Source organism: Schistocerca gregaria, chromosome 3 (genome assembly GCF_023897955.1).
Source record: "Schistocerca gregaria isolate iqSchGreg1 chromosome 3, iqSchGreg1.2, whole genome shotgun sequence".
In the NCBI taxonomy this organism is placed as follows: domain Eukaryota; kingdom Metazoa; phylum Arthropoda; class Insecta; order Orthoptera; family Acrididae; genus Schistocerca; species Schistocerca gregaria.
Window position 1 is genome coordinate 584,855,900 of NC_064922.1, and position 72,089 is coordinate 584,927,988.

At 39.3% G+C, this 72,089-nt stretch overlaps 1 protein-coding gene across 1 annotated transcript; it reads left to right on the forward strand.

The window, feature by feature from the left end:
* The first annotated feature begins 30,060 nt into the window (after positions 1-30,060).
* Positions 30,061-52,368, forward strand: LOC126355473 (uncharacterized). The gene is made up of 3 exons (XM_050005791.1): positions 30,061-31,023; positions 36,374-36,526; positions 51,977-52,368. Exons 1-3 carry the CDS (start codon positions 30,993-30,995, stop codon positions 52,366-52,368), a joined length of 576 nt encoding a protein of 191 aa, XP_049861748.1. The 5' UTR covers positions 30,061-30,992.
* The last annotated feature ends 19,721 nt before the right edge of the window (positions 52,369-72,089 follow it).

Genomic DNA, 72,089 nt, shown 5'->3' on the forward strand with positions numbered 1-72,089 from the left:
ATGTAAAGTCAGCTATTCTTTACTTGTGTACAAAGGGTGTCATGTTATAAAAATGGTGCACTCACTTGAGGGTTAATACCAAATTTTCTTGCCATTCAGTCCCATGTGATTTTGCTCATACATTTTTATTCTGGTAATGTAAAGTCAGCTATTCTTTACTTGTGTACAAAGGGTGTCATGTTATAAAAATGGTGCACTCACTTGAGGGTTAATACCAAATTTTCTTGCCATTCAGTCCCAAGATATTGCAAGAGAAATAAAGGGGAGCTGAATAAAAGAAAGAAAGATGGGATTGCCACTGCATTATTTCTTAAGTAAAATCAGTGTATTTGTGTGTAAAAACAGCAGAAAATTGTTTTTCCTTGGATGCAGCATAGTCACCTTAAGTGTAGCAGCAAATTTGTAAAGAGAGCAGATTGGGATTCTCATTTAACAATACTTGTTTTTGAGAGAGAAACAATTCTTCAATCTTGTTGTTCAAACTGATAGGATTAGTAGTCTGGCTTCTAGTCTGATTCAAGAATAAATTTTGTGGTAGTGACATTCTGTGCTCTACCATGTAGCAGAAATACTCAGTTGCCATTTATTTCTCTCATTGGAACTATTCATTTTTGTGCTGGCTATGAGCAGGATTAATTATGATCAACTGTCGATTGTACTGTGCTTCAGATGCATGGCTACAGTGAAACAAACAGATGGTCCTGTGTGGCTCTACACATCATGTTGGCTGCACCAGGTGGTGTCAGCTGTTGAAAGCTATTTTTGTCAGTGTTGACATCTCATACCTACTTGTATAGTGGTTAACCATGGCCTGAACCAGGTTACTATAAGTAAATGGTTGATTATGTATTGCTGTAAGTTGGAATTCAGCTCAAATAAAAAGAAGATAGGCCACTTGTCATTATGATGTTCAGCAGTTTCTGATCCAATCTTATGGTAATCGATTATTTTCGGCACTGTAGTATAGATTCAAGTTATTTGCTAAGTGTAACATTTGTTGTATTTACTTTCTGACTGTGTGAATGTATTTTGATAAAGCGACAATGGCTATAACTGTGGATAGTAATGCATTTGTCAAGGCTGTGCAAGAATTGGTTTCAAAAGCAGTTGAATGGGTGTATGGAAAGGACGGAAAGTAGGATGGATAAATGTCAGATGCAAGTAAATTATTTGTCTAGTGTATCACTTAGAATGGTGTTATGAAACGTGGGGCAGCACAGGTTCATGATGAAGGAACTGAAACTACCAAGTCCTGAGGAGAAACTGAATGGCAGACTATGTGATATTTAAGCCAAACCAGATAGGAGGAGGAATTGATGACATTTTTAAGAAAACAGGTAATATGAATCAAATAAACTTGGGAGCGGGGGATAGGGGATAGAACACATTTTGTAATCCTTAGTGGACAGAAGCATCAACACTTAACTTGTTACGGCAGAGTGTTGCAGAAAAGGTTGAACAATTTTTTAAGGAACAAGTCAGAGTTCTGCCAATGTTGGGATTGCAGTTCTGTACCAAAAGGCAAGGAAAATTTGTTGGAAGAGAATAAATTTGAAATGAGCCAAAATGTTAGTTAGTTCATGTTCCATGGATCATTTGTACAATTTATCATAATGATGTAGACCTAATTGTATTAATTCACATTACATATTCATACATAAGACCATTTGGACACATTTAAAGATGCGAGTTAGTAATTTCTACCCATCATCTTTTACACGAGTGAATATTTTTCGTGCAGTGATGTCTCAGTTTCTTTAAAAAGTGATAGTGAGGTTCGTAAAATTTCTATGAAGAAGGTCAAAAGAGGTATCCTGTGTGTCGACTTCAAGTACTGGTACCATGATAAATGTGTCAAAGTCAGTTTGCAATATATAAAATATGAACATGACTGGACATGCCAACAGTGCTTCGTAAGTGTATTAACACGATTCATGTTGTCTGTCGCACTTCACATAGTGTAGACCAGGAACTGTCTGCTAGGCATGCCCGATGTAAAACTTACTGGGCACAGCCTGTGCTGCCTGAGTTGTTATTGTTCCACGGGCAAAGGGCGCGGCCGAATTCTCTCATGCCCTCTGGTGGACGGGACTTTACTTGCGGCAACTACTGTCCGTGACGTGCCGTGCCGATGTGTGCCTCCCGCGATATTTCTGGTGGCTACTGCTCTCCTCCTCCTTCAGGGGGTGAAGCCACTGTGATCCATTGTGTCAGAAGGTGGAGCATCGTGCAGTAGCGATGACCTCCACATCCATTGGAATCGGGGGATCTGCCAACCCTTGAGCTGGAACCTTCAAATGTGGTTGGAAGTGACCCACACGAAGAGACCCCCGTTGTCCCACCACCAGAGCCCGGGACAGAACTGGTGACAAGCTGTCAAACTTCGGATCCTGTTCCACCCGGGAGGGACAAGACCCAGTGGTGGGGACGATGCGGAAGGCACGACCACAGGTGAACCAGCCTCCTGAGAAACCAAGCCTGCGATGGGGGTCGGCTCTTGCCGGGGCATCTCTAATGATGATGATGCTGGTGCTGGAACTACTGGAGGCCGCCAAGGCTGAGAACCATCGCGGTGTGGCGGAGTCACAGGTGGGAGGGGTGGTAGTGTCCCCTGAAAAAACAACACGGGTGCCGGCAATGGGGAAGCTAGCGCCGGAGGGGTCGTAGGGTGGGTGCCCAAATGTGGACGTACCTGATTTTGCTGGCGACATACTTGCTGGTCCCCCGCCTGCAAGGTATAGAGCTGGCGACCATTGCGGCACAGGACCACCGCCGGTATCCAATGTGGATTGCGACCAAACCCACGTGCCCAGACCGACATACCCGATGGAAAGCCGGGTACCCCGTTTTGCGAAGACTGGCGAGAACCAGGCCGGAGGAGGTGCAGCAGAGTCCTAGGTTGGCACCCGTGGAGGAGCTCTGCAGGGCTGCGTTCCCCATCAGTGTGGCCTGGTATGCCGTCAGGAAACAAGTCAACGCCTCCTCTGCAGGAAATTCGTGCACATACTTTTTCATCTGCATCTTAAATCTGCACACTATGCGCTCGGCTTCCCCATTCGATTGTGGATGAAAGGGGGGACAGCAAATGTGCTGAATACCGAGGTGCCTACAAAAATCCTGGAAGGTCTCCAAAATAAACTGAGGTCCATTGTCCGATACTAGGGTGACTGGCAGATCTTCCACAGAAAAGATTTTTGCGAGCGCCTCAATTGCAACTTCTGAAGTGGTTGAGGAGCAGCGAACCACATATGGAAATCGGGAATAAGCATCAATGACAATGAGCCAAAAGCCATTGTGAAACAGGCCCACAAAATCTATGTGAACACGTTCCCATGCCTGGGTTGCAGGCGGCCATGAAGAGAACGCTGACCTGGGAGACACCTATTGGGCTGCACACTGGGAACAGGCAGCCACCAAGTGCTCAATTTCTCTGTCAATACCGGGCCAGTACACATGTCTGCGAGCCAAGGTTTTAGTTCGGGAAACACCCCAGTGCCTCTCATGTAATAACATGAGGACCTTCCTTCGAAAACTTGCAGGAAAAACCACGCGAGGAGCTCTATCATCGGTAGCCAGAAGGAGAACTCCTTCCAAGACTGAGAGGCGGTCTTGTAGAACAAAATAATTACAAAGAGGGTCTGAGGCCCGTCCTGGAGGTCGGGATGACCACCCCTGATGAACGAGGCAAACTATTTGCCGGAGAACAGGGTAGCTGCTGTTTCCCCGGCGACTCTAGAACTAGTGATCGGGAAGCCATAACCGCTTGGCAGGACGCCACATCCAAATGAAAACACATAATCTCCTGCCAATCGAACTTAGGATCCGGGCCCACAGGAAGACGGGAAAGAGTGTCAACGTTGGCATGCTGTCTGGTAAGGCGAAAATGAATGTCATAATGATACTTAGAGAGGAACAAGGCCCAGTGCTGCAGTCTCTGGGTCACCCTATCTGGAATCTGAGAGGCAGGGCCAAATAACGATATTAATGGATTATGGTCAGTGATTAACTGAAACTTCATGCCATACAAGAAAGGGTGAAACTTGGTAACAGCATAGACAATGGCCAAAACCTCTTTTTCCACCTGGGGGTAATGGACCTATGTGGGTCTAAGAGTTTTAGACGCAAACTCCAGTGGATGCCTGGAGCCAACCATCTTGGGATGGGCCAGGACCGCCCATACTGTGAAGCATCTGTAGCCAGGACCAACGGTTTATTGGGGTCAAAAGTAGCCAAACAAGGCGCTGATGTGAGGAGGTCCTTCAACAAGGTGAACACGTGCTCGCATGCAGGTGACCAATCAAAAGGAACACCCTTGTACAGAAGGCAGTACAGGAGGCGAGCTATGGTTGAAGCCCTGGGAATGAACCAGTGGTAATAGGCAATCATGCCTAAAAAAGCTTGTAACTCCTTCAGCGAAGGGGGCCGCGGAAGGTTGACGATACCTTGGACCAAACTTCCTAGCGGCTGGACGCCATGCCGAGAGATGGTGTAGCCCACATACTCAATGGACGGTTGGAGGAAGTTCGACTTATGCACGTAGCAACGCAGGCCCACGGACCTGAATTGGAGAAAGAGGGTTCAAAGTTTTTGCAAGTGTTCCTTCATGCTGCGGCCCGTGACAATTATGTCATCCAGGTAATTAATACAGTGAGGGCTTATAGACATGATGTGCTCAAGATAATGCTGAAATATCGCCGGGGCACCGGATATTCCGAAGGCCAACCGCTGGTGTTGGTAAAGGCCAAACAGGGTGTTGACAACTGCCAGCTGTTTGGAGTCCTCATCAAGTGGTATCTGATGATAAGCCTCCAAAAGATCGATTTGTGAAAAATATTGGCCTCCCACCACGTCGGAGAACAACTGATCAGAACGAGGCAAGGGATAGGTGTCCACCACCAATTGGGAATTAATGTTGGCCTTGAAATTGCCACAAAAACGTAATTTTCCTGAGGGTTTTCTAACAGCAACGAGGGGCGAAGCCCACTCACTAGAAGAAATGGGAAGAACGACCGTGAGGGCTGTCAGCTGGTCTAGCTCTGCTTTTACCTGAGGGCACAGAGCCAAGGGGATCTGCCTCGTGCATAGAAAACGCGGGCAAGCCGACGCCTTCAACATTAAGTGAGCTTCAAAGTCAGAGACACACCCCAGGCCCTCCTCAAAGATATCCTTAAATTCAGAGGTCACAGATTCCAATCATTGATAGGGAACGTCTTCGGAGACCAACTGTATGGTGTCTGAGATAGAAAAACCGAAAGCTTGAAAGGCATCCAATCCAAAAAGGTTAGTGGAGCTCGCATCACTGACAACAATAAAAGTAAGAGGCCAAGTGACTGATTTGTAAGTAACGTCAGTAGTGAATTGACCCAGTAGGCGAATAAACTGTTTACCATAACTGCGGAGACGTCAGTAAACTGGCGCCAACGGGGGGAGTGACCCAAGGTCGGAGTAAGTTTGTGCATTCAACAAGGAAACCAGCGCGCCCATATCTCCTTGCAGTTGCAATCGGCACGACCGAACCGACACCTCGATAAAGAGTTTGTGTGCTGATACGTCGGGAGCCTGTCCTGATGAAACTTCCTGAATGTCAACGGCCATGTCCTCTGTACCTGCTTCCTTCGATTCTTTTGAGACTGAGTAGCAAACTTTAGCAATGTGTCCTATTTTATTACATTTGTGACAAACGGCCCAACGCTGGGGGCACTCTGACCGATCCTGATGTATATAGCATTACGCACAGGACGGTAACAGGGGCCGGCGGCCAGAACTCTGTTTAAGCGCTGTGCAGGAGCGACCGTAATGACCAGATTGTACCGCTTGCACGTCGTCCACCCCAGATGCAGTGGATGTGGCCACGCCACCCTGAACCGCCGCGACGTCGCACCATGCTTCCAACTGTTGACCAGTCGTGTGAGAGACTTCATACGATTGAGCAATGGACAGGATTTCCTCAAGAGAAGAGTCTTCCAACTGCAGGGACCGAACGAACAATGATGTTGCGCACCATAACGTGGGCATACGACTCTCGCGACTGCTCCGTGACAAAATGACACTTGCAACTAAGACCATGCAGGGTAGTGGCCCACGCCCGGTAAGACTGATGGCGATGTTCTTGCATTGATAGAACTCGACCCTAGCAGCCACAACATGCATGCGGCGGCGATAATATGAAGACAGCAATGAACGCAATGCATCAAAAGACAAGGATGAGGGTTCCTGTAACGGCGCTAGCTGCCACAAAACTTGATACAGCGAGGGAGATATCCAAGACAAGAAAAGAGCATTACATACCTCTGCATCGGCAACATGAAATGCCTGGAAATGCTGCCGAAGGCAATGTTCATATGCATCCCAATCCTCTGCCATCTCCTCATATGGGGGGAAGGCAGAAGGGAACAGTGCTGGAGCAGACTGCTTGGAGAGCAACTCCGGAAGCGCTTCTTTCATAGTTGCCATGAGCTCCGTCTGCTGCTCAACCAAAACCCGCACTAAATCCTCCATGCTGTGGATAAGCTGCGAAACCGGAACAACAATGCAACATGTGAAAGAACGACCCTACTCGACGCCAATTGTGTATTAACACGATTCATGTTGTCTGTCGCACTTCACATAGTGTAGACCAGGAACTGTCTGCTAGACATGCCCGATGTAAAACTGACTGGGAACAGCCCGTGCTGCCTGAGTTGCTGTTGTTCCACTAGCAGAGGGTGCGGCCGAATTCTCTGGTGCCCTCTGGTGGACGGGACTTTACTTGCGGCAACTACTGCCTGTGACGCGCCGTGCCGATGTGCGCTTCCCACGATCTTTCTGGTGGCTACTGCAGTAAGTGCCATGGTAAACGAAATAATGAACACGCTAAAGACAAAAGAAAAAATAATAAGCATGTTAATAGATGATTTAGTTTCAATCAATACAAAATAACAAGAACTTCTGAGGAAATATCAAGAGCTGGAAACAAAGTATAAAACAGTGGATCAGAATTATCACCTAATTCAAGACAACTTCATTGTTAATGGTCATTCCGCACAGAAAATGTGGCATGTTCCGAAAAGAAACAAGAACTACATTTAAGTACAGCCCCAGTGATACCATTATCAAACAAATTCTCAGCACTAGTAGCGGAGTGTGATAACACAACAGACACAAATGAACCAGAAAGTAATCACAAAACTTGTGCTAAAGAACCAATAAAGAACTTGCCAACCTTAAGATGCACCAAATGACTCCTTTTGTATGCCGACAGTCATGTTGGAAAAGATCTATCCAAATGTTTCCACGAAAATCAAGCCTGGTGCAATGTTAAATGCAGTGGTGGAGAATATTACAACAGAAACAAGTCAATTGAAGAAAGACGCTCACGTCATGATTGTTGGTGGTGGCAACGACGTATACAAAAATGAAAGTGAGATAGCCCTGAAATGAATCAAGAGTTTTATTCATCATAGATCATTTTACAGTGATATTGGCTTCGTCATACAGGATGTACTAGTACATACATATTAATAAAATAAACAACTGTCAGTACATTATACAATACATTTCAAGCATGGCAGTGTACCAAATTACACCAGGATAGCTTCTAAAAGTTAATGCAATAAGCTATACTATGATCTAATTTAATATGCTATTGTATTGTTTATTGTATATACTATGTAATTACACATGATTAACCACAGCACACAATGATATGTTTAACTACAGACAACTTTTAAATGCCAATATCCTCCTCAGGCATCTCAAAGAATTATTTAATGTCATAGAATGGATGACCTGAAAACCAGCTGTACCATGTAATTTACAAAAAAAATTATATCCATAGACTGAACATGAATGGCAGTTTATTGAACATTTTGAGTGGGTTAACTTTGTGGGCATTTCTTGTTCTTGCTAATCTGTGGCGTGGTATGTTGAAATTGCCCTTAGCCCTGGTGTTGTGTTCATGTATTTCCCCTCTGGCAATAAATTTTGAAATATTATTTTTCATGTAGAGTACAGACACATAGATGGATAAATTTATAATTGTGAGTATTCTGAGTCTGAGGACGACAGTGCTCCCTAAGACCTCTTTTACATATTATGCGTAAGACTTTTTTTTTGTAATTTCAAGATATTCTTGATGTGAGGGGAGTGCCCCCATGTAATCAGACCATATGAAATATGTGACTGCAATAGCCCGAAGTATGTCACCCTAAGGTACTCTTAAGCTCACTACCTCCCTTAGTTTCAAGATAAGTTATTCCACCCGAGATATTTTTTCACATACGTGATTGACATGTTCCTCCTAATAGAGTTTAGAGTCAATATGAATATCTAAGAGTTTTACCGACTTACTGCCTACTTCATTTGATGTTCCCATTAAAATTTGTTGGGCTTTATCAGGATTTCACAGGAGCTTATAGGCTGCAAACCAGTCCAGGGCCTATCAAGTGTTTCTTTTGTTAGTTTATTCAGATCTGAAATGTTCTGGTGTGTGGTAAGCAGTGTTGTATTGTCAGCATAACACACAACAGGATGGGCTATGATTTTACGTAAATCATTAATAGCTACAATGAAGAAGATGGGTCCAAGGATAGACCCTTGTGGTACACCTGTGCTGATTTCCATTACGTAAGACTTTACATTTCTGACTGAAACGAATTGTTTTTGGTTACATAAATAAGAATTTATCAACGGTAAAGTGCTCTCTCTCACTCCATAAAGCTCTAGTTTCCCCAGTAGTACGTCAACAGGAATGCAATTGAAAGCTTTGCTTAGGTCATATAATACCAGTAATACCATGTTATTATTTTCAAAAGCTGTTAAGGTTTGCTCAGTGATTTCCAAGATGGCCCCTGTTGTGTTTTTCCCTTTGCGAAAACCAAACTGACTGCTACATAGGATATTGTGTTTCTCAAAGAAGCTGCTTATTTGTGTGTGTATCAGTGCCTGAAATATCTTTGAGAATATTAGAACAATGGAGAGACTGGTCTGTAGCTTTGGGGAGATGTTTGTCCCCTTTTTTAAAAACTGGGACAACTTTTGATACCTTAAGTGCATTTGGAAAAACTCAAAATTCTACACATTTATTAAAAATAAAAGCTAATGGTTTTGCGATGGAATGTATTGTCTCTTTAATTATGTTATTTGATAACCAATAACAGTCCATACTTTTAGAACCTGAAAATTGGATACAGCTTTTATAACATCAGTGGATGTGACAGCCCAACACTGAAATACCATGTTAACAGGCAGTGGTGTTCCAACAAGGTCCACTGCAGATGAATTTGTTGCTTTAATACTGTTACCTATTTCTTTCACTGAGTTTAAAAAGCATTGATTTAATTCCTCAGGTTCAAGCAGAGCTGTTTCTGTAGATTTTGGTGTATTCTCTTGTTTTATTATCTGCCATGCTGCCTTGCATTTATTGGGAGCCCTTTCTGTATAGTTTTCCACTGCTTGCTTTTTTACCAGAAGAAGTTTAGCTTTGTAGAATTTTTGTGTCTCAGATATGACCTATGAATGTTCATGCCCTGTTCTGCTACTTGGTTAGCGGCTGGCTTATGCATCTGGTACAGCACATGCATGTTTCCTCTAACTTCTGCTAGCTCTTCTTAAATCAGTTCAGATTTTTCTTTTTCATTTCACTTGGATATCTATTTTTTTTTTTACTGTTGAACAAGAATACCATAAATCTGTGTACTTTTTAAAGAAGTTATCAAAGGTAATTTCAGCTTCCCTTTTTGCAGACTGACTATTACATATAAAGTCCCAATCTGCACTTGCTATCTATCAGAAAACATACTTATGCATTTGCAAACATACTTATGCATTCTTCCTTGTACCATTACTACTTTAGGTTCTTCCATTTTAACTGACTGCCTCTTACAGAGTGTAAGGAGTAGTAGCTCATGATCTGCAAGTCCACTTCCTGCAAGTCTGACTGTAAAATCTTCCCTATTGAAATTTACAACAATATTGTCGATGCAAGCATTCTTACATGTGGCATGATTATTTGTACAATAGGGGTCTAATGATCTTAGCATATTCTGTGTGTTTACTATTTATGTATTGAAATCACCACATACAGCAATTCTTGTTTTACTCTTCAACATCTTTTTAACTATTAATTCACATTTTTCAATAAACAAATTTACGTCACCATCTGGCGACCTATATAGACTAACTACCAGTATATTTTTATTCATTAGTTTTACACAACTAAACTCCCCATCTAGTTCTGGGGAGCACATAGATACATCAATTCCGGAAAACTTCATTCCTTTGACAAAAATTCCAGCACCACCATTCTTTCTCTGTTTTCTACATATCATGTCTCCCACAACATACCCTTGGGGAACAAACATATTTACTTGTTCTTGGGTTAACCAGTGCTCAGATACACATATAACATCTACATGCTCAGTGTTACATAAATGTTCTAATTCTAGTATCTTATTTCTAATACTACATATGTTAACTTGTAGAAAAGTAAGTAGTTTGTCTCTCTCTGCATTCCTCTGAGAGCAATTTGACTCTATATGTCAAGTTGTATGTTCAGTTAATGTCTTTAATCTTGATGCACTGTGATCATCTGTGTTATGATAGTCACATACCTGTTCATCCACTTGATGTTTCCATAACATATTGCCAAAACTATTTCAAACGAACATTGTCATCACAAACATGCCAGTGCGACATGATTTACCACTATGGTTGTGCGCAAACAAAGAGATTCGACACTACAATTCCGAGCTAAGGAAACTGTGTGATAAATTTAGCCATGTACATTTGATAGACTTAAGTAAGATGAGTCGTGATGAACACACAAAACACAGATTCCACTTAAACAGGAAAGGGAAGGCCAAGCAAGTTTCCCACATAAGCAAACTGTGTGAGAAAGACAGTGTGGAGAAAGCTCCAATTGCTCTGGGCTACAAACACGAGACCTTTTTAGAATGAAGGATCATAATAATAGTTTTCAGGGATGTATTTCAGATATGACTGAGCCCTGTTAGAGCAAAGAAAAGCCAGGCTGTGAAATAAGTGATCAGTCATTGCAGGACAGTTCTAAAAAATCAGTGTATGCAAAATGCCGTAAAAAGTGTAACTCGATTCGTTCACGATGGTAAATAAACAAGAAGGAATAACACCCGTAAAGTTAATGCACTTAAATGTGCAATGTCTCAGAAACACACTAGACATACTACAAATATTCATAGAGGGACACTTGCCACATGTAATAGTAATAATGTAACATGGTCTATAATGCAGTGAAATAATATATTATAATTTGAAGGTTATATACTAGCAAATAGTTATTGTAAGCAAAAGCATAAAAGTAGTGGAGTGGCAGTTTATGTTAATAAGGATATAGAAGCTAAAAACATTTCCTTTCTTGAACACCACACCAAAGAAGGATCAATTGAAATGAAGGTATTGTACTCCACAGTAATGATCTTAAGTTACCAAAGCACAAAGCGATTGGAGTACATAGGCCACCAAATGCCGATGTAATGCTGTTTATGGATAAACTTAGTAGTGTTGTTGGTCAGGCCAGTTCTAATGACCTTACTATATTAGATGACTTTAATATACATGCAAACTTAAATAGTATAGTAAACTTGAAACTCAGTGATGTACTGACCTGATACAATTTTGTAAATATAGTGAACTCTAACACCAGAGTAAGGGACACACGTTCCACTAGAGTAGATTATGCTACAATCAACAAAGATGTTATATATAAGGTAAATTACAGTAATATATTAAAAACAATGATTCCAAGACTTACCAAGCGGGAAAGCGCCGGCAGACAGGCACAATGAACAAAACACACAAACACACACACAGAATTACTAGCTTTCGCAACCGATGGTTGCTTCTTCAGGAAGGAGAGGGAAAGACGAAAGGATGTGGGTTTTAAGGGAGAGGGTAAGGAGTCATTCCAATCCCGGGAGCAGAAAGACGCCCCTTAGGAGGGGGGGGAAAAAAAAGGACAGGTGTACACTCACGCACACACACACACACACACACACACACACACACACACATATCCATCCGCACATACACAGACACAAGCAGACATATTTGAAATATGTCTGCTTGTGTCTGTGTATGTGCGGATGGATATGTGTGTGTGTGTGTGTGTGTGTGTGTGTGTGTGTGTGTGTGTGTGCGCGCGAGTGTACACCTGTCCTTCCCCCCCCCCCCCCTCCCCCCCCAAGGGACGTCTTTCAGCTCCCGGGATTGGACTCCTTACCCTCTCCCTTAAAACCCACATCCTTTCGTCTTTCCCTCTCCTTCCTGAAGAAGCAACCATCGGTTGCGAAAGCTAGTAATTCTGTGTGTGTGTTTGTGTGTTTTGTTCATTGTGCCTGTCTGCCGGCGCTTTCCCGCTTGGTAAGTCTTGGAATCACTGTTTTTAATATATTTTTCCCATGTGGAAGTTTCTTTCTATTTTATTTACATCGTAAATTACAGTAACTTAGATTTCCTTTATTCTGACCACTTCTGTCAGGTGATGGAGTACATAAATTCAGTTGTGCCTAAAAATAACAAAAATTGTGCTACAGAAACGAATGCTAAAAACCTCAAATATTAATGCTCTTAAAGACAAACTAGCAAATGAAAAATGGGATTCTGTGTACTAGGTAAAAGTGTTGGATGAGAAATAGAATGATTTCTACTTAACCCTACTGCATCATTATGAATATAGTTGTCCAGTCAGAGAAATCCAGAAGGTAATTAAACACTGTCAAAATGGAAGTAATCCTAGACTAAACTCCTGCCAAATCTGATTAGGCTCAGGCAGCAAGTACATGATCTAAACCAGCTTTATAAAGCTACTACTATGCAGGTTTTCAAGGGAAAATACAATAGAGCCAAGCAAATTCTTAAAACTGAAATTGTTAACCTAAGGAAGTAGATTAACAGCAAAATAATAGAACAGTCTGACAACATAATCAAAGCATTTTGGAAGCTGATTGACAAATATCAAAAAGGTCCCAACAAGATGGACATGGAACCACTCAGCATAAGACATGATCGTAACATTATAAAAAACCCAGATACTATTTGTAATATTTTTAATAACTACTACATTTCTGCAAACAATCAACCCATATTATATATTCACATGTAGAGACCTGATGCCATCTCACCCAGTGTATCGAATTTGAATTTGTGGAAGTGAATGAGCAGGAGGTTCGCAGGGCAATATACATGCTAAAGAAAATATTTTCATCTGGATGGGATGGCATATCCAGTGCTGTTACTAAAGTGCGCCTAAAAGAAATATCTAAACCTCTTACTCACCTTATTAATTGCAGCATTAGAGAAAACATGTATCCAATGGTTCTAAAAATGAATGTAGTGAAATGAGTGCATAAAAAGGGGAGTAAGAAAGATGTCTCCAACTATAGACCATTATCATTAATTCCCACTTTTAGTAAGATATTCAAAAGCATGATCCTTTCTCAACTAAATGTCTTTTTCACAAAAAAATAAACTGCTTGTTGATTCGCAGCATGGTTTCAGAAAAGAGCTAAGTACAACCACAGCACTTACACAGATCATCCATGAAGGTTACAGTCTGTTGGAACAGAAGAAGCAGACTGTAGGTATATTTTTGGACCTGAAAAGAGCATTTGATAGGGTAAACCATAGGGTACTTGTTAAAAAGCTAAAATCTTATAGTATTGGGGATCAAACCATGAATCGTCTAACCACATACCTGCTGAATCGTAACCAAAGCACTAAATTGTCATACAAACTAAATAATAAAATCATGAACTCCCCGTCCACCAGTGAACCTGTATGACAAGGTGTACCACAGGGCCCAATCCTTGGACCCTTTCTCTTCCTTATATATATTAACGACATTGCACAACCCATTAACTTCCATATTGTAAGCTATGTAGATGACACGTCAATTTTATTCTAGAAGTAACAAAATACTTCAATGATCAGGGACTCAAGGTGAACGTCCCCAAATCTCAACTACTGACTTTTAAAACAGGCAGTTATCACCACAACAGTATGAATAGTGCATGTAATATCTCTGCAACAGAAAATGGTAACTGTAAATTCTTGGGTGTCTATGTATATGAAAGTTTGTGGTGGACATACCACTTTAATTTCGTATGCGGAAAAGTCAGCAGTGACGTATATCTCCTCAGCCAGCACGGGAGATAGTTTGTAGACAAGCACTGAAATTAGTATATTATGGAACACTTTACCCCTTTCCCAATTACGGAATGGAGCTATGGGGCTGTGGAGTTGATGTACATTTAAAAAGTATACTACTACTACAGAAAAGAGCAATAAGACATGTACATGGGATGGGACATGGAGATTCATGTCGTGAAGTGTTTGTGCAGCACAAATATCTGACAATATATTCAATGTACATCTTCAAAATAGTTGTATTTTTTATAAGTCAACCAAAAGAAGCTATTGAGGGCAGTGATGTACATGATCACAACACTAGAACAAAGTGTAACTATTTCCATAACAGAACAACGTTAAAAGTCCATATATCAGTGGTTTGATTTGGTATAACAAGCTACCAAATGCTCTAAGAATGAACACGGGAAACGTTTATAAAACCAAATTAAAATCTTTTCTAATAAAAAAAATGTTTATATTCTTTCAACAAATTTTAAGATAGTGATTGTAATATGATGCATTGGCATATCAGTTGTAATGTGATGAATGTAAAAAATAGACATAAGAAGCAACATCTACTGAATATAATGTATTTTATAAGTGTAAATATAACCATAGTATTAAGTCTGACATTTGCAAAAGCCAATAAATACACATGACAATACTAGAAATTCTTCTACAGAATAATTTATTCAGTTGTCAAAAATTTTGGTAGCAGCATTGTGCACTTCTTTTTGTGTTAAAGACAACCCTAATGTGGAGTAATGAATGTTATTGTAACTCTTCAGGCTTTCCCGGCGATCTAATGACATCTTGGGTTGTCGGGTGTTCTGCCGGATATCAGAGTCGTACTTGCACGATATTTCGGTCACATAGCTCGTAACCTTCATCAGGTGCGACCTGAGACTGCTCCTCGAGTGGACCTGGTCCTGGTTCCCCCTCCACCAACGGCTGCAGGCGCTTCCTCTGTGGTCCGCGGCCATTCCCTGCGACCTGCTGGAGCGTTGCTGCTCCGTTTTCCGTTCGCTGCGGTTCTAGGTGTTCCCTCTGCGGTCCGCGCCCACCAAACCCGCTCCTGGGGGTTTCATCTACGGTCTGGGGTACCAAGCGTTCCCCCTGCGGTCCACGCCCGCTCACCACGACCTGTCGGAGCATTGCCGCTCCGTTTTTCGTCCGCTGCGGCTCTGGATGTTCCCTCTGCGGTCCGCGCCCATCAGTCCCACTTCTGAGTGTTCCATCTTCGGTCTGGTGCGCCTGGCGGTCCATCAGGAGCTCGTTTTCCATCCCCATGTCTCTGGGTCTTCTGTTCGTGTAGTGTTGCAGCTGGCCCCATTGCTCCTTTAACAAATCCAGAGCTGGATCCCAGGCTTTGTTTAGCTGGTACCCTGTGTCACGGTTCATAAGATCGTCAGCCATTTTTATTTCTATCGATTCTCTTATAACACTGTCCCAAAACCTAGGTGTTTGTGCTAGAATCTTGGTATCCTCATACTTCATGGCATGATCTACTTCAGTGTTCAGCAATGGCTGACTTAGTCACCTGTCTTAATCTAGTGTGCCTCTGATGTTCTTTGCACCTGATCTCCACAGTTCTTGTCGTCTGTACAATGTAGGACATGCCACATTGACAAGGTATATTGTAAATCCCTGGTTTTCGTAACCCCAGGTCGTCTTTGACACTCCCCAGCAGTCCCCCGATCTTGTTGGATGGACAGAAAACACACTTGATATTGTTTTTACGGAAGATCCTACTGATTTTGGCAGAAATAGAGCCAGCATAGGGCAGATATGCCACCTTCTTTGCTCCGTCTTGGTCTTCTTCAGGAACCTGTCATATGGTGGCTGGTTGGATTGCCCTCTCAATTTGTCTGCCCGTGTATCCATTCTTGGAGAAAACTGTTTTGAGATGTTCTATCTCTATAGGTAGATTCTCTTGGTCTGACAGGGCACGTGCTCTGTGGACCAAAGTCTTCAGAACCTCATTCTTCTGTGCAGGGTGGTGACAGCTGCTGGCCTGCAGATATAAATCAGTGTGTGTTGGTTTTCGGTACACACTGTGGCCAATTGATCCATCTGCTTTCCTCTGGACTAGTACATCCAGAAATGGCAGCTGGCCATTCTTCTCCAGTTCCATGGTGAACTTGATATTACGGTGGCATGAGTTAAGATGTTCAAGAAACTCATTGAACCTGTCCATCCCATGTGGCCAGATCACGAAGGTGTCATCCACATACCTAAACAAGCATATGGGTTTAAATGTGGCTGTCTCCAATGCCCTCTCCTCAAAGCTCTCCATAAACATGTTGGCAACCACAGGGGACAGTGGGCTGCCCATAGCTACACCTTCAGTTTGCTCGTAAAATTGGTTTCTGTACAGGAAATACGTGGATGTCAGTGTATAACTGAACAGGTCCAACAGAGCACCGTCAAATTTCTCTGCAATCAGTTCTAGTGAGTCCTTCAATGGGACCCTGGTGAACAGCGATACCACATCAAAACTAACCATGATGTCCGAATCTGTGATGTGCAGTTGCTTGAGGTGTTGCAGGAAATCTTCTGAGTTGCGGATGTGGTGAATACATTTCAAATACTTGGCTGTTTTGTACGTAGGTGCCCCAATATTATTGACAATTGGACGTAGGGGCACGCCCTCCTTGTGTATTTTGGGCAGACCATACAGTCTAGGTGGCACTGGCGCTTTTTCCTGTAGTTGTCTGATGATCTTATCGGGCATCCCTGTTCCCTTCAAGAGAGCACTAGTCTTCTTGGCCACCTTGTTCGTGGGGTCACACTCCAGAATTCTGTATGCAGGGTCCTCCAGAAGTTGGCGTACTTTCTCATCATAATCCACTTGCTGCAAGATGACAGTGGAGTTTCCTTTGTCTGCTGGCAATACCTCAAAGCTGTTGTCTTCCCGGAGTTTCTTGAGTGCAAGCCTCTCCTCGGTTGTGACATTCGATTTCGGCGGCCTGGCCTTGGTGAGGGCCCTGCAGGTCTCTCGGCGGACTTCCTCTGCCACATTAGGTGGAAGTGTGGCTCCAGCTTGCTCTACTACACTGACGAAACCTGAAATGGGTACGCTTCTAGGGGTCGTAGCAAAGTTGAGACCCTTGCTGAGCACCTTTAGGGTTGTATCATCAAGCTGTATGCCACTCAGATTCGTCACAGTGCGTGTATCTACCATCTGCTGTGCTTTCTTACTCATGCGGTCAAACTTTGCAGATTGGCAAGATGAGGCATTCCTTCTAGTACACTCAGCTAAAGACCAGGAGGCACGGTCTACCCAATCCCAATCTTCTCTTGTTAAGGAGGCTGCCATGTACAGATGAATGTGTAACAGATCCCTGGCCACAACATCTAATCTATGGCGCATATCTCGAATCCTCTCTCTCACCAGTGCCATGCTGGCTCTGCATTTTATCTTGTTCGCCACTCTGGAGTTGATATGATGTTTAATTCTGGCAAATACTGGTACCACTTCTCCATCTCGACACCTCAGCAAAAAACTGAGAGAACTCAGCAGTTTTCCCTTATCCACCCATAATCACTATCTGATCCTCTTTCACAAAATTTCTACATAACTTCCCTATGCAGTTGCCTGAGCCAACTCTGCACTAGGCTTCACAAAGCTGGTGACCTGGTACTTCCTCACCAACATTTCCTGCAACTACTGGCCAATACCTCTACCGTGTGAACTACCTAGCAGCAGAACCTCCTTCTTTCTGTTAGGCATTGCAACTAACTTAGGCCTCCTAACTGCTGCATTGTTTCCTACACCTACAGCTACAAGAGGCTCCTCTCCACTCACCTCAGGTAGTTGGTCAAATCTATCACATATACACAAAGTACAACTGTCCGAATACTTCCTCCTCCTAGCTGCCTTCTTGTCTACTGCCATTTCCCATTTCCCAGCACTCTTCACATTCCCCAATCTATTTAGATCCTCCTTCGCACATTGTAACTGCACCAGAAGGGCAAAGATCTTACGCTTCTGCTCCTCTATTAATTTATTTCTACTACAGATTCTGCAATCCCAGAAGAATATCTCTCTAGATAGCCCATTGGCTTCACCACTGCATCCCCCCCCCCCCCCCCCAGTGAAAATACTTTGAAAAAATGCCACACTGTAGCCCACTAAACAAACCTATGACAGCCCACACTTCTCATCAAGGTAAAATTTTAGTTACTGAAAAAACTAAATGTCTATGTTACGTAAGTTCAATTACAACTATAGAATTATTTAAAGAACTAACAATAATGGTTTCTAAATTCTCTCTCTACTAAGAAAGCAACAACTTTTATTCATACGGCTAAATCACAACTAATACCAATACCAGCAGCACTTCACACAATTTCTTTGCTAAAAGCAAAAATTCAAGTGGAAACTAGAACACTCAACAAAGTTAAAACAGTGAACGAAAATGTTACTGAGATATTTCACTATAAACAATAACAAACATCAGCTAAAAACTAGCACTAGAAATTTACTAAACGACTCCAACAAACAGAAAATTCTAAAAAAACACAGTGAGCGAACGTTTCAAAAATTTTATTAAACTATTATTTCACCAGTAAAACAGCACGAGACACAGTTGAAAACTACTAAATTTAATAACTGTATAACAGTGCACAAACAACTTTGTCAGAACTTGAGAACAGCTGAAGCTGCAACTGCGAGCCACAAAATGTAAACACAGTGCTAATATTTGGATGAATGATTCAAAACTACTAAAATTAATATTCGAATACAGTGCACAAACAACTTTGACAGTTCTTAACTTCACAATTGCTATAGCTTGTAACGTACCCTCTCTGTTGTGATATTGTTGTTATGTGTTATTGTAGTTGTAGAGATATGAAATTATTGTAGCGGTTTGCTTAGTCACTCGTACTTAGGAATTTTTGACATTAAATGGAGCCCTAAACTTGTGTAATAAATACTTCGCGTGAGGTGTGATTTGCGGCATAAACAAAAATTAATTGCGGAGATCCAATCCACTGAATATTAACAGAAAAGCTTTAAAGCAATGCGCACGACTGACGTACATTCGCGTGCGAGTGGTTGCGATCTGATGAGAAAGATCTATCTTAATTTTTTTTTTCGTAAAATAATTACGTCGCAACACACTCGGAGATTGCGAACGTACAATCAGGGTAGAGGCACGTAAGTTCTATCATTCCCCGTGGTCTGGGCAAAAGAATTGCAATTATTTAAATTTAAAAATATTTCTTTTTCTATCAGACTCCTATTTTTATGCGAAAAGGAAGATTGCAGGTTCTGAATGTCCAGGCAAAAACACGTTGGAATTAATCTTAGCGGCCACCAAAGGAAAGTAGTGAGAACAGTCACGTACCTCTATTGTTGAGCAGCGTCGTCGTGAAGATCGTCACCTCCATCTGAAATTCGCCTTTTCGAATTAACAGAGTAATTTGTACTCCATTGGTATGGGATTTAGGCTTGATCTTAACATAAATCATAAAACACATTTTTCATCCTTTAACACACACATAGACATGGAATTATACAGTACATCTTTGCGCCAGCACATCAGAACAAAAAGTAGTTAATACCAGAAGTAATAAAAGAATCTCGAAATTAGTCCTTTGTCTATCAAGGATAAAACAGTTTTTCGGAGTATTCCTCTGGTATGACAGTCGAAAAAATTTTCTTCTCGTATCTTTGAAATTAAATTACAACATTTTTTAGTTCCTTTTCAAGCTACAACTGCACGCCACAAAATGTAAGCACACTGCTGAGGTGTGAGACTTGGCTGAACAATAGTGAATCTCTATATCTATCTAATAATGGAGTGTTAAGGCAGGAGTAATAGATGTAGCCGCATGGAGTAATAGGTCTACAACAGATATTGCTCAAGCAGTCAAAACACCACCACAAAAGCTAAATACCATTAACAAAAACTCCAAACTATTATTTGCAATTCTGTCAACATGCATAGAGAAAGATCCTTTACTTGTAGTGACTGGTTGTGGGCACGATGGCCCTTATCAAACCATCACCTTGGACATCATGTCTGAAACTAGTCACTGAAAATACAGGATTTTTATCACCACACTTTGACAGAATTACAAATAATAGTTTTAATAAACCGCAAGTTGCTGACTCATTTTCCTGCATCATGCTGGAAGTTTGATGAGACAATTTACATATATATAGGGACGGGAATATGATGTAGGTGGTGACCTGATAAAGATAGCTACTCAAACTGGTGGCACTAATGTGCTCTTCACGCAAATGTTTCAGCCACTGAATGGGTTCATCTTAATGTGACTGTCAGATGTGTTAACATGGAGCTGGAAAAGACACAGATGGCAGAGAGCATAGAACACATTGCAGTGGTGCCAGTTGAGTCTGTCAATAGATTGGGTTTTACTAGGCACGGCCCACACATCAATAGGTATGGGAAGGGGAGACTGGCAAAGCTTGTAGGTGACAATGTAGTGAGTGGTGGTAGGATCACTCATGGAAAAATTCCTCAGAGCATTTCTGCTCAAACTAAAGAGGGTTCTTGGTTCAGTTTATAGTAAGTACCAAAAATGAGTTATATGTTGTGACTTCAATATTAATTTTGTTCATGATTGTGCAAGAAAAATGTTGTGACTTCAATATTAATTTTGTTTACGATTGTGCAAGAAAAGGATGTTGGTAGATCTCCTAAACTCATATGATCTGAGGCAGACTGTGTTTTTTCATCTAGGGTGCAGGGGAACAGTATCACAGCTGTAGATAATATTTTTATTGATTCTTCATTACTAGATGATGCGCAAATTTTGACACTAAAAGGGTTTTGTACCTGAACAAATGTCACATATAATAACAAACTAAGTAAGAGAGCTAATCCTATGACAATATGGAGTTTTTTAAACCTTGTTAAGGAACAAGAGTGGCAAGATGTTCATATAGTGCTGGTAACATAGGTGACAAATGTAATGCTTTCATTAACACATTTCTCATGCTCTTTAAGAGTTGTTTTCCATTAGAACATTCTAAATGCTAGCAGTAAAAGGCAGCCTGGGTGGGTGACTAGTGGGATAAGGATATCATGTAGCATAAAATGGGAATTATATCAAAATGTTAGAAGTAGTCACAATCAACCTGCAGTAGCCCATTGCAAACAGCACTGTAAGGTGCTTAAAAATATTATTAGAAAGGCAAAGAGTATGTGGTATGCAAATAGAATAGCTAATTCACAGGATAAAATTAAAATCATATGGTTAGTTGTGGAGGAAGTATCTGGTCAGCAGCACAAGGTTGACAATATAAAGACAGTTTGTAGTAAAAATATTTCTGTTGCTGATAAGTCAGATATATGTACAGTATTTAACAATCAGTTCGTGAGCAACTTTGGTGTGATGTCATAAGTCCATGACGGCATGTGAGATCGCTCTCCAAGTTTTTATATATTTTTAGGTTTCAGATGCATATTTTAATGGTTTTTTGTGATAATACTTACTATTGTTGTTGTTGTTGTCTTCAGTCCTGAGACTGGTTTGATGCAGCTCTCCATGCTACTCTATCCTGTGCAAGCTGCTTCATCTACCAGTACCTACTGCAACCTACATCCTTCTGAATCTGCTTAGTGTACTCATCTCTCGGTCTCCCTCTACGATTTTTACCCTCCACGCTGCCCTCCAATGCTAAATTTGTGATCCCTTGATGCCTCAAAACAATATAAGTTACTTATTAGTGATTTTTCATTCACCTCTGCCTTTCTTGTGTTGTTACCTGATATTTGTGAGTTTATGAGTATTTCGTATCGAACAACTTAACCTCTTATCTATGTTTACATTCCACACTGACCAGTTGCAACTGTAACAGTGCATCAAAAGCTAAGTACTAATTAATTGTTTGTGTATAGTGGTTTATTTAAGAACTTTAGTAGTCTTCAACTGGTGTTTTCTGATGAAATAATTCCAGAAGAACTTTTTGGGAACTGTTTTCAGTTTCGTTACTGTGTCATTAGACATTTGAATTTCTTTCTGTGTTAGTCCTTTGTGGTATTCTCATTTGTTGTTGATTCATACTGTTAATAATAGTAGTTACTTCCCCTGTAGGGTAAATTTGTGGTTATTGTCAGTTTTTAAACTTATTGTTGCAGCAGCAGAACTTAGATAAAGTAGTTTTCTTGTTTCAATAACTGTAAAATTTTACCATGAGTGAGAAGTGTGGGCTTTGCCGTAGGTTCATGAGTAGTGGATTGGGGTGTGACTTGCTCAAAGTATTTTCACTGTAGGGAATGCAGTGGGGAAGCCGGTGGGCATTCTGGTGAGATCCTCTCCTGGAACTGCAGGTTATTTAGCAAGAGTAAGTTGATAGAGGAGCAGGAGCATAATATCTGTGCCCTCGAAGTGCAGTTGAAAAACACACAGGAGGAGCTAGATAGGATGAGGAGGGAGAAGGGGGTTGGGGGATGGCAGCTGGCTGTTGGCAAGAGATCTGCTAGGAGAAGGAGATTTTCAGATAGTTTTACTATTGGTGTTTGCAATAGATATGACCAACTGTCAGAGTCTAGTGGAGAGGAATGTCTAGTAGCTGTAGATGTAGGAAGTACACAGCAGACCTCAGCAGTTATGGTGACTAGGGCAGTTGCAAAGTCGAAGAGAAAGAAGAAGGTTCTGCTGTTAGGTAGTTCTCATGGCAGATGTATAGGCTAGCAGTTGCAGGAAGTATTGGGGAGTGAGTAGCATGTCACCAGAGTTGTGAAGCCTAATGCAGGATTGGCTCAGGTGACTGTTAACATAGGGGGGTTATGTAGGGATTTTACTAAAGAGGATCAGGTAGTGATTGTTGGTAGGGCTGGTAATAGTATTGATAGGGATGGGGAGTATTACATAGGTGGTGACCTGGAATAGATAGCCACTCAGACTGGCAACACGAATGTGCGTTTCAGGGAACTGTTTCAGCATCACAATTGGCCTCATCTCAATACAGCCATCAGGCATAATAACATGAGACTTGGGGGTGTGCCGATGACAGAAGTCATGGGTCACATTTCAGTGGTGTTGGTGGAGTCTATCAGCAGGATGGGTTTCACTAGACATGGCCTGCACCTCAACAGGTATGGGAAGGGGAGGTTGGCAAAGCTTATGGCGAAGCTTATAGGTGACAGCATAGGTAGGGTGGTGGGATCACTCATGGGAAAATTCCTGTAGTAGTGGATGTTAGAGCTGCACCTTTTTTAGATTGAAGTCAGCTGATAGCTATTTCTGCTTAAGGGAAGTCTCTCTAACAAAGAAACCACTTTCAACAAAGCTTAGGTATCCGAGTAATGAGGGAATTAGTATATTTCATCAAAATATACAAGGTATACTGGGTATATACACTCCTGGAAATGGAAAAAAGAACACATTGACACCGGTGTGTCAGACCCTCCATACTTGCTCCGGACACTGCGAGAGGGCTGTACAAGCAATGATCACACACTTGGCACAGCGGACACACCAGGAACCGCGGTGTTGGCCGTCGAATGGCGCTAGCCGCGCAGCATTTGTGCACCGCCGCTGTCAGTGTCAACCAGTTTGCCATGGTACATGGAGCTCCATCGCAGTCTTTAACACTGGTAGCATGCTGCGACAGCGTGGACGTGAACCATATGTACAGCTGACGGACTTTGAGCGAGGGCATATAGTGGGCATGCGGGAGGCCGGGTGGACGTACCGCCGAATTGCTCAACATGTGGGGGGTGAGGTCTCCACAGTACATCGATGTTGTCACCAGTGGTCGACGGAAGGTGCACGTGCCCGTCGACCTGGGACCGGACCGCAGTGACGCACGGATGCACGCCAAGACCGTAGGATCCTACGCAGTGCCGTAGGGGACGGCACCGCCACTTCCCACCAAATTAGGGACACTGTTGCTCCTGGGGTATCGGCGAGGACCATTCGCAACCGTCTCCATGAAGCTGGGCTACGGTCCCGCACACCGTTAGGCCATCTTCCGCTCACACCCCAACATCGTGCAGCCCGCCTCCAGTGGTGTCGCGACAGGCGTGAATGGAGGGACGAATGGAGACGTGTCGTCTTCAGCGATGAGAGTCGCTTCTGCCTTGGTGCCAATGATGGTCGTATGCGTGTTTGGCGCCGTGCAGGTGAGCGCCACAATCAGGACTGCATACGACCGAGGCACACAGGGCCAACACCCGGCATCATGGTGTGGGGAGCGATCTCCTACACTGGCCGTACACCTCTGGTGATCGTCGAGGGGACACTGAATAGTGCACGGTACATCCAAACCGTCATCGAACCCATCGTTCTACCATTCCTAGACCGGCAAGGGAACTTGCTGTTTCAACAGGACAATGCACGTCCACATGTATCCCGTGCCACCCAACGTGCTGTAGAAGGTGTAAGTCAGCTACCCTGGCCAGCAAGATCTCCGGATCTGTCCCCCATTGACAAGCATGTTTGGTACTGGATGAAGCGTCGTCTCACGCCGTCTGCACGTCCAGCACGAACGCTGGTCCAACTAAGGCGCCAGGTGGAAATGGCATGGCAAGCCGTTCCACAGGACTACATCCAGCATCTCTACGATCGTCTCCATGGGAGAATAGCAGCGTGCATTGCTGCGAAAGGTGGATATACACTGTGCTAGTGCCGACATTGTGCATGCTCTGTTGCCTGTGTCTATGTGCCTGTGGTTCTGTCAGTGTGATCATGTGATGTATCTGACCCCAGGAATGTGTCAATAAAGTTTCCCCTTCCTGGGACAATGTATTCACGGTGTTCTTATTTCAATTTCCAGGAGTGTATATACACTGAGTTCGATTATTATCAACAAATTAACAACAACAACAAATTTCATAAGTGAATATATATACTGTGGGGTTACTGTGAGGATCCCTAGATCCTTAAAAAGATTTCTGCAGGATGACCGTAGGTGGGCTCCAGCAATTATTTTGATTACACGTTTTTGAGCAATGAATACTTTTCTACTCAACGATGAATTACCCCAGAATGTGATGCCATACGAAAGCAGTGAATGAAAGTAGCCATAGTACTCTAATTTACTGAGATTCTTATCACCAAAATTTGGAATAACCCTAATAGCATACATAGCTGAACTCGGACGTTTCAGGGGACCATCAATGTGTTGCTTCCAGTTTAACCTCTCATCAATTGACACACCTAAAAATTTTGAAAATGCTACCTTAGCTACAGACTTCTGTTGAAAGTCTATAGCTATTACTGGAGTTGTGCCATTTACTGTACGCAACTGTATATACTGTGTTTTATCAAAATTTAAAGAGAGTCCATTTGCTGAGAACCACTTAACAATTTTGTGAAAAACATCATTATGTTCAAATCATTTGTGAATTACAAGAACAGTTTCAGAACAGATGTTGGAGATAAGTGAGCTTCAACCGGCCTTAGAGATCTTTGTTCGCCCAATTTCCCTTGTGGCAGACGACATCTCACAAGTGCTGCAACTAGAGCTGATTGACTTGCAGTGCGATATCCGCCTGAAGGACCGCTTTCTCATGTGCAAAACTTTGGATGACTTTACAGCTGCCTTCCACAAGAGAAATATCCTCTTCTGCACAAGCATGCTGCCGAAGTTCTCACAATGTTTGGTTGCACATATATCTGTTAGCGCTTTTTCTCCCTTTTAAAGTTTACTAAAACTAAGAACCATTCAATAATTGGCAATAAAAATTTGACTAATTCTTTGAGGTTATCAGTTTCGCGGAACATTATACCGAACACAGACAAAACCATTTCCTCGAAAAAGAAAAAAGTGTAAAATGTTAATTGTCTTCTTTAACAATGTTGACTGTAAGAATTAAAGAGCTTTATAAGCTTAATTCTATTTTTAATAAGTTTTAAATAAACTTGGTCGGTTAAAATTATTACGTACAAAACAGCAAACAAAGGATCTGATTACTAACTCTGAAAAGGGATACAGAAAGATGCAACCTGAAGTATAACAAAAAATATTTACTTGTAACTGCTAACAGTAAGAATGAGCTTGTATATCCCTTACGTAAAATTATTTCTAAAATAGAATTTTATGACTCCAGTTCATTTAAGAAACTGATATATTTATCAGAAGATGGCTACTGTACATATGACGAGTGTGCATTTGCAGTACTAATAGAATGAACCTGTGGGTCAGAAAACAACTAAGATGTTCTTCGATTCTTGTTTAGGATATTGTTTTCTTAAGCTTTGCGTAGTAATTCTGCCACACGATCACCAGTTGTAACCTAAACGGTAAATAGTTTGCTTGTTTTACCGCTCATCGGCCTCTTTTACAGAGGTGTGCTTCCTCTGTTATTCTGTTTGCGTTGGATCTGACTGCGGGACAGTCCAGCTCAGAGCAGTGCTGTGCGGCCTCACTCGCTCAGTAGCTGTCTCTCTCTCTCTCTCTCTCTTTCTCTCTCTGTCGCTCCTATGGCAACAATAGCGACACACGGTCGCGATGGGGCGCTGAACTACACTGCTGGCGACTGCGGGGCGCAATTCTAGGATGAGCCTGACGTATTGACGCATTCCATGACCGTGGAGACTTCTCCGTACTTTGGTCCCACGGAACAATAAATAATTAAATAAAAGTAAATAAATAGCATTGGTGGTGAATTAAATAAAGACTTAGTTTCTACAGGGAATTATGCAACTCTCTTGGAAAATGCCTTTCTGAGACTGATGTCTGAAATACTCCTCTGTGATACTGGCAAGGGGAAGACTGAGTCAGTAATTAAATCACTGAAGACTAATGACTTTCAGGTATATGATTGTGTGCCTAGCAGAGTATTAAAGTACTATGCTGCATTTGTTAGCCGTGTACTTAGCCATATTTGTAATTTTTCCTTCAAGAATGGTCAGTTTCCTGAATGTTTAAAGTACCCAGTAGTAAAGCTGCTTTGTAAAAAGGGAGAAAGAGATAATGTAGACAATTTTAGACCTATTTCTATGCCATCGGTGTTTGCTAAAGTTACTGAAAATGCTGTGTATCTAAAGATGTATCAAATGTATAGTTTGGCTTTAGATGTCATTTAACCCTTTCAGGGGCAAAATAAATAAAAAAATAATTTTTAATTTTTACTTGTATTTATTGTATTAATTTTCATACAGTGATGCAGAAAAATGTAAAAATTAAATGAAATATACATAAACTGAACACATGCAGGGTGGTTTCAAATGGAGCCACTACCCGCTGAATGTCATCACTTTTGATGATACAGTAAGAAGCAGTTCCTTTCTGCAGATAAGCATAAGGCTACCTGGAAGTGACTACATGTCCATCTGCTTCTGTGGGGTTCTTTCTTTGTGCTGCAGTACACACAGTGCCTTGAGGTTCCATGTTTTGGCAGATGTTTTGCTCCCGACATACATTTCTCATGGGGAACAACAGTTTTGTATTTTTTTTTGCAGATGGTTCTGACGGAGAACTGGGGTGGTCAGGACTATCTTTGAAGGCATTACTGCCTACCAGGACTGTGGCAACACGTCTTCGAAAATCCTTTAGCACTTGCTTCGTTGTTGGATTACAGAATCTAAAGAGAATAAGTACATTTCCAATAGAAATATCGACTACATACCAAAATAATCCTAGCCACCACCTTCGTGATTTCCTGTCTATTGCATAAAAACTGTTCATCATATCTGCCTTATCGACACATCCCATATTTGCATTATATGATTTTACTATTTTTGGATGAGGTACCTTTGTGAATTTTCTATCCTTTTCTTTACAGCTGACTTCAACACATAAAGGCTAATCAATTGTAGACAGCAAGATGACTACACGTTTGTCCTTCCATTTGATGCAGGCAATGCCATCAGAATGAACAGACCACTCAAATTCTCCTCTTTGCAACTCTTTGTCTGTTTTTAACTGTTGTGTACACAGTTCCGCGTAGTCAGCGTGTACACAACTTTCCCACTAGAGCGCGCCCTGCTAAGTACAACAGCGCAGGCGCAGCGCTCTTCCGTCTCTGCACTATGAGATGGAGCTGTCTTAGAGATGGACCAAATTCTGCTTCCGCCGATCCGCGTATTAATATGTAATGCAACCAATGAGATTGCTGCTAACATAGAACCTTTTCTCCTCGCAGATCACACTCGTGCAGTGATACATGAACGAGTGTACAGACCTCCGATTAGTCAGTCTCAGTCTGCATTTGTGTGTACCAGTCTATAGCCAAGTTTCAGTCTGCGGCTAATAAGCTTGTCATATCCCTGTACCTAGCTACGAAGAGAAATGTATAGACACTTTGTCAAGTATCAGAGATATGTGAGAATAAGATTAACGTACCAAGACCAAAGGAACTTCAGATTGTAAATTGTAAATAGCATCCAGAACCAAGTTAAGTAATTTTATGCTTGTTATTATTTTAATAAATGTGTGTGAAAATTAATCAAGTTCTGTTTAAAGTTGGTCATCGTCAATCTGCTACTCTAAGCATGCAAGTGGCATTTCTATCGTCTGACCTAACGGCAGAAGATAAACATGCCATGATAAGACCACGAGACATATAGCTGACACTCGCCTACTTCGTTAGAGCGATAAGTCAAATAATTTGATGGTGTGTGTACTGAAGGTCTTACAGTATGCACACCGCATTGACGTAGGAAATCCTTTTCTGTGTGATCTAATTGTTCCACAGGTAAAAAGTCCGTCATCTTTCAGCTTCTGTAAAAGTGAGACACTGGTAAAAAATTTGTCAAAGTATATGTGTTATTCCTATCCTTCCAAGCCTTTACACATACCTCTCACAATTCTCTCTCCTAAGGATGTTTCCACTGGCTTCAACTTTTCCAGTATATGTGTGAAAATCACAAATATATCCAAGCTTATCAGCTCGGATCCAGATTTTGTATCCCCTCTTGATTGGCTTTTGGGGCATATATTGTTTGAATGCGATTCGTCCTTTGAACTTCACCATGCATTCATCTGTAGTTTGCTCCTTAGTAGGTTCATAGAATTCTTTGAAGTTTATCAGTATCTGATTGATTAGTGGACGGATTTTATACAATTTGTCATAATTTCTGCTCTCCCTTGGAAGGCATAACAGCGTTGTCATTGATGTGAATATGTGTCAAAATCCAGCTAAACCTTTTTACCGACATTAGTGAGGAAATGTACTCATCTCGAAGTTCCTTACGGGAAGTCCAGCAGTGTTTTAACATAGTGTCACAAAACAGACACAAAAAAAATCTACTGGTTCCATACCTTCACTGTCATTTTTAAGTTTTCCTCGTACACCAGCTTCCTCTGTAAAATTGGCGGCAAAGTTCATTGCAATGACGTACTTTCTCCATGAAAAAATTGCAATGGAACACAGTGGCAAATCGTCATTAGTGCTGAAACTATCATCACTGTCATTCTCAGCATGGTCCTCACTTTCACTTTCCAAAGTAATTTGAGATAAAACAAGTATTTTCATTCGCAAACCCAGATCACTGTCTTCAGCTAACACATCACTTTCACTGTCACTGCTAGTGTCAATCTGTCAGTCGGGATCTGAAGAAATATCTGCGAAAAGGCAATCCAGAATTTCCTCATCCTTTAGTCTGTGAGAATAGATCACGTGCAACTGGAAAAAAAAATAGTCACACTTACTAAAACTGTCGTTACAGGAGCAGTGGTTTCAAATGGAACCACCATAACATTCACGGAAATAAAGGGTGTCCAGAAAAGGACTCCCTGATTTAAAAACTAAATATCTCGAAAACAAAAATCGATAGAGGAATGCAGTAGACGGTTCGTTTATTGTGTAAGCTGTAAGAAGTTTATACAGCAGTTTGAAATAATAGTTACAAAAGCTGCTAACAGATGGCGCTGTAATCGCCATACGTAATGCCTAGTATAAATACTTGCCGTTGGGGACAGCTCGGCTCGAAACGAGACTAACCAATAGAATTTCAATTCAGGTAGAGCCAATAGGATTGCTTCGCTTTGGATGAACCTGGCGTGGACAACTTTATCTTTGGAGTTTACATGTCATCTTCAATAACGTGTAGTGCATACGCGCCAATCTTTTGAGATAGTTACTGTTTTTCTCATTTATAACTGAAATTAGGCATTAATTTTAACAATAAATAGTCTTGTCATGTTGCCTTTTCACATGTTGTTATACAGTTAACGTAGTTACTGCGAAATTCCTTATGTTAGTACGATAGTTATCGTTTTTACGTGCGGCCAGGTGAAACGTGTTGACAACTCTTTTTCACGACCAACAAAATTACGCATCGTCAGTATATACCTGTTTTCCTTGCACCGACACACTTTTAGTGGTACGATTACTCAGTAGAGAAAGATAAAATACCTGTTTGGCAACAGCTTTTTGACGGTTTCTCAACTATACTAGTGAAATGTTTCGTTACTTTTTTATAAGAAGTGCTATGGTGTATTTTGTCACTGCTGTTATTTTCGTGAAAAAAAGGAGGTAAACATAACGTGGTTCATATTGTCAATACGCGTGTGCTTATTGTGCTGGAACATCCACGTATTATTTAGATCCACTGATATTTTTGTAATCTGTAGCACTTAGTTTAATGAATATCTGTCTTGACGAACTTTGTTGCCTGCTACAATTATGTGTTTATTTTGTCGTTAAATGATCATCTTATAACAAAAAAAGGCAGTGTATATGCCGCGAAAAAATCACGTAAAACTGGTAGAAAAATAATTTGTAACATTGCAATGTAAAATTCCTTTGAGCGTTTCAGTTTAGTTTCTTGTGTATATATTCAAAGCCATTCACTTATGTAACTTTTTCGATATCCCTCCAGGTTGGTAATAAAGAGTTATTCCTGTGACAGACTTAACTCATTATGTTGTATGCAGTGTCAGTACGTATCACAAGAAACAATGTTGTACACAACAGAGAATGGACTTTGAGATTAAGGTGTTCGACTCTGGTTTGTTCCGTAATTTTCGCACTTAATACATGTTTTAATTCTCATTATATTTGGGCCTAGTGAAAGTGGTTAAGATTTTACACATAAAGGGTGTAAAGCAAAGTTGTCACGTTCCCTAACTGTAGCTTCACACACATGTACTGCATGTAATATTTAGTGGCTTTTGTTTTGTAAGTGTTACAATTAGTGCAGCAAACTGACTGGGATATGGCATGTCCATGGTAGCATTACATAAGTAGGGTCGAAGCACCACTGACGGCCCGATTAAGGACAATTGCTATAGAAAATTAGTTTACAGATTACTTCAGTAATTCTATAGTTTCAAATTCTGTGGGGAGCAAGTGTTCTAAATTATATAACAAAAGCAAAAAAAATATTGAAAATGAAATGGCACATTTCCCCGATTTTTGCCACGTTAAACCTCACTATGGCTAGACATTTCCTTGCTTTTGGCTGCTACCTATTATAATGAAACTGAAGCTTTACATAATTTCAGAATCTATTTGCAGAAAAGCAGTTTCTTCTTTGTACAAACATCAGGGTGCCTACCAAATTTGAATTTTCTAATTCAATGTTGTCATGTATTATATTTACTGTATGGGGTTAGGCACACATACTACACTGGAAAGAACAAATTGCTTGTTTTAAAAATATATGATGTCCGATATGAACCATGTCAACATGTACACCACATACAGCATGACTGACCAAGTGGAGTGATCATCTGAAGGATAGTGCACATCAAAATGTCACATGGTTGCATTTATGCAACACTGCTTGTTTAAGCCAGACGAATTAGGGTCAACTGGAGGGTTAAATGGCCAGCACATGAAAAAAGTGACACAGAACAGACAGATTAAAATCCACAGTCACATCTCATGGATTAATTATGGTAGAATGTTACACTTAATCTTGAAAGAAAACTTGAAGTTTCTCGTTGAATTTTGTTAAGGTATTCATAATCTTACATTGACTTGTTTACAAAAAAAAAAAAAAATTAAAAAAAAAAAATTAATCATTTTGCAGCAAATTGTCATTATGCCTACACTATGCAATATGAAGTTACAGAACTGTGTATTAGCTATATTTGAATAAACTGTGGTGACTCATCAATGATTACTTGGTAATGTGACAGTTTGAATGTCTGTCAAGGAAGCTGATTTTTCATCCCATCAAGTCTGTTGAGACAAGTGATCAAGTGTGTGTAACAGGTACAACATACACCCTGCATATCCCTGCCCATCTGCATTAGCTACCCTGCATGTTTGACTTTGACCGTTCTGTAAAATACTTACCAATGTATACTTTCTCGAACATCAATTTCTGACATAAATTCAGGCGCTTCAGCTGACTCTTGTTTTCAGTGATTGTAACACATTAATTTCAGATTTCATTCCTTTTCTGGATAATTTTTGTTCTTGTTGTTTTTCACTTTCACTTAGTTGCTTCTTGTGTCATCTATGTACAAGCAACTTGCACTACACATAGACAGAATTCAACTTCTGTTGATTTTAAAATTGTCAACACTGTGCAAGCATTATGAGCAAGAATACTTTTCACTCTAACTTTCTGACAGACCAAGACTCGAAGTCGGGCAAGTGCTCTCTCATCTGAACTACCTGTGTACGACTCAAATCCCAACCTCATTTCTGTCAGTACGTCACCGCCTACTCAAGTTTGAGTCTAGCTCTGGCACACATTCTCAATCTGACAGGAAGTTTCATATCAGCACACATGCTGCTACAGAGTGAGCATCAATTCTGGAAATACATTCAGAGTTTGTTGAAAAACCTCTTTCTACAACAGCATTTCCAGGCGAAAGTACTGATATTTTAAGAAAATCTACAAAATTACAACATTCTTTTGTGGCAATGTAATGAGGTTCATCCAAACAAGTTTCACTTATTTTGAAAAATGCCAATTTTTTCTTTTTGAATATGAGCATCCTTACAAATGTAGACAAATTCTTGTTTGACGCAAACACAAATTTTCACCAGAAAGAGAATTTAAAGTCATAATGTCAATCTTTATACAGCTGTTTCTTGATTTAATGCTGCTGATGCATCCAAATATGAAATGGCATGTGTAGGTTTATATTTCAGTGGTTCAGCTTCAAGTAGCTTCTGTATTATACCAATAATACAAGAATGCATTTCTTCTTTTAGCCTCAAGATGTCAGTCAGTCAAGTCCTTAACTTTCTTTTGGTACCTTTGCAGTGAAATCCAAAATACACGAAGCATTGTGCAGTGATCAGATTCTTAATATTCTTCATGTCAGCCTACACGAGGGATTTTCCGATTATGCAAAATGTCTGAACTGACAACTTTCTGCATTAATGAGGTGGTAAAACTGAACAACTCATTACACAAAAATAAGCCATAGGTACATCACTTAGAAATTCACATCAAATTTTCTGACAGGATGTGCTGTCAGTGAAAAAAGCCAATTTTTGAATTAAGAATTTGTTTCCAACTGTTAAGATAGAGTTTTCAAACACTCTAAATCAGGTAAGAGTTTAATTTTAAGTCAATTGAGAAACATAAGTTCTTAGATGTGGGAGAATTTTAAAGGTAGTTTGGCCACATTTTCAATCCATTTTATGCCGCAGAATTGCAAAGGAAACCCTGAAGACTCTGTATATTGTGTATATTGTATATATCTCTGTATTGACACCTTCGTGTAGGCAAATCGTGAAAACACAATACAAGGCTCTGAAAATGGTGGTCTTTCCCAATTTGTTTGTGACACTAGTTTTAAAAGTGCAGCTGCATTGGCAGTGTAAGTTGTGAACGCAATTTCATGTTAGCAAAAGCACACATCATCTGCAGGGAACCAGCGAATGTTGGATATTGAAATTGTAGACCAGCCACAAGTTACATGTAATTTTTCTTTATTTTGAGTAGTTTCACTCAACAATCTAATATGCGGGTTACAACCACCTAACTGCAAGTTTCGTGCTACCATAAATTTATTTTACTTCATTATTCAAAAACTTCCAAGCTGCACAATTTTAGGAACATTCTGCAAATTAAAAGGTCCTTTCAAAGCGTAGGCTCTTCAGCATTGAATAAAGGCAGAATCAAAGTGTCAGGTCGAGATCTGTGACTTATTTCAAATCCCAAAAACTAACATGGATGTCCATTCGTTCATTGTATTCTTTATATTTATACGATGTCTGTGCTGTATACAGTCTGACATAATTAATGTGTGGCCGTTGGCCACATAATTTTATGAAGCTGCTCACATTTGTTGAGTGAAACTACTCAAAATAAAGAAAAAATACATGTAACTTGTGGCTGGTCTACAATTTCAATATCCAACAGTCACTGGTTCCCTGCAGATGATGTGTGCTTTTGCTAACATGAAATTGCGTTCACAACTTAACTGCCAATGCAGAGTCACTCTTACGAATTGTCTCATTATTACCTGTTACTTGGCACACTTAAACATTGCAATATGTAATATACACCTGGGTCATCAGGACACATTTGCATTTTGAGTATGTTATGGGAAAAAATTAAACAGGTGATTGGAATTTAAATATTAAATTTTTAATTAGGATTTATTACTACAATTTTAAGATGATATTCACAATTTGTCATTATATCTTATAGACTTTATGAAGTAATACAGTGACGTACAAAACATACAGAATGTGAAAAGACACATCAGCTACAAATATTACGATACACAATTGAAACTTCATATTTAAACAGAAAATAAATTTTACATCAAAATTATAAACCAAAAGAAAAGATTAAATTCAGTACAACAGTTTCTGCAGGCATAACTTACAAGAAAATTTTACTGTAACTTTTAGCTGAATGTACAGCAATTATAAAAATATTTCACAGTATCATGAATTGCAATAAAATCTTAATTTTTGATAATTAAGTTTCTTTCCAGTCAGTTTCAGAAACTTGATTCACCCAAACTCCAAAAACCGTTTGCACACAGAACAATGGAACTTCCAAACACAATGGTGCTCGACATCTGGCACGTGATACAGTTTATCTGTGAGTTTCCTGGCATCACAGGTTGCTGAAACATCAAATCGAAGGCAAAATAATAGACATTGCAAGGGTATAGTTGCTCCAAAATTCAGTCTACCAGTGCTGTTTATAGCAGACAACCAATCCAGTTCTTCACACTCTTATCTGAAAGCCCCCCCCCCCCCCCCCCCAAAAAAATAACAAAAACCAACAATTAACTTGATTTACGTATTGTCAGTTACTTTTGAGACAAAATTTTGCTTTACTTATCTGGCAATGAAGTAGACTTTCAATGGTTCTGAGTACTATCTCTGAAATAATTTCATTGTTGAAAAGCAGTTCCCAAAATGAAAGCATCCTTTTGTTTAGCTGTATGCAATGTTAAAAGGCTACATAGTAGGCAACATAGTGTTAAGTACTTTAACAAGGTGAAACAGATCAATATAGAGAATCTGCCCTCTTAGCATTTTGTAGTACAAAAATAGTATCTAGAAATAACTGTGTGCAAATATTTTATCTGTTGCTAATTTGACAAGTCCTGACCTCTTCTATATAGCTTTTAAGTAGACCAACATTTCCATTCAGACAATGGATCCAAATCACACCATATCTCTTCTGCCAGGTATTATTTCCAATCCACAGCAGCACAAAGAGGTAAAATAAAGATTAGCATAGTGCAGAATACATTGTGTAGTTCTATTTCTTTCTCAGTGAAAACAAACAAACTGTGCTTAATTTTGAATGATACATCCTTAAATAATGTGCTTGAACATGTTGCTGAATATAATTTATTTATTTAGTATGTGCTTAAACATTACTACTATTAACTATTGTACTTCTATAGAACACAGCAGGTGACAATTTTTGTAAAGTCATACAATGTAGGCTTTCATGGCCAGCATTTTCTTGAGTCAAAATTTCCAGGTTAAAAGGCCATGGTTGATGTATAAAATTACTCCTTCCTGACGTTTCGTCTCTAACTGTGGGAGACATCTTCCGAGGTAGAATGGAAGTTACCATTGTACCTCTGAAGATGTCTCCTGCACTTGGAGTAGTAGTTTTATGCAGTGACCACAGCCTTTCAACCCATAAATTATAGCCCAAGAATTCTTTGTAAGGTTAGTATTATCTGATGGAAACTATAAATAAGTTATGTTACCATGAACAGTGCAGTAAGCTTATTCGGTTTCAATAAGTTACCTGTCTAAGAGAAATCAGCATAAGACATCAACAAGACATGGCAAATGAGACTCATTGCACCTCAAATGTACAGAAAACCAAAATTTAAATACTGATTATCCTGATCTGGAAATGTAATACTGTCAAGTGTAACCTTTGGATGTTTGTTACTTTGCAGGTGAGACTAACACAGGGGATGGGATGATGTTTTACACTATATGTTGCAAAGGAAAAAAGACACCATTTTATCCAACTGTCAACATCCCACAGCAATCAGCCGTGCAATGGAAGTTTGTCAGTTCCAGATGGGTTAACCTCAGTTTTTACTTTGGTGATTTATTTGTTTTTAAAGATCACATTTATTGACATATTTTTGGCAGTAAATAAAATACTTAAAAGTCACTACCCAGTTTGGTGCTCTCCTGACATGCACTGGGCACAGAGACAATGGTAGCACTAGTACATTATGTGTATCAAAAGTGTAATCAAGTATATTTCACAAGCCAGTGGTGAAAACTGCAAACAGTTTTGAAGTAGTAAAGGCATTTTAGACAGTTAACGATTGGTAAAGATTATTGTGGCACAACGTGCAACGTCACACGACATTTACAAGCCAAATTTAAGTAATCCTATTACAAAACAGTAGTTATGCTTCAATATGGAACAGTAAGTGGGCAGTGGATAATATGTGTTCAAAACAATGAACAATCTGTGAGTTCCTTCTCAAGTACTGGAAATACCATAAGAAATTGTGTGAAAAGATAATCGTAGACTACAGGATTCAAGAACAACCATGTTAATGGAACTTTGGATTAGAAATTTAGGTAATACAGTTGCTCTGAAAATCACAGTAGAGATGAGATGCGCAGCAGCCTCAACGTAACCAATACTAAGAACAAAAAGTTAGGCCCAAATACATTCAAGTGTACACACTATCAAATAATTATTTGTACGACATACTGAGAATCTGTCAACTTGACACATTCATCCTCACGAATACTACAGTATCTATTGCTGGCCACTGTCATACCAGGAAGCTTGGTGCAATCTTATGGCACTTTAATTCTCCGCCTCGTCACAGGACAAGTAACTTATTGCTGCACATTAGCTGGCGCACTCATGCTCCTTGTGGCATGACAATGAGGAAACAAGAAGATATCACATTTATACGGGTTAAACTTTACTTACGGCTTAGGTGCCCTCGTGTGGTGATGTTGGCAACAACCGTGCAGTGCTGGAAATTATTCTCTAATATTTCATTTCTTGTAAGCACTTTTTCTAAACGTTCACTTTACTAGGATAATTAATTTACTGAGCAGGGTACATGCAAGAACATGTCAACCATAGAGTAGGAACAGGATTAATTATTTATTTCATGGTTGGTCGCTGTTGACATCAGCACAGCATGCCACCTGAACCGCAAGTAAAATTTTACCATTATATGTAACTGACAGGGTGAAACGGCTAACAATGAAACAGGCATCCAAAGTTAGGAGGAAAAAATCCCTAAATTCTCAAAAGAAGCATTCTGGCTATTAGTCTGGAGGGAGCTTCAAATATAGTGAAAAAACCAGCCTGTGTTGTTAGATTAGGAATTGGCTGTCACACCAACAAATGAAAGTCTAGTATGTTAAGAACTGCACATCAACACTCTCATTGGAAAACTTTTAGTCTCATCACACACAGTACAAGCCTGTTACACTCCTGAACACAGAACAGAGAGATAATCAATGCATAAGCTACCATATTATCTGTTGTGAACCTTCATGTGAATTTTAATATATATATATTTTTTTTGTTTTATAAGTTTGTATACATTTACACACATATTTGTCGAGAATTTACTCGAAAATTTTTTTCGAATTTTATTTTTTCGGAAATTATAATTCGAAACCTTTTTTTCTTTCGAAACCTTTTTTTCTTTCGAAACCTTTTTTTTCTTTCGAAACCTTTTTTTCTTTCGAAACCTTTTTTCGAAAAATGTTTTTCGAATTTTTCATGAATTTACCCACCCTTTAACGTGATCTGGAGACAACATAACTACCTAACCTTTGTACCCATTGTTGTTCACCAACCTAAGTTCAACACAGGATCAACATAGCCCATCTCAAACCAACACTTTTTCGACTTTTTTCACACCTTTATCTCTCCCTATATAAATTTCTATTTACTTTCACTTTAACCTCATATTAGCCTTTCCACCTTCTAATACCATGTCAACCTCACAACATCCCTACAACGACCCCATTAAATTTTATTTACATTCCCTCCGCAAACATGCCTTCACCCTAGCCAGATTACACTCCCATATTTTATTTACTCAGGCTTGTCTGACATTTGGCATTACTCCCAAAGGCCTCACACTTAAAGTTCCCATCTCTGGCTGCAATCCTTCTTTCTATCAGTCCTTATACCAGTTCCAAACAGCACAATCCATAGCCCTCACCCGCCTAATCCTTCACCTATACATCGACTCTGCCAATGAACACACCCGTCAACTCCTATCCCAAATCAAAGTCCTCAATCTTTCCTCTCCCACATCCACACCGGCTGTACATAGCATCCTCCTACAGGCCAACCGCAAATTAGAACAGCATGCCACCCTCCACCTCAAAAAACTATCCAATCTCCTGGTTTCCCACCTCCGGAAAGGCAACTCACTCACCCTCCACAACCTTTCCAACAAACCTCAACCTCCTCTCATTGCACACAGACCCAGTCTCTCCCATCTACTCAATCTCCCACTTCCAGCTCCAGTCCCCCCAACACCTCAAAATTCTAATCAACACAATCTGGAACCACAACACCCCAATTCAGTAGTTAACCTTTCCTCCAAACCCCTCTCCCAATCCGAAACCTCTGTCCTATCCAAAGGCCTCACCTTCAGCCCTACTCCCAGGTTCAACCAAACTGCCCTTGTCAAAGATTTACTGTCCTACACTCGTAGTCTCTGCTGGAAATACCACTTTGCCACGAAGAAAAATAATCCTGATCCCACTCCTAATGATCCAACTCCCCAAGACACTATCCAAATTGAACCCTGCCTGCAGCAGTTCCGTCCTCCATCACAGCGGGACCCACCTCCTCTTCCTCAAAATCACCCTCTCCAAACCTTCCAGGAATTTCTCACTTCCAGTCTTGCCTCTCAATCTTTCTTGAAAAACCTTAATCCTACTCCCAACATCACCACAGGCTATCCGTGATCTGAAAACTGACCGATCCATCATCATTCTTCCGGCTGACAAGGGTTCCACGACCATGGTACTTGATTGTTGGGAGTATGTGGCTGAGGGACTGCGTCAGCTTTCAGACGACTTTACATACAAAGTTTGCCAAGGTAATCCCATTCCTGATGTCCAGGCGGAGCTTCAAGGAATTCTCAGAACCTTAGGCCCCCTACAAAACCTTTCACCTGACTCCATCAAACTCCTGACCCCACTGACACCTCGCACTCCTACCTTCTACCTACTTCCTAAAATTCACAAACCCAAACATCCTGGTCGCCCCATTGTAGCTGGTTACCAAGCCCCCACAGAACGTATCTCTGCCTATGTAGATCAACACCTTCAACCCATTACATGCAGTCTCCCATCCTCCATCAAAGACACAAACAACTTTCTCGAACACCTGGAATCCGTACCCAGTCTGTTACTCCCGAAAACCATCCTTGTAACGATTGATGCCACTTCCCTATACACAAATATCTCACACGTCCAGGGCCTCGCTGCAATGGAGCACTTCCTTTCACGCCGATCACCTGCCACCCTACCTAAAACCTCTTTCCTCGTCACCTTAGCCAGCTTCATCCTGATGCACAACTTCTTCACTTTTGAAGGCCAGACATACCAACAATTAAAGGGAACAGCCATGGGTACCAGGATGGCCCCCTCGTATGCCAACTATTTATGGGTCGCTTAGAGGAAGCCTTCTTGGTTACCCAAGCCTGCCAACCCAAAGTTTGGTACAGATTTATTGATGACATCTTCATGATCTGGACTCACAGTGAAAAACAACTCCAGAATTTCCTCTCCAACCTCAACTCCTTTGGTTCCATCAGATTCACCTGGTACTACTCCAAACCCCATGCCACTTTCCTTGACGTTGACCTCCATCTGTGCAATGGCCAGCTTCTCACATCCATCCACATCTAACCCACCAACAAGCAACAGTACCTCCATTATGACAGCTGCCACCCATTCCATATCAAACGGTCCCTTCCCTACAGCCTAGGCCTTCGTGGCAAACGAATCTGCTCCAGTCGTGAATCCTTGGACCATTACACCAACAACCTGAAAACAGCTTTCGCATCCCGCAACTACCCTCCCTACCTGGTACAGAAGCAGATAACCAGAGCCACTTCCTCATCCTTTCAAACCCAGAACCTCTCACAGAAGAACCCCAAAAGTGCCCCACTTGTGACAGGATACTTCCCGGGACTCGATCAGACTCTGAATGTGGCTCTCCAGCAGGGATACAACTTCCTAAAGTCCTGCCCTGAAATGAGATCCATCCTTCATGAAATCCTCCCCACTCCACCAAGAGTGTCTTTCCGCCGTCCACCTAACCTTAGTTACCCTTTTGGTTCATCCCTATGAAATCCCCAAACCACCTTCCCTATCCTCTGGCTCCTACCCTTGCAACTGCCCATGGTGTAAAACCTGTCCTATGCACCCTCCCACCACTACCTACTCCAGTCCTGTAACCCAGAAGGTGTACACGATCAAAGGCAGAGCCACGTGTGAAAGCTCCCACGTGATTTACCAACTAACCTGCCTACACTGTGACGCTCTCTATGTGGGAATGACCAGCAACAAACTGTCCATTTGCATGAATGGACACAGGCAGACAGTGTTTGTTGGTAATGAGGATCACCCTGTGGCTAAACATGCCTTGGTGCACGGCCAGCACATCTTGGCACAGTGTTACACCGAGTTATCTGGATACTTCCTACCAACACCAACTTATCCGAACTCCAGAGATGGGAACTTGCCCTTCAATATATCCTCTCTTCTCGTTATCCGCCAGGCCTCAATCTCCGCTAATTTCAAGTTGCCGCCACTCATACCTCACCTGTCTTTCAACAACATCTTTGCCTCCACACTTCCGCCTCGACTTACATCTCTGCCCTTACTCTTTGCCTTTAAATATGTCTGTCTGTGTGTGTGTGTGTGTGTGTGTGTGTGTGTGTATAGAAAATCCTGAACACAGAACAAAGAGATAATCAATGCATAAAGTAGCTACCATATCCCCCAACAATCAATCCTCATGTAAGGTCTACTAATAGCATTTAAAAAGTTCACTGCATACCATTGCAGCTAGCAGAATTAAACTTTGATTATTTTGGCTAAAAATATCTTGGCTAACTGTGTTGAAATAAAATTTTTTAAAACCTTTCCAAACAGCAAAAATGTTGCATGCACATATCAGGTGCTGAAAAGTGGTGTGAAGGGGGGGGGGGGGGGGGGAAATAAAAAACTAATGTTTATAATTTGTGGGGGCAGTAGGAAGCCATTAAACTAGCTTTATCTCATTTAGCTATTCACAAGTCTCAAATATTAGCAATTAACACATTCACTGTTGGCTTATGCATGTGCTATTAACTTGTAATAAGTTTTAATTGCAGAATATGTTAAGCATTGAATAAAGAGTAAACAGAATATTGTGTTGCTGGTCACTGCTTCGACTTACAGAGACAGTCTTCACAAAGAACACATTTTTGGACACCAGAGCGGCATGGGAGATAATTATGGAGAAAAACACTCATACAAAGTGAGTTCACAATCTTGCCTATATACTGTATGGCACATTCAGAGAAAATAATCAAATAAAAGGAACAATGTTGTTCTAAGTTGAAAATAATTCAAAGATCCTAGCACACAGCCTAACTAAAAAAAAGTAGTCTGCACTTGACCAGAGTTGACCAACATGTCTAGTTCAGTCACACTGACTGACAGCAAATTACCAAACTACTGAAGCACAATCTGTCCAATATGAAGTGCAGCACCTTCAACCTTCACTCTGAGAATTTTTCCCTGAAGGTGCTCTTGATGTTGGGATTGTAAACACTATGAAGTAAATCTCCACACAGCTGAACTCTGTACCTAGCAGTTTGGCTAGGCATCATGGTCAATGATACATGCTTCATCCTGTACCATCTCCACATTCTGCTTGTGCTTCTCAGAGGCATAGGCAATGGTGGAGTTCCATCTATCACATCCATGCTGTCTCACAACCAACCTGTGTTTTAAAAATCTATTTACAGTGAGGCATAACTTGAATGAAAATTATAAAAATGTTGGGTCTTTTCTATGTTGACAACTTCATTTACTTCAAGCTAAAAAGATTGTTCAACTATTCAAACTTTTGAAACTATGCACTAAAGGCTGAAATGTCAATATCTAGTGGTGGTTATATTTCGTACTGAGTGCTGACTACCACACTTCGTTGTCTTATTTAGCCTTTTCATTTGGTGTTGACTGCATCTGACACTTTCTCCTCAGGGAGCAAGGTAAGATTCTCTGAATTCAAGTTTAGTGAGGAGTAAAATAAAAAGGTGTATGGCATTAGCATAAGGAAGACTATGGGGTGAAATTTAGCCTTATTTAAAAACTATTGCTAAATAATAATAATGTGCGAGGTGTACCGGGACACGTGAACAAATCGCCAGTGCAGACAACATGATTCACAACAAGGATGTATGTGGTCCTGATACAGTTTAATTTGTAACCAAGACAACTGCCTGTGCCTCTAATGTGAAATATTGGCCATAATATCATCAACACAGGAAGAATGTATCACACTATAATATAGCTATATTTGTACTAATATATTTTATGAAGAAAAACCAGTCTGACAAGTGGTAAAAAAATTTCAATTAAACAAAAGGACACTCATCTTTGGTATAAATGAGAAATGAATTTTCACAAGGAAGGTTGTAGCTGACAAGCAAAATTTCAGATGAGAAAGGATCCACAAATACTGCCTGAATTTATAATACCATTCCATAGCCGTGTTGCAGCACATGCACTATAGTAAGGGAAGGCACTGATACCATCTTATCCTGCCCTGTCACTGATTTAAATGTGGGAGAACAGCACCTGCAATCAGCATTTAAAACCAGATTGCTATAAATAACTTATGAGGGACTATGGCATAAAGCCATAATAAAGAGATGCACTAATGCCTGAATTCATAGAAAATCACCATTTGTTGAGCTGCGTACTAACACACGCACTGTACCAATTGATAAATGTGGTACCACCGCAGCCTGTTTTGGTATTGGTTGAATTGTGGAATTTGAGCCTGCAGGCAGAAATGCAAACTAAGTTACAGTAAGTAATTTATAAGGAGCTGTGACAAAAATAAACAATGGCATAACACAGAGGTGCACTAATATCTGGATTCATAGTACTCACTATTCCTCGGGCTGTGTTTCAGTACATACGATGTAGAATTGCAAACCGGATTGCTGTAACTTACGAGGAACTATGGCATAAAACTAGAATGATATTTTATAACAAAAATGTACATTAACGTCTGGATTTATAATACTCAGTTCTCTGGGCTGTGCTGTAGGGCACATGCTGTAATGGGGTATGGACCTGCTACACCCTCTGTTGGTTGCTTTTGGACATCTGAACCTGCAAACAGTATATTATATTAGACTGCTGACATTAACAGATAATAGAGCACTGGTTAAATTTTACTTATAGCTCAGGCAGCGTGGTGCTGTGATGCTGGCAATGACCGTTTATTTATTCTGTATATTTTGTTTCTTGTAATTACTTGTTCTCAATGCTTGCTTTACAAGGATAATTAAATAATTAAATTACTGAGCAAACAAGGGTACATACGAGAACCTGACAACTAGAGAACAGCATTAATTATTTACTTCATGGTTGATCATTGCCATCAGCAGCACACTATGCCGCTTGAGTCATACGTAGAATTTTACCACACTGATTAATTACAAGCATTTTTTGCTGCAGGGATGTATGTTGTTGGGAGGGGAGGGGGGGCACTAGTAACATACCTTTTTCCACAAGTGCATCTTCTTTGTCTGCCAACAGAGATAATTTGATCAAACTGGATTCTTCTGAATTTGGTAGAACCGGGGAGGCACTATTACTCCTTTTGTTTCTCTTTGTAGAGTACAGTCTACGTTGAGGTAAAATCTTTTGTGCTTGTTTCCTTTCTATTTGCAGCAGTGCCTGTTTTTGCTGCAACATTCCGATAGCTACAGTTGCCTTTAGTGATGATAACATTTTTTTAGCAGTTTCCAAGCCATTTGAGGTCAGTTCAAATACAATACCAGAAAACTCTGCGATAAGTTCCCTTCTTTGGATTGACAAAGGTACAGAATCATTAACCCTTTTTTGTGTTACCTCCACTAGTATCTGTTTTCTCGTCTACAACAGAAATATCTTCACTCTCAATAAGTGTAACTTCACTATTTCCTGGGTGTTCAGAAGGTTGCTGCTTCAACTGAATCTGGCAAACACTATGTATGTGCTTGCACATATTCCATTTGATGGTGTAGTCAATACATGTACAAGAATACCTATGAATGTAAGCCCTACATTTAATGCACATCAATCTGCAGCTGCACTGAAAGTCATTATCATATACAAAATAATCTGTTGACCTTCTTGAAGAAGAATGCACTTTCCAACCAGAAAACTCCATAGTAATGAAGTCCTCCTTAATATTATTCCCCGATTTATGCTGAAGGCGAATGTCCTTAAGTTTACTCATCAGTTTACCTTTATTTAGCACAATAAGCCTGTCAAACAGCTTGTGCTACACAAATGACATCAGTGCAAAAATAGCTTTGTGTAAACGCTTGACACATTTACTACCTAGATATATATATTTAATAGTGCAATGCATTCTTTCTATATGCATGTTGGTATTGATTCCAGCATTCAATCTATGGCAATATGCCCAACAATTTGCATTCCCAACATAATTGTCTCTGAAGTATGTGGCAAATTGAACAGTATCAGTATCACAATCCAATCTCTCTAGCACAATATTTAACATCTCATCAAATGAATCTACATCCTGCTCATGCATCAAAGTTCTGATTTGCTTGTATACTTCACCTTGTTTTTCTACACCTTGAATCTTAAATTTGATATTCTTCCTACAACATCTATCAACATGCCATGTACAATAAAGTCGCATAGATGGAGCTGCCATGACATCATTCCATGCAATAAAGAAAGACTCGGCCAAATCCGACATAAAAAAATTTGGCGAAATTGATCCAACCTGCCTCTTTATGTGCTGGAAAAATATGGACAGCATCTGGGAGTCATTCCTGTTAGATATTAGAAACGCGCATGGAAACCCACGTCTCAGATCGTCTAGCACTAGTAGAGTTATAAGTTCAAAATCATACCCATTAAGACCATGTGTCCCATCAACACAAACGCAGTCGTTCCCATATCTCTTTAATATCTCGCCTTGAACATTGTTCATAATTATTAATGCAAAATCAGAGCGCTTTAATTGTGGGTACGAATCAAGGACTACATCCTGTGGTTTATAGAAAAGCACACAAGGACTGTCTCCACCATTTACTTCAGTTACCCATGCTTCAACACTTATTGCATCATTATGGTGTCTTATTGACTTTAAGGACAAATTATAAGACTGATCTATATTATGTAGATCCTGTCTCGTAATCAAATGTATCATTTCTAAGTTCGAATCTACAAGTGCATCTCTAAGTTTGTCTAATATGACAGAATGGTATGACACTTGCTATATCTGCAGCAATACTTTCGCTTTCTCTTTTTGTTAGTTGCAAATGACATAGTCGGATTTGTGGGCAACCTGTGCTGAAACATTTCACACAGCAGGTTTCATTCTTTTTCATATCTACTCTCATCTTAGCAGGGCACAGTGCATCAATCTTACTACTACCTTGCAATTTAAGACATCACACGTTTTTTCGTCTAGGCACAAACTTACCAGACTGGTGACAAATATAAGAAACAACTTCTGAATCAACCTTATCATGGGAACCACGACATTTGACTAACTTTGAGAGCGTTGTCTGCTCAGTTTGCTCCTTCCACTTCTGAAATTCATCAGCGGTGCTAAAATGTAATATTTCACATCCACTTCATGTGCTGACTGTAAATGTTCAAACAGGCACTTTTCAGAAGTATTTCTTTCATTACACAGGGCGCACACAAACAATTTTTTCTGCTCTATTTGCAGTCCATGAACCTCTAACAGGTGTCTATTCAAATTTCCTTTTTTAGGATAGACCTTATCGCACACATGGCACTGAAAAATCATGTTGGACACAACAAAAATTTCACTGCTTACATGGACAACTTCACAGCACAAAGTAACAGTAAGGGCAAAATACACTTATTCCATACGTATCTGCTGACAAAACCGCACGTGTGTCTAACTTTCGAAAGATAAATGTCTGCGCCACCCGCCACGGCGCCAAAACGAAGCAATCCTATTGGATATCGCTAGTCTGAAATACTATTGGTTATTTTCGTTTCGAGCCGAGCTCTCCCTAAAGGTTTCTAGTATAAATAGTGATCCGAAGCCCAGAGCGATCAGTTCCACTACTGAAACGTGAAAGGAGGTTAGCGTATCAAAGGAAGAGATTAAAACCATGTACTCTATTGAACAAGTACCACAGGTTAGAAGAGAGTCCTACGGCAACAAGGCGAAGTTTTCAAGCATGATTTAATGTTCCAAAAGGACCCAATCCGAAAACCATTCCTACGCTCTTCGTAAATTTTCAATGAACAGGCAGCATAACTGATTATCTATTGGGGCATGTTGGCCACAAGCAAACAGCAGTTACGCCTGAAAATATCGCCACAGTTTCTGGAATTATTCAGTGAAATCCAATGTCATCTGTCCGTAGAATTGCATCTGAGACTGGTTTGAAGTGTTCCAGCATGCAGAAAATACTGAGAAGGAGCCTACACATGTTTCCATTCAAAATTCAAATGCACCAGGCCATACCTGTACGAGCTATGCAACAAAGGGTTGCCTTTGTTAATCAGATGCTCACAATGATTGATAGTGAAGGATTTGATGTTGGCTGCATCTCGTTTACAGATGAAGCATACTTCCACCTGAATGGATACGTGAATAAGCATAACTTCCGATTTTGGGATTCCGAAAAGGACAATCTAAATTGATATGAAGTACCCTCATACAAAAGATCAGTAAATTTCTTTGAAATCTCATCAGGATTGACTTGGCATTACCCAGGGATGAGATCTATCTAGATAAAACACTTTGTTTGCTAAAATTTAATCAATATTTCATCTGTACTGACTCAAGTTCTACATGCTTATTTAGAGTATGTGCATCTGTCAATGGACGTACTCCCCCCCTCCTCTCTGCCCATCGCTTTATACACTACTAATAATGGGTTATTGCATGCACTAGAACTCCTTTCTATTATTACCCCATCTAACGTTTTATTAGTCTCTTGTATGACTGGACATACACTTAATGGCACCGGACAGGATTTACAGAAAAAAGGTGATTCATTTTTTATCTTAAAACTACATACATAGTTACCAAGTGCTCCAGGTTTATCTGAGAAAACTTTACTATCTTTCAATAATGTATGGTATAGATCAGTTTTCTATAACTCAGTTAACAGTTCAGATTCATAAGCTTTTGTCCTAATTAGTTCTTGCAACATACTTTTTGTGTCCAAAGTATTTTCAAAAATCCATCACAGTGCTCATTGCTACAAGGCAGATGTTGTATGTCTTGACACTACCAGTAATCTTCCCAATACTTAGTCTTGTTCAGTACATTTTAATATCTGTGCAGAAAAATCCAGCAGTACTTCGAGTCCCATCAGTCAATCAATCAATCCCTAGTAACAACTACAAATTTACATTAGGCACTACTAAGCATGTCTACATAAATGTAAAAATTTTTAATGCTATCTGTAACTGCACTTCATACTTAATTTGTCTTGCTTTGCTCCCAGTTATTCCTACTACATGTATCCCAATGACCAGTAGTATTGGATTCACTTTGAACAAAGCCTCAGGCACAATAGAAGTTTTATTTCCAAAATCCAAGTACACACTAACTTCCTGATTGTCAATCATTCTCAAAATATTAGTTTAACAAATTCGATACCAGCAAGTAACCAATTTCGTAGCAGTGTGATGTCACTTAAGGGAACCAACCTTTTTTCATGTGGACCTACACTCAGTTGGACATGTCCTGAATCCTGACTCCTTAACCAGAACATTGACCGTTTTATGTTACTATTGTTGTTTAACATGTCGAAAAAGGCTGCACTATTCTAGCACCTCCCTTTAGGACGCTATTTGTAAATGTTTGTTTATCAGTGCTTTATGCTCCATGTCTTTGTTATTTTGATTTACTGTTCTGACTTATTTACCTGACAATAATTAGCTTCTCATATTTTTTGTTATTTATGGTTAAATTTACCCCCTTCCTAGTGCATATCCTCATGACTGGGATTACTGCTCTCATTATTCATCATATCTAGATTTTCATCAAATAACAGCAATTCATTCACAGTATATTAACCTCTATGTAAAATTATCTTTCTTATGTAGTATGTTGCTTTACCAATACCTTTGCTAGATTTACTTAGATGTTGTTAGATGCCGTTCTGTATACTTCTTGAAACTACCACCTGAACTGTTAAAATATTTTGAGTGTAATGATTCTCCTGTCAATTTCTCTTGTATTGTTTTAGTATTTCTCCTGAAAATTGCCCCAAGAGGTAAGTGGGCGTATCCCCACCCCAGTGTCCCCTAGCAAATAGCTCAAAATGAAATCTATCATTCTACTGTCTTCAACAATGTAGGAAAAGACAGATTGCTACTTACCATAAAGAAGACAGGTTAAGTTGCATACAGGCACATTGTTAATATTCCCACTTGGAGTTTCCATTGCTTGAATTTTCTAGAGTCTTTCCAGTTTGGGGTAATGACCTGAAAAGCACTCATGGAAAGTCAGTTGGATGTACTTCCCTCATCTGGTTTAAACTTTCAAAAATGCTTATAAAAGTTCATTCCACTTGCTTACTGTAATTCCTCTAATAGTATTGTTGCATTGAAGGGTTTACCTTTAACTTGACTTTCTAGTAATTCCCTTCTAGATTTTGCCTATTCATCCCAAGAAAGCTGTCTATTTCGTAAAGTGTGTGAAGTCTCCTGAAATTTCTGATCTAACAATGCTTATATTTTTCCCTTCGAACCTAAATGTATCTCGTGTGAATATATGGAATTTCCGTTATCGCTTCTCTGTTCTAAAACCTCTGTGCATTTGCGCATCTGATACCTGAGCTAAAACCAACTCATATTCTGCTTCTGCGAACTTACTTAAAACTATCTACGTCCATATACAGATCTTTAATACATTCATGTATCCTTCCCAAACTAAGTCACAATATTTCAAGACTTCAGTTTGTATTTCTTCTTGTAACACTGAGTCTTTGCTCTAGCCCTTGTCCTAAATGATCTGACCATCTCAACCCTCTTGTAGCCTTAAGTTGGGGTATTAATTTTGAAGCAAGTTAATAACTTGGGCTGCTGATCACATTTTCACAGCACTTGGCACAGTAAGTTAATGACACACTGCAGGGGAGGTAGCAACACTAGAATTTTGTATAATCATTTTTCATAACACTCATCTTTTATTCTTCTCCTTTGTTGTAAGTGGTAGGCTTGTAGCCCATTCTGCCATTTTGTATACTGGTCTAGAAGATGCTCAGCTCTTTTTAATAATAATAATAATAATAATAATAATAATAAATTGGCTACACCATTGCAATTTCATAACCACTTTTACAACCCTTTAGATCACATAACATCAACAGATATGAAGAAAGTAAATTGGAAAAAGAAAACACTACATGGCAAGCACCCATATCATCTAACACAGCCACACATTGATTAAGACACATCCAACACATGGCTAAGAAAAGGCCATATATACAGTGAGATGGAAGGATTCATGATTGCAATACAGGATCAAACAAACACCAGATATTACAGATATTATTAAAGATCCCAATACCACAACAGATAAATGCTGACTTTGCAAACAACAAATAGAAACAGTAGATCACATCACAAGCGGATGTACAATACTAGCAAATACAGAATACCCTAGAAGACATGACAATGTAGCAAAAATAATACATCAACAACTTGACATACAACAAACTAATAAAACAACACGTTCCCACATACATGTATGCACCACAAAATGTACTGGAGAATGATGAATACAAATTATACTGGAACAGAACCGTTATAACAGATAAAACAACACCACATAACAAACCTGACATCATACTCACCAATAAAAAGAAGAAATTAACACAACTAATCGAAATATCCATACCCAATACAACAAATATACAGAAGAAAACAGGAGAAAAAATTGAAACAGAAATCTGTAATTATTTACATGTTCAAGTACCCGAAAGTTCCTAAATGCAATGTAACATATACCGTACAGTTAAAAGAAAGTCATGCTTGATCAAGGTCTGCATCACTTTCCATTTTTAACCAGACATAATGTCTGAGAAAGGAAAGACATAATAGTAATAATAATAATAACAACGTGAACACTGATGGACTTTCTGCTGTTGAATAGATATATTTTCAGCCATTTCACTTCAAAATACAAGTCAGCATCAACCTTCATGCTAACACAACACACACAACTTTTACTCCATCCTCACACTTCAAACTATTACTATAAACTGCCCAAAGACAAAGATTTGTGTCAAACAAGATGTAACAAAGAAAACACTATCATACATCAATCTGTTTGTGCTAAATCACCTTTGAAACTTTCATTTCAAAAAATAAAGTACACATATTGTTTATCACTGCTTATCTTTTTAAGAAATCCATAATCATTATCATAATTACATTAAGTGTTCATATATCTTGACATTTATACATTTTCATATAGCTATGTGGTACTGAATTTATGGGTTTTGAGTCTCCAACTTGGGAATTAGTCATTTCATATGACCCAAGATCAGTACATTTATCTTATGATAACTAGCTTTATAACGTTGCCTCCCCAAGAATTTTGAAAATGTAAAATGCAAGGAAAATTTTGATACAAAATAATAAAACTGATTATGCCAACAAGATTTGCAGTGTAACAAATCAACATTCGTAGGTTCTTCATTACATGATATACAACGTTTTTGATTCATTAGTATCATTACTCCATTTAAATGAGGAAAAGAGCAAATTTTCGCTTTACAAAATTCTTTTCTCACAAATTTTCAAAACAATTACAAAGTCTGACCTTTTACCTATTTTCAGTTGTTAGATTGTTACCAAATGTTATGTAACATACAAAGGGATAAGCAAAAGGTGGTACACACAACAAAAATATCTACTTGGAACTCTGCCCTTTGACATAAAGCTACATACATTGATTTTATCATAGAGGTGTGACAGTATGTTATTTTCTACTTTATTTATTTTCGTGTTCCATAGATTCTTGATGCGAGTGTATCACTAGGATGTAGCATATGTCGAATTAGTATTCAAAACAAAGTTTTACCTGTTTCTTGAATTTAGTCATATACCCAATGACTAATTTAACATGAAAAGGAAATTTATTGCATACTTTTATGCTTGACTAATTTACTCCTTTCTTTAATGTGCTGAGATTTTTATATCATTTGGAAAATCATGTTTCCTTCTTGTATCATGATATTCATTGTTTGTTTTGTAAATTGTATGATTATTGTTCACAGGGCACATGGTGAGGATCCCATGCTGTTTAAATAAGTTTCTGCAAGAGCATCTGGGGTGCACTCTATCCATAATTCTGATGACTTTTCTATGCTATAAGGACTACATTTGCTCATGGTTAGTTACACCAAAATATGGTGCCAAATGTCATAAGTGTGTGGAAAATCCTAGGTATGCAGCTTTAATTGTTTCCAACTTACAAACAGATGAAATTGAGCGAATGGCAAATGCAGTTGAATGCAGTCTTTTACATATGTCGCTGATGCGAACTGGCCAGTTTAGATTGTTGTTCATGTGTAATCCCAGGAATTTGGAAGACTCAACATATTTCTTTATCACATATTTTACATCAATATCCCCCCCCTCTCTCCCTTTTTTTTTTTTTAAATACTGAATGCATTGTCTTTTTCACATTGAGTGACAGACTACTACTGCAATTGGCTGTTGTGTCAATCATAATGGTTGTGACATCAGTAAGCAGGTTGAAGTGTGCTTTTTGTGTATGACAGCATGACAGATCATTGATAAAGATGAGGAAAAGTAAGGGACCAAGTGCTGAGTCCTGTGGCACTCCACATTTTACTGTGTCCCAGCCAGAGCAGGCAGCTGCCATTGCAGAATTGTTCAATACCACCTTCTGTCATCTAGATATGACTTGAGCAACATCCTTACTTTACCATTTAATCCATAGCACTCAGACTTGTAAGCAAAGTTTGTGATCTACACAGTCACACGCTTCTGGGCAGATCACAGAAGTTACCAACCAGTGACTTTTTATTGTTTATTGATTCAAGAGTTGGTTGACAAATGACAAAGTGACCTGTTAAGTTGAAGTACTTGTTTGGAATCCAAACTGATTTTTATTAAGATGATCCATGATTCTCTTGAACATTCGTTTCTCTAGGGTTTTAGAGAGATATGTTAACAATGAAATTGGCCATAGCTGGAAACATCAGCCTTAACCTTTTTTGAACAGTGGTTCCACAATTGCTTATTCAAGTCTATTAGGGTCAGTACCTTGATTTATGGACTCATTAAAAATGTAACAAAGGATTTCAAGAATAAATCTGTAATAGTACTTCTGTACTTTGCTAGATATATTATCCACACTAATGGAATTTTTATTTTTCGATTGCCTTATACCTTCCCAATCTCTTTGGTTGTAACATAGGGTACATGAGGTGACTAATTTTGTTCTGCACTGCTTTTTTACAAGACTCGTGGCTCCAGATCTAGGCCCTTTGCAACCAATTTGATCTGCTACTGTCAAAAAATGGTTGTTGAAGGTATTGGCAACTATTATCACCTTCCTCTGCCATACCTCCATTATGACACACTTCGATACTGTCTGTATGTTCTGTAATTTTTCCTAGCTCCCTTTTGATAACCTCCCACATAGTTTTTATTTTATCATTTGAATTTTTAATTTCAGATTGAATAAACACTCTCTTGGATTTTTTAATGACACTCTTTGGAGTGCTACAGTATAATTTGTAGTGCTCCCTATCCTGAGATTTGTTACAATTTTTAAATGAGACAGGATGTTTTGTTTCCTTAGTGAGCCATAGTATACTATAATCACTCAGATTGGTGTTTTTGATTTTTTTGGCAAAATACAGCTTCAAAAATGGCAACGAATTCATTCAGGAATATGTTAAATTTATCACTGACATCATTAGCTTGACATAGTGTGTCCCATTCCAACTGCTGCAAATGTCTGCTGAAGGTTTCTAGATTCTCACTATTGATTAGTCTAAGAGCTATGTTGGTAAAACTACTTTTTTTAGCCATGCTTACATCATTAATTCTTAACAATTGCACATCATGGTCAGAAAGATGATTTATGATTCATTTTACATTTATGAGGGTTGGAACTCAAATCAAAATCACAAGGGCTTAAGTTGTATTAAATGATCATTTTTGGAGCATCACCTGCGACCAGCTTTTCGAAAGAAGCGGCGACGCTTTTTGCGCAATTCACCCATCATTTTGCACAACAATGCGTGGGTGCATACAGCGCAATCTGTGGCTTCTCCGTTCGGTCGATGGACTGGGAAGTACTGTACCATCAACCATACTCCCCGGACTTGTGTCCTTGTGACTGATTTGATTTGGAAAATCAAGGAACCACTTCGTGGCTTCAGAACTGTTCCAGAGATTCAACAGGCAGTAGACCGCTCCTTTCGCACCATCAAAAGAACAGGCTCTACTAACGGTATACTACACCTTCCACATCTCTGGCAATGGGTTCTACACAACACTGGTGACTACTTTGAAGGAGAGTAACAGGTGCAAACATGTAACTCTTTTGTATTGGTTGTGAATAAATAGTTTCCAATACTTAAGTTCCAACCCTCATTTGTTATCTACTCTGTTATCGTCTACAAAAATATTGTCAATTAGACTTGTGCAGTTCATAGTCACCCTTGTGGGAAAGTAAACAACTGCTTTCAGATTAAAATAGCTCATTACGTTATCAAAATCTGTTGTATCATTATTACAGGTAAGGAAATTTATATCAAAAACGCCAAGCATGATTATTTCTTTGTTTTTTGAGAACAGGCGAGTTAAAAGTGATTCTGTTTGCTTGAGGAATATAGTAAGCTTTCCTTAGGGTGCTCTGTAAACAGTAATCACATAAACAGGCAACTTATTGATGTGGAGTTCTATGCAATAAGCCTCAAAATGTTGATCAACAATAATTATTTTACATCTACAGACCTGCACACTATTATTTTTAACATACCGTACATTACTACTCCACCTTTATCCACTGTATTTCTGGTATAATAAGCAGCTAGGTTGTACTTATATAGTTGCACCACTTCAATCCTTTCCATCAAATGATGTTCAATAAAACATAATATAAAAATATGGCATTTCAGTCTTTGATCGCTATTTTTTATTTTCAATGACTGGTTTCAGGCTAGCTGCCCATCTTCAGATCATATATTGCAGCTACAGGGTAACTTGTCAGTACAGACTTGTGCAGTTCTTAGTCACCCTTGTGGAAAAGTAAACAACTGCCTTCAGTTCTGTACTGACAAGTTACTCTGTAACTGCAATATATGATCTGAAGATGGGCAGCTAGCCTAAAACCGGCCATTGAAAATAAAAAATAGCGATCAAAGACTGAAATGCCATATTTTTATTTAAAGAATGATCACGAAAATCCCATTAAGACAATCATGTCTAGTTTTGATAAAAACATAATATATCCGCATTGTTTATTTCATCAGTGTCATTAGTGCAAACAGACAACTGGTCCAGTTTGCACTAATGACACTGATGCAATAAACAATGCCGATATATTACATTCTGATGAAAAGAATAGTAAGATGGCGGACAGTGCAGTGTATCATATTGAGAACGCTCTTGCGATGATCGGAAAAGTGGCAGAAGAAGGAGGATATATGAAGAAGGAAATGAAGAACGACTTAATAGAAGCAGTGAGTGAAATAATAAAATGTTTAGAATCTTTGAAGAAGACAGCTGCACTGGTGGACTACTAGCGACATCTATCGGAGAAACTAAGGAAACAGCACATAGCGGACAGTGGCCTGCTGAGCACATAGCGACATCTATTGTCGAAACACAGGAAACAGCATATAGCGGACTGCTAGTCACCTAGCGACTTCTATTGGCAAAACACAGGAAACAGCACATAGCAGACAGAGACAGACGGAAGAGACACCTACAGGATCTGAGAAGAACTTCAACGGAGACATATGTGTGGGTAGCTTTCTGAAGAAAGCAAAAAAAGACGGAAATAAGACTGAGGCATAAAGTGGAGGAGATAACTGATTTCCGTTTGAAAAGCTACAAATCACACAAGAACCAGAATTCTGGCCAGAAAACATAAAAGTACGTCGATTTTGTTTCCCAAGACGATCAATGGAAGAGGGAGCAGAGCTCAACTAAACTAAGAAGAAAACCAAAAGAGCAAGAAATAAAAGCAGTCTTGTGGAATACAGAGGGAGTAAAAAGTGCTCTTAACCTAACACCAACAGACATTCTGCAAAACTCGGATCTTGCAATTCTAATAGAAACCTTCCTTATACACAGCTGGCGACAAAGATTTCTATAATTATCACCTAATGGCAAAGAAGGGAGAAAGAGGAAGACCCATGGGAGGAATATCTATCCTACTGAAACCCTGGATGACGCCCACCAAAAAAAATCATAAAACAAGAGAATAGCAAGCTAATAGAAGCAGAAAACATAAATATAATTGCAGCCTATTTTAAACCGCACACAAATGCTGTAGAAATAATTGACGAAATAGTCACACTCATCAAACAATGCAACAGCAAACCCACCATTATTGCAATCTCAACTGCAGAAGAGACACAGAAAACTATAAAACAAAACTAGTCATTGAAACCCTAGAAGAAGATAGTTTCACCCTACTTAACGATAGACAGCTACCTACATACATATGCCACAATGGGAAGAGCACCATTGATATCGCATTAACAAGAGGAGACATAGAAGGAAGTATTCAACCAATATGGCATGACTCCTATACGAAAGCACATTCCAATGAAGTTAAAAATAAATATTGTCACGTCACTGCCAGCAAGAAAGACCCACCAAATCATACAAAGAAAAACTGATATAGAAAAATTAACAAACCAGCAAGAACAATTAACACAAATAGAAACTTTCATAGAGGAAGGAGACCTTGAAAAAGCAACAGACCAAATAGAAGACCTCCTAAAAAATTCAGTGATACAAACAATCCCCAAAACAAGGATGGCCAAAAGGTGGTTCGATGCTGAAAGCTACAGCAAAAGGAACACTGTTCTAAGAACCCTCCACAGACTAAGAAACCAGCATGACAAGTAAACATACAAACTGTACGCAGAAGAGAGGAGAATCTACAAAAAACTAATAGAAGAGAAGAAAAAAGAATACATAGAATAAGAGGCAAAAAGAGAAGTGGATGAAGCAGAGAAAGACCCATACATAGGAGCAAGACCAAGAAAAATGGCTCATAGATCAAATATAGACCTGAAGGAATGAGAAGACCACTTCAGTAAGATACTGAACAAACGAGGATTCAAAATACCCCCAAAGAAAGAGAAACAACATCAAACTAAGGAAAAAGACAAAACGTGGGAACCCCTAAATGAAGATGACGTGAAAGAAGTAACAAAAGCACTGAAGAACAAGAAAGCAGCAGGACCTGATTATATATATAATGAACATATAAAAGATGCAAAAGAGGTCCTCCAACACATATGGACCAAACTGTTTAACAAATGCCTGGAACTTGGAAGAATTCCGACACAATGGAGACACTCGACAGTAAAAGTTCTCTACAAAGGTAGAGGAGACCCAATGGACCCAAACAAGTACAGAGGCATAGCCCTGGAAAATACTCAATTCAAGATGTTTTCAAAGATAATAACACAAAAAATCCAAGCCTCTGTGGGCAGTCATCTGCCAGAATGACAAATGGCTTTCAGATCGGGAAGATCAACACTTACGGCAGTCAGGCTTCTTCTAAACAACATCGATGATGCGCTACAAAAGAAACAAATGTTCTACACAGTGTTCATAGACTTTACCAAAGCCTTTGACCTATTGGATAGAGAGCTCATAGTCCGAAAACTGGAAAACACAATGGGAGAAGATGGCATATGGGCAAGAATAATCAAGTCAATCCTCGAACAAAACTTAATTAAAATATCAGACAACCTTTCTTTTTGGAACCCCATTCTGCAATCGAATGGAGTCTTACAGGGTGACCCAATCAGCCCTTTGCTGTACATTCTTGCCACTGAAGAAGTACTCCGAATTGGAGAAAATGAAGAAGATGTGTCTGTATATGCATATGCTGACGACATAGCCGCAGGTTCAACAGATATACATAAACTGCAGAGAATCATTGAGAAAAATAGACAGATGGTGCAATGAACACAAACTACACATAAACATAACAAAGACAGAAATGGTAATTTCAATAATAGCAATACAGGACATCAAAAGCATCCACCTACTCAGTCTAGAAACAGCCATGAAATTATTCAACACAAAAATCTTGCCAATCCTGGCCTATGGGATGGAGGTTATATGGGACCACCTGACAGAAAAACATCTAGAAACACCAGACTTCGATATATAATGCCATACACCAGGGCCTCCAGAAAGCAACTGAAGATCATGGAGGACAAACGAGAAAAAATATGGCCGGAGTAGCGACATGTCTTAACTAGACTTTCTATTCACGGCTTTCATCATCTAATCTGCAAAAACAAAACTTATCATGACCCAACCACAACATGTGTATGTGAACTGTGCAACGAAGCCTGTGATCGATATCACATAGAACTGGGCAGTAAAAGAGTGAAATCAATAAATGAATATGCAAAAATGTTAAATGTAAAATGTTAAGCAAAGTAACTGTATATGGCTATTTGGCTACAATTTTATTAAATAAAAAATTATATCCTGATGAAAAATAAAAGTTTGGCATTTGCTAAACTGTTTTTTCTGATGTCGCTGTTTTGTTGTAAATTGAAATTAGAGATTATAGGCAGTGTATCTGCAGCTTTCAGACTTAAATTAGTCCTGGAACTGAGGCTGGGTACCAAAAATCTTTTAGAGTTTTGAGTTTCCTGATTCTTGTTTCTTCTGCTTGCCTCTGTTACTGCTGATGATGGAGACGCATGAGGTGTAGCAGGATCTGGTATTGCTGTATATTGTGGAGGGACTAAGACTGATTAAGCATCGTAAGCCCCTCATGGATCTCACCAGTAGATAAAATTTCTACCACTGCTGCTGGTGAATGTAGGGGGACAGCAGTTGCAGGTTCGGTGGCTGCATTTTGAGATACCACTATTGCTGAACCTGAAGTTTGTGCTAGTACTCCTGTTGAGTAATCTGTTGTTTGTACGGATATGGTTGGATCTTCAATACTGTGTGTGCACTGCTTGCAGGGGAATTGGGGTACTGTTTATTTTACTTGTTGTTAGAACAACCTTCGTTATTTCAGCACACATGGCATCTTTAATCCTGCTATTTTGCTGCAGACCATGTTTTGTAAAGTGCTCTCTCTCTCAGAACTGTCAACTGGTAGGGATGTTGCATTGGGAAATGATTTACAATTTTTTCATAGTTTCCCATTAGTGTTCCCTTCCTGATTTAAATACTGACTCATGATTTTTCTATTAAATCGTACCTCCATGAAATAGCAACAACAGAAAGGTAATTTGTTGGCTATTTCAAAGTTTTTCTTTCAAAACCCTCATTGCCCACCTACTTTCATTACAATAGATGTCATTTGCACTTCCTACCACAATACTCTTGCTTCCAGACTGTAACGAGCTTACACAGTTGTTTAGAATTTGAGATAAAACCGCTTCTTGTTTTATCGTACCAGAACCTGTATTTCATGAGAATGTCTAAGCATTTTAAGAAACGTAAAAATACTGTGATCAACAAATGTCTGTAAGTAACCACTACACAAAATATTTTCTTTATATTGAAATGATACTTAAATCAAGACCCTAAGCTGTTGACAGGTGTTGATATGCATCAATGGGGACAGTTGAAAATGTGTGCCTTGACCGGGACTCGAACCCGGGATCTCCTGCTTACATGTCTGAAAAAACAGATACCATCTTCATATAGTTAAGGCTAACCGGCCATTGACCTTCTTCTTCATTGCTGGATGCACACACACATTGCACAAACTCTTATGGGACTCGGTAAGATTGTCTGCCATGAGTAATGAGTGTAATGGTCAGTGGCACTACTAATGTAGTGTATGGACATTAAGTTGAGAATGTAGGTCTCACGGGGAGCTTGCAAGGGAGAAATCCCTACTGTCACGCTATCCTCTGTGCACTCGGTGGCTCAGATGGATTGAGCGTCTGCCATGTAAGCAGGAGATCCTGGGTTTGAGTCCCTGTCTGGGCACACAGTTTCTACTGTCCCTGTTGATGTATATCAACACCTGTTGACAGCTTAGGGTCTTCATTTAATTATTATTTCATTCTAAGAGAGCTGCAGGGTCAACGATGGTATCTGTTCTTTCGGACATGTCTGAAGGAACAGATGCCATCTTCATATATTTTCTTTATACTCCTTTATATACCAAAATTTATAAATCTGTCTTTAGTTGGTGAAATATTATTGATTGGTAATGCCCTAGGACCAAAAGAAAACATTTTAGTCCACATAGAGTTATTTGAAGTGTTTTTGAGAAAACATAGCAAAATACTGTAGATCATAGAACAAAAATAACGTATTTAGTCAGGAACTTATTCCTTTTGCTTAGAAGGCAAATGAAATGTTTTTGCAACAACATTTTACAGTGTCTTTTACATTTTTCACTGATATCTTCATATCCTTCATAATACCTTATATCATCTTCAGGTATGTCACTTTGGAAAATACAGTTTATCAGATTTTAAGCCCGTTTCAGTTTTTTAGTGTCCAATAACTAGAATCAAATTCTCTCTCCATGGTTTAACAAAATAAATGTGCCTGCTCATCACTTATTTTTGTGCCACATGCAACAGATCTTACATCATTAAGCCACATTTCATCATTTACAACTTCAGCTTTCATAACAATGTTGGCACGTTTTCCTCCACATAAACCTCTCTTATTTCTTTAAAGTAAACACCCTTTTGTGCATTACCATTTTGGTCACAACATACGACAAGAACCACTGTCTGCTCATTGTAAATTTTCACCCCTTTATTGGAGCAAACAACCCTTTTTGTACATTACTACCTATAAAAACATAAGCTTCAGGCCTTCCTGCCTGTACTCAATAATCACTAGCTTTTACTGAAGCAAACTACACTCCACTGTACTTCCTTCAGTATTATTACTTTTTCCCGTCATTAATCTCCTATCACCACAGTGCACATCCACTGTACCAAACTCCACAGTTATCATCCAGAATGAATACCAAATCCTTCTACTTCCAAATTTAACTTTCATACATAACATTGAACCCTCAGCATATAAAAACATGCTAAAACAAAAATTACTTCTTCCCCTATTAGGCAATAATTTTTTATGCACAAAATGGCAGACGCTTTAAGTGTAGAACTGTCCCCTAATCCACAAGAGACCCCGGATAGAAAAGAGTGAAACAAAAATTAAAGAGTGTAGTGGGTATAGAACTTAGATAGGAAAGAGTTAGACTACAGTGCACCAGAAAATAAGAATGAAGACACCCAGTTAGGGAAGGCACCACCTGCAAATTGTGTGCCTACAAAAGTCAGCAGCCCCCGCCCCCCTCCCCTTTACATCCGCTCCATGTGCAAAACCATCAATTTCGTCACTCATTTTCTCCTTTAGTCTCTGATTGCTATAAACATTTTGCATTCAACAGTTTTCATGTCGCATAATGCATTATACAATAAAATATGAAAAATTGCTTTTCAAGTCTTTCAAATTATGTTACACATTGAGACTACTAGCTCTTTCTTACTTTTTTTTAACTGAGTTATTTAGCTATTTATGTTAAAAAAATTATTGGCCGTAAGTTGTGCCAAAAATGTCAACAACACTGAAATTTGCTTTAACACTCAGATGCCCAGACTTTGCCTGTACCCTCGAACACCCAGAGGGGCCATTTTGACCCCTATCATTTAAAAAAGTTTTCTGAACTATTATTTCGTACTTTTAAGCATTTATTATATTTTAATGTTTAATGATTTATAGCCATTTAAATTCAGAGTTGTGAATAAAAAGAACAGACACAATTGTATTATTTATTGACATACAAACAAATTTCACTGAACCTGGTAACAACCAGACACACGTAAGCACGTGACAGGCTTTTCTTGGTTCTAAATTCATAAAAAATGAACTTTTCTTGTGTACAGAAATTTCAGCTACTTCATTGTTCTACAGAATTGACACATTTGTATTCAGTTTCTTTTGTACATTTCCCACAAACCATCATCTTAAAAACACTGCACTTGGAAATAGTTTCATTACATTTGCAGAATTCAAGAACGTGACATTTACAGCACTTCTGTGGAATTTCGTCTTCATCTTCATTTTCATTCTTTTCATACTTGTCTGTGGTGGTACAAGGAAAGTGACTCTTCACATACTCAGAGTGTAGTTCATCTGCAAGCTGCTGTATAAAATATTTTCTTTTGATCTTCTTCCCAGTAACAGCCCTAAATACTACATAATCATTTATTCCTGCTAGGTCAAGGATATTGTAGAAGGAGTGCACTGGCCACCTTGAGGAAGCCTTGACTGAATACTGCGTCACCATTTTGTCTACAATGTCAATCCCAGATTTTGCTTTATTGTAATAACATACAGTATTTTTTCTCATTTGTATTTATGGTAATAATAGGATGAAGGGAAGACATTACTAGCACATTTATTTTTTTCTTTCTTTCCTTGATAGTGTGTCAAGGAAATATGTTTTAAAACTTTTGTGGAATACAGAGGTGTCTTCAAGGACTTCAGAGCATGTAGTATTTACTGTTTCTACAATGGAAGTTTATTTGTATTTCAATTTTTTGGCTAGTTTGAGGAAGTGAAGTAATTGTCTGTAGTTACATTTCTGCCTTTGCCCAGAAATGGTTCCTTAAGGTGTGTCACTGCATAATTTCAAATCCTTTTGTCTTGGGATCATGCAGTATCCTTACCAAGGTAAGGGAAACCATTGAGTATATACTTGCTTTTAACATCCACAGCTAACCAGTAGTTTTGCCCATGCTTGTCAGGCTTTGAAGCCATGAATTGTGTGAACAGGCACCTAGTTTGACCTGGGAAGAGCTGCTCATCTGTTGTTACGTCACTTCCAGGTTTGTAACATATTGTCCAGTTTTCTATTAATTTGTTACAGACAGCAGAAACCAATGCAAACTCACCATTCTATAATCATACAAAGCATGTAGACTTCTTGTCGAACCTCAGGAATCTCATAATCTCACAGAATCTACTGCAACTCATGGTATCCACACAAAACGGCAGGCCCCAGGAATCTGACCATAAGTTGTGAAGGTCTGTACTTCAGCAACCACTTACACCACGAGCATAAGTAATTGCAATAAATGCTTCTAGTTCTTTGGTGGTCATTGACCAGCTGCCATTTCCTAGTACTCTGTGTGCCTATGTTATAGTATATTACAAGATATGTTTCATTATACACTACTGACCATTAAAATTGCTACACCAAGAAGAAATGCAGGTGATAAATGGGTATTCATTGCACAAATATATTATATTAGAACTGACATGTGATTACATTTTCATGTCATTTGGGTGCATAGATCCTGAGAAATCAGTACCCAGAACAACCACCTCTGGCCGTAATAACGGCCTTGATACACCTGAGAATTGCGTCAAACAGAGCTTGGATGGTGTGTACAGGTACAGCTGCCCACGCAGCTTCAACACGATACCACAGTTTATCAAGAGTAGTGACTGGCATATTGTGATGAGCCAGTTGCTCGGCCACCATTTACCAGACATTTTCAGTTAGTGAGAGACCTGGAGAATGTGCTGGCCAGGGCAGCAGTTGAACATTTTCTGTATCCAGAAAGGCCTGTACAGGAACTACAACATGCGGTCGTGCATTAACCTGCTGAAATGTAGGGCTTCGCTGAGATCGAATGATGGGTAAAGCCATGGGTCGTAACACATCTGCAATGTAATGTCCGATGTTCAAAGTGCCGTCATGCGAACAAGAGGTGACCGAGACGTGTAACCAGTGGCACCCCATACCATCACGCTGAGTGATAACGACAGTATGGCGATGGTGAATACACGCTTCCAATGTGCGTTCACCGTGATGTTGTAACCTCCCCCTCACTTATCGTCCTTAATGACAGTGAAAAATTAAACCGCGTGTACCTAATGGAAATTTGCGAAAAGCAATCGTCACAGAAGTTAATCTGTCGGTAAAAAGGGAGGAAAGGGTTACATCTAAATGAAAGGAAAAATGCAAATAAAATTGGTGGAAATTAATTTTGGAAAGGGGTAAAGTTAATAAAGAAAGTAAATGTGCGGCCGTTACGTTAACAATTAACTAGCGGTAATTAGATATTTGAGATTTGGGGAAAATTACAGTCACCAGTCCTATCGACAATTACTATAGTAACTGAAAAAGAAAGGTTATTGCACATATAATTAGCACTAGAAGTGTAGCAACCGAAGGTTGACACATGTAGTGTGAAAACAAAGTTTGTCAGAAGTAATAAATTTCGCTACATTCTGACTTAATTTAGCAAACGAATTAATAAACCTGGAAAATTGAAAGTTAATTTAGTGACTGAAATTAATAGTGAGCTTTGTTTCTGAAGCACTACGAAATTCAATAAAATAAGGTTAGTCTTGGGCTACCTCAACAATCATTTCAGAAGCTACTTGAATATACGCAATTTAGAAATAAGAGATTTAACTTTGAACTTTAATTAAATGATTCTGAACAATTAACAATAGTGAAATTTAGTACGTACCAAGCTGAGCTGCAGTCACTGGTAAGCTAAAATATAGTAACAAAACTTGCACTCTTAATTTGTGCTTGTGTAATCTAAATATTGTAGCCAGCTATGAATACTTTAACTTAACTTTGAAATTAACACGGCGAAATGGAATGATATTACTTTAATGCTGGCGTTTGAATTTCAACTACATTCGGGTTAATATCAGAAAAGGAAGGGACCCTGCTTGGTAATGCAATTGGGACAATGAGCAACAAATGTTCATGCAAAGCTGATGTAATTATAGTTACGAAAACGGAACAGTTTGAAAAGCTGAGGCCTGCCATACAATTCTAAAACTTTACGTGCTTCCATTCTTCCTTGTTGGTTGATTGAAGGTTTGAAGCCGTCGATCGAGGAAGTTGCGACAGTCACTCATTGTCGGCCGTCGCTGTTGCAGAAGCTGGATGTTGGCATGCCTTCTTCTCAAGATGGTCACCAGGTGAAACGGGCTCTTATGTGCGCCAGCTAATGCTTCCCATCTGTGACACCGTGTCAGAAACTAACATAGCAATTCGAGCGCAATTACATGCTGCCAAACCCCGAAAGCACAGCACCTCGAGGGAGCGTCACACAACACACCAGCTTCACTGCACTACTCCAGCCAGACTCTCCTGTGCCCGCAAACAGAGTTAACACTACCAAAGATTCTAAACACTTTCGTTCTCCACATGACCTATCGATGCATTCGTTCGATAGCATAGTTTTCCCTAGGCAAGACCCAGCGCAAAATGCAAATAACATTTACAAAACAAACCAATTATACATTGACATAAATGCATAAATATATATATATACAAATAGTAAAACAATTACAATATATAAAGACACAGAAATGTCATATCTTGAGGTAACACAACAAGGAAAAAAAATTATAGTACAATAGATGGAAATAGGAGGATATGCATTTCCGGCGTTACAATGTCACCAAATACGGAAGCGACCATCATGATGCTATAAACAGAACCTGGATTCATCCAAAAAAATGACGTTTTGGCATTTATGCACTGAGGTTCATCCTTGAGTACACCATTGCAGGTGCTCCTGTCTGTGATGCAACGTCAAGGGTAACTGCAGCCATGGTATCTGAGCTGATAGTCCATACTGCTGCAAACGTCATCAAACCGTTCATGCAGATGGTTGTTGTCTTGGCAAATGTCCCCATCTGTTGACTCTGGGATCAAGACGTGGCTGCACGAGCTGTTACAGCCATACGAATAAGATGCCTGTCATCTCGACTGCTAGTGACATGAGGTCGTTGGGCTCCAGCATGGCGTTCCATATTACCCTCCTGAACCCACCGATTCCATATCTGCTAACAGTCATTGGATCTCGACAAAGGCGAGCAGCAATGTCGCGACACGATAAACCGCATTCGCGATAGGCTGCAATCCAATCTTTATCAAAGTCGGAAACATGATGGTATGTATTTCTCCTCCTTACACGAGGCATCACAACAACATTTCACCAGGCAACGCTGGTCAACTGCTGTTTGTGTATGAGAAATCGGTTGGAAACTTTCCTCACGTCAGCACGTTGTAGGTGTCGCCAGCAGTGCCAACTTTGTGTGAATGCTCTGAAAAGCTAATCATTTGCATATCACAGCATCTTCTTCCTGTCAGTTAAATTTCGTGTCTGTAGCACGTCATCTTCATGATGTAGCAATTTTAATGGCCAGTAGTGTATAATTGTCTATGAACAAGTGCCATGCACATGATACAAGTTCATCACTTTCATTTCTTTTTACATGTGGTGTAGGTCCAGGAGAGTCTCTCAAAATATTGTGATTACGAAGACACCCACCTTGTGAATTAGGCACTGCTTCTACCCATCCCGTTCCATCAGGAGCAACTTCTTTATGTCTTTCATCAGACGATGAAGAAGCAGTCACTTGTTCTACACTCTGAGGACCAGGATTATCTCCTCTTCTGTTAAATGATTCTACTTTATCTATAGAGCATTAATAATAGAATAAATGTGGGAAAGCCACCATAAAATCTAAATGAAGTGCAGTAACATTATATGTAGATAAGAATGTGTTGATTATAAATTAGCAGCAATAATAATAATAATAATAATAATAATAATATACTTACTAGACTGTAAACTTCCATTATCTGTATCTGAAGAATCAGAATTATTAGTATAAAGTGATTAACTTCCTCTCAATGTCCGTGGTAAAAACTCTTCCTCTGAATTGTCAGAGAAACGTTCGCCACTATCTGAATCACACTCCATAACTCTTTTTAACTCTGCAAGAATCACTTCATCTTGTAAATATTCTTTCCGATTCATCTTCAGCTCACAGTCACCTTTGAAATACTTCTTATAAGGGAATGATGAACAATGGTGAACCCCGAGTCCACTGTTGTCATTTTATACAGCAATAATATGAACGAAAGTAAATTATTGCACTACAGAGTAAAGTAGCTGAGACTTGAGAATGCTTGAGATAAAAGTATGGCATAACAATTAAAACATTATAGCTTTTTTCTAAAGGGGTCAATGGGCAAGGTAGAACTGGAAAATGTGATAATCAATTAGGCGAAATGTCCTGTTTTTTAATATAATGAAAGTACATGCCAAATAAATAAATGGATGAAAGTAAATGTTGCTTTAATTATTCTTCAAAACATAGCTAGCACTTAAAAACAGAAAAGGGTCCTATTGACCCCTCTGGGCATTCGAGTGCTAATGTGCTGTTCATTAACTATTTGTCACCATCTTATTTAAATTCTTCTTTCACATCTACATAAAATGCATTGATTCAGTGGGGCAACATGAAAGTTCAATAGATATACAAAAATAATATTAAACATAAGAAAATATATCTATCATAGTAAATACAAGTAAATTGTATACAGCTCAAGAAATTGCAGTTATTTTGTGAGAGATGGTGTGGTGCTCTCTATACACTTCCCTGAAACTAGTACACAAGAAATATCAAAGGTTCACTGGATGACAAATAATTATTGACAGCAAAAAGAAATGCTGTAATGTCATATTTCAGATTCCAGAATCTTTTTACAAAAGCATCATGACAACATAACATGGAAATGACACAAATAATAACGCATTACATACCATAAAGAAAGTTGTATTAAGAACTGAGGAAATGCTCAGGATTTGAGCTTTTCAAATGATTATTACCTAAAAAATTACTCTAAAAATGGACAAAGGGCTCTGTAAAACACTAATTACTTATCATGAAAGGACATTGTAAAATACAAATCATGACTTATTTACAACCTGTAGAGAAATAACACAGTATAAGCAAAAATAATAAGTTACCATTTTTAAAGTGTTTGCACAAACATTTACGGAAAACTGTAACTACATAGTTCATTACATATGGTAGAAAACATTTTGTTTTTGTCACTTTTTTGTGGAATTTATATAATTTTTTGTTGTTGTTGCAGCTACTGCCCTGTTGCTTTCCAGAACGAAAATTGTTACCATTTGCTTTATTGTGTTTCTTCTGATAATTGTTACCATTGTGGTTACTATGTTCCCTCTTGTTATGATTATTACAGTGCCAATTTTGATTATTACCTCATTCAACATGTGTATGCCAGTTATGGTTGTATTTCCCAGTTTTTTTCCAAAACTGTGACTAATTTATCTACATATTTCAAAATATGTCATCTGGCTTATAGATTATGTCCCATTGTACCTCAGCTGGTAAGTTCCATTTTAAAGCATCAAAGGTTTGCTCAAATCAGCTAATTTTTTAAGTTGACTTTTGCAAAACTGTTTCGTGTTAATATGTTCTTCCCTGTACTTTGGTCCATTGAGAAATTCACTTTTTATTCTAGCTTGTTCAGTCTCTGACCAAAATCCATCTAAAATTCTTTCTCAAAATCTGATTATCCCATCTTAATGCTTCACCTTCTAAAAACTTCTTAACAAACTTGACTTTCATAATCTCAGTCATATTAGACACAAAATTATCTCTGCAATGCTGCAGAAAATCTACAGGATGTAAACTACCTTCAGCAGAAAAGTTTTTCGCTGGAATGTTGGAATACATGATGCTAACATTGTTTATAAAATTTCTATTAATACATTATTGGACACTTCAACTTTTTTGCACATGACAGAAATACTACTTTCTAGGCTGCAGGTTTTGTTGTTCCTTAATTTTACATTTTCTACAAATGAAGCATAGACCGTTGGTGGGGAGGCTTGTGTGCCTCAGCGAAACAGATAGCCATACCGTAGGTGCAACCACAACAGAGGGGTATCTGTAAAGAGGCCAGACAAACTTGTGGTTCCTGAAGAGGGGCAGCAGCCTTTTCAGTAGTTGCAGGGGCAACAGTCTGGATGATTGACTGATCTGGCCTTGTAACGCTAACCAAAACAGCCTTGCTGTGCTGGTACTGCGAACGGCTGAAAGCAAGGGGAAACTACGGCCGTAATTTTTCCCAAGGGCATGCAGCTTTACTACATGGTTAAATGATGGTGGCGTCCTCTTGGGTAAAATATTCCGGAGGTAAAATAGTCCCCCATTCGGATCTCCGGGTGGGGACTACTCAATAGGACGTCGTTATCAGGAGAAAGAAAACTGGCGTTCTATGGATCGGAACGTGGAATGTCAGATCCCTTAATCAGGCAGGTAGGTTAGAAAATTTAAAAAGTGAAATGGATAGGTTAAAGTTAGATATAGTGGGAATTAGTGAAGTTTGGTTGCAGGAGGAACAAAACTTTGGTCAGGCGAATACAGGGTTATAAATACAAAATCAAATAGGGGTAATGCAGGAGTAGGTTTAATAATGAATAAAAAAATAGGAGTGCGGGTAAGCATTATTGTGGCCAAGATAGACACAAAGCCCATGCCTACTACAGTAGTAGAAGTCTATATGCCAAGTAGCTCTGCAGATGATGAAGAAATTGAAGAAATGTATGATGAAATAAAAGAAATTATTCAGATAGTGAAGGGAGACGAAAATTTAATAGTCATGGGTCACTGGAATTCGGTAGTAGGAAAAGGGAGAGAAGGAAACATTGTAGGTGAATATGGATTGGGGGGAAGAAATGAAAGAAGAGGCCGCCTGGTAGAATTTTGCACAGAGCACAACTTAATCATAGCTAACACTTGGGTCAAGAATCATAAAAGTAGGTTGTATACATGGAAGAAGCCTGAAGATACTGGCAGGTTTCAGATAGATTATATAATGGTAAGACAGAGATTTAGGATCCAGGTTTTAAATTGTAAGACATTTCCAGGGTCAGATGTGGATTCTGACCACAATCTATTGTTTATGAACTGTAGATTAAAACTGAAGAAACCACAAAAAGGTGGGAATTTAAGGAGATGGGACCTGGATAAACTGCAAGAACCAGAGGTTGTACAGAGTTTCAAGGAGAGCATAAGGGAACAATTGACAGGAATGGGGAAAGAAATACAGCAGATGAAGAATGGATAGCTTTAAGGGATGAAGTAGTGAATGCAGCAGAGGATAAAGTAGGTAAAAAGACCAGGGCTGCTAGAAATCCTTGGGTAACAGAAGAGATAATGAATTTAATTGATGAAAGGAGAAAATACAAAAATGCAGTAAATGAAGCAGGCAAAAAAGAATACAAACGTCTCAAAAATGAGATGTCAGGAAGTGCAAAATGGCTAAGCAGGGATGGCTAGAGGACAAGTGTAAGAATGTAGAGGCTCATCCCACGAGTGGTAAGATAGATATTGCCTACAGGAAAATTAAAGAGGCCTTTGGAGAAAAGAGAACCACTTGTATGAGCATCAAGAGCTCAGATGGAAACCCAGTTCTAAGCAAAGAAGGGAAAGCAGAAAGGTGGAAGGAGTATATAGAGTGACTATACAAGTGCGATGTACTTGAGCACAATATTGTGGAAATGGAAGAGGATGTAGATGAAGAAGAAATGGGAGATATGATACTGTGTGAAGAGTTTGACAGAGCACTGAAAGACCTAAGTCGAAACAAGGCCCCGGGAGTAGACAACATTCCATTAGAACTACTGACAGCCTTGGGAGACCCAGTCGTGACAAAACTCTACCATCTGGTGAGCAAGATATATGACACAGGCGAAATACCCTCAGACTTCAAGAAGAATATAATAATTCCAATTCCAAAGAAAGCAGGTGTTGACAGATGTGAAAATTACCGAACAGTCAGTTTAATAAGCTACGGCTGCAAAATACTAACACGAATTCTTTACAGACGAATGGAAAAACTAGTAGAAGCCGACCTCAGGGAAGATCAGTTTGGATTCCGTAGAAATATTGGAACACTTGAGGCAATACTGACCCTACAACTTATCTTAGAAGCTAGATTAAGGAAAGGCAAACCTATGTTTCTACCATTTGTAGACTTAGAGAAAGCTTTTGACACTGTTGACTGGAATACTCTCTTTCAAATTCTCAAGGTGGCAGGGGTAAAATAAAGGGAGCGAAAGGCTATTTACAATTTGTACAGAAACCAGATGGCATAGGGACATGAAAGGGAAGCAGTTGTTGGGAAGGGAGTGAACAGGGTTGTAGCCTCTCCCTGATGTTATTCAATCTATATATTGAGCAAGCAGTAAAGGAAACAAAAGAAAATTTTGGAGTAGGTATTAAAGTCCATGGAGAAGAAATAAAAACGTTGAGGTTCGCCGATGACATTGTAATTCTGTCAGAGACGGCAAAGGATTTGGAAGAGCAGTTTAACAGAATGGATAGTGTCTTAAAAGGAGGATATAAGATGAATATAAACAAAAGCAAAACGAGGATCATGGAATGTAGTCGAATTAAGTCAGGTGATGCTGAGGGAATTAGATTAGGAAATGAGACACTTAAAGTAGTAAAGGAGTTTTGCTATTTGGGGAGCAAAATAACTGATGATGGTTGGAGTAGAAAGGATATAAAATGTAGACTGGCAATGGCAAGGAAAACGTTTCTGATGAAGAGAAATTTGTTAACACTGAGTATAGATTTAAGTGTCAGGAAGTCGTTTCTGAAAGTATTTGTGTGGAGTGTAGCCAAGTATGGAAGTGAAACATGGACGATAAATAGTTTGAACAAGAAGAGAATAGAAGCTTTCGAAATGTGGTGCTACAAAAGAATGCTGAAGATTAGATGGGTAGATCACATAACTAATGAGGTGGTGTTGATTGGGGAGAAGAGAAATTTGTGGCACAACTTGACTAGAAGAAGGGATCGGTTGGTAGGACATGTTCTGAGGCATCAAGGGATCACCAATTTAGTATTGGAGGGCAGTGTGGAGGGTAAAAATCGTAGAGGGAGACCAAGAGATAAATACACTAAGCAGATTCAGAAGGATGTAGGTTGCAGTAGTTACTGGGAGATGAAGAAGCTTGCACAGGATAGAGTAGCATGGAGAGCTGCATCAAACCAGTATCAGGACTGAAGACGACAACAATAACAACAAATTTATTATCTACCGTCTTCACCTGTTCAACAAAGTAGCTTTCTACAAGTCCCAGTTTGGTATCAACTTTAGTTTCCCAAGTTGAAATGTGACTATTTACTTTTTTGACAATAGTACTTATTTCCTCATGCAGTTTTTCAGAAACAATTTTTTTCCCTATCTTCAGTGATTTCATCTTTAACATTTTTTACTTTTGTGTTGCATTTAAGTTCAACAGACTCTACTTGACATCTAATGTACCA

Bases quoted from the DNA above. Each gene is read 5' to 3' on its own strand.
- LOC126355473 (XM_050005791.1), top strand. From the start codon at position 30,993: ATGGACTTTGAGATTAAGGTGTTCGACTCTG. The intron at 31,024-36,373 runs GTTTGTTCCGTA...GTTACTTTGCAG, and splicing joins GATTAAGGTGTTCGACTCTG to GTGAGACTAACACAGGGGAT. The intron at 36,527-51,976 runs GTGATTTATTTG...TATTGTTCACAG, and splicing joins TAACCTCAGTTTTTACTTTG to GGCACATGGTGAGGATCCCA.